Consider the following 72089-nt stretch of genomic DNA (forward strand, 5'->3'; position numbering starts at 1 on the left):
TATATACAAAAGTGGGACTGAATTTATATACAAAAGTGGGACTGCATTTATATACAAAAGTGGAACTGAATTTATATACAAAAGTGGGACTGCATTTATATACAAAAGTGGGACTGCATTAATATACAAAAGTGGGGCTGCGTTCATATATACAGTGGGGCTGCATTCATATGTACAGTGAGGCTGCAATGATGGGCACTGATGAGGCTGCATTGATCTCTTGTACCATGTCTTCAGTCTCTGACCATCTCTGTACCATGTTTTCAGTCTTTGACCATCCCTTGTACCATGACCATCCTTTGTACCACGTCTGCAGTCTCTGACCATCCCTTGTACCATGTCTGCAGTCTCTGACCATCTCTTGTACCATGTCTTCAGTCTCTGACCATCTCTTGTACCATGTCTGCAGTCTCTGACCATCTCTTGTACCATGTCTGCAGTCTCTGACCATCTCTTGTACCATGTCTGCAGTCCCTGACAATCGTCTACAAACTATGAGATAGATTTATGGCATTTATATTTAAATATTTTTTACTAGTAATGGTGGCGATCATTGATTTTTTAGCGTTACTGCAACATTGCAGCGAACACACCGGACACCTAATTGAGTTCTGTAAGCAACACCTTATTTTCTGGCAGTGCCCCTCCCGAGACTAGACTCTGGATCCGCCCTTGGTCTGAATTACCAGGACAAAACAAACTAAACAAAAAAAAGAAAGAATGTTGTCTATGGCTACCATTTTGTTATTGTATTCCTTTATACTGTAAGACAATTAAAGATAAAATGGGAGTACTCTGTCACTGAATGTTTTCAGCAACAGAGGTTGTAGGAAGTTTGAACCCAATGACCAAATGATTGGAGGTCTTCTGAGTAGCTCTTTTATTAATATTTTTATTGCAACATATTTTTGAGTGACGCTACAGCAACTTTAACAATGTCAGGTAAGAAGTATAATAAATAATGTGCTACCAGATTGTTCGAAATAAATGAACATGTCTTCACCAGCAAAAAAATATTCTTGTATGGGCATGGCAACAGTGATGTCTGCATAACTAACAGGCTCTCCTCCACAGCACCCCATTAAGTGACCCCAGAGATCTAATAGCCAATAAGTGTCACCCATTCTGACATACATTAATCTAGTTCACCCACAGGAAATGGCTAGAAGGACCAGAAATAAGATAGGACAAATTTCTACCCTGCGGCACCACTGAAGGATACACAAGATGGTTCCAGCTCCACAGCACACAACCAACTCCCTCACAATTCCAGAAGCAGCACTGAGGGGAAGGCAGACAGGGAGGACACACAGGAAAGAATGGATCAGCAAAAACAACTTTATTATTCTACCGGCTAGAAAATTCCCCTTGACTGTCCGCATTGAACAGCCTTGTTAAACAGAAACAGTGGAGAGAGGAGAGCAGTTTTCCGGCCATAGAGCAGAATCACTGAATAACAGGTCTCTGCTGCAACTCTAAATGACATGCTCATATCCCTAAGGCCCCGTACACACGAGAGGATCGATCCGCTAAAATTGATCCGCGGATCGGTTTCAGCGGATAGATCCGCTGGTGTGTACGATCCAGCGGTTATTTATTAGCATGCTAAAAAATCTATCCGGTGGAATCGGCTCCAGCGGATCGATCCGGTGGTCTGTACAGACTCACCGGATCGATCCGTCCGAACCCATCCCTCGCATGCGTCGTAATGATTCGACGCATGCGTGGATATCCTTATATGACAGCGTCGCGCACGTCGCCGCGTCATCATCACGGCGACGGCGCGACACGTCACCGCGGACGGAATTCCACTGGGATTTTGATCTCCTGGTTGGTACAACCAGGAGATCAAAATCCGCCAGAGGATTTATCCGCGGATACGGTCCGGAGGACCGTTTCCGCAGATAAATCCTCTCGTGTGTACCCGGCATAAGACATTCCATTTAACAAGATCTGTCTCAAATTCCTACTAAAATTGACTCTTATTTCCAAGACCTGGGAAAAGAGTGTCTCAAGTAGAAAATCTGGACTTGTTCCAATTTACAATGCAAGTCAGGAAAAATCTGATACTAATTACAAAAGCACTGAGAGACATAAGGCATTATACAAATAGGGATTCCAAGCCAAACTTATCATCAATTGGAAAGGTAAAACTACTACCATCTCCTCTCTGGATGCAGGCATAATGCTCCTGAAAATGTGGGGCATTATTTCTGAAAGCACCACAGCTCCCAGGGTATTGATTCTCACTAAGCTGTCATCAGAATGGCAAAGATCAAGGAGTCACATCTTCCAACCCTTTAGGCACTGGGCCTACTACTTTGTAATTTGGGGTTTGCTGTAAAAGCTGTATTTCAGTTACAGTATGTGTTGTTTATTCTGTAACACCTTACTGGTCAAGCAGCTCAAGCTGTATATTACACCTGGAATTTTTTTCTTTTCTAATGTTCGACAGACAGTCTTTCTTTACCCAGCTCCCTTCATATAAAGCTATCAAAATAAATTAAACTACAATGATGATGTCTATCAAGTAATCCTAGACCTTTACCGATAATCTCTATACATACAATTATACAATCTATTTCCTAATGAAAAAATAATTGCTTATCTCTAATAATGAACTTTAAACTCATTACCATAAACACAAGAGGCCAAAACAGCCCTTTTGATATATCTACCCTGTTGAAAGATGCCTATGCATTGAAAGGGGACATAATCTTTGTCCAAGATATTAATATTACCATCCAAGAACAGATGAGGCTAAAACACAAGAATGCATTATACAGAAGGTGACACTATGGTGACATGGTGCTGATCTGGTGATAGCATGTAAAAAACAAACAAAGAAAAAGTAAAAAAAAAAAAAATACTGTATTTATTGGCATATAGCACGCACCCTAACTTTAAGAGGGAAGTTTAAGGAAAAAAACGTTAAATAACCAGTTCCTCAATAAAAACATCTCACTGCACCTCACATACAGATATGTTTCCGGAAATTTATTAATCAATGGTTCCTGTGGGTAGCACAGAGGAAGACATAACTCCTCCTACAGATCCTGTGCCTCTTTGTGCAGCCAAAGCACCCCTTGTTTCTGCCTCCCTTTGTCTGAAGATTCAGCAGATTCCAGCAGCTGACTCTAGCCCTCCTCCAGGCCCTGAACTTTCTACTTCCAGGCTCCACCCCCAGCTTCTTCCCTTCTCAACAGCACCATGAGATAAGGGAGGTGCACTGTGATGTAAGGGAGAGTGGGGTGCTCTAAGCATCAAGTCATACAAATGTAACCTGCCCTTTGAGGGTAACCTAAATGATGATGTGGCCTGCAATGAAATTGATTTTGAGGTCCCTGGCTTAGTTCCAGTTCCTGTTCCTGTTTTACTTCTGTGTGCAGCAGCCCTCAGCCCCCCTAATATTTACCTGGGCCCCATCTAAACCAGGGATGTTGCATGAGGGCCATGAAGTCCGGGGACTCTCCATCCTTATTGACTGAGACAGCAATGGGTGCCATTGGCTCTTGCTGCTGTCAATCAAAGTCAGTGATCCAATGAGGAGAGAGTGGGGTAAAGAGCAGAACCGCGGCTCCGTGTCTGAATAGAAACACAGAGCCGCAGCTCGGGTCTTGTGCCCCCATAGCAAGCTGCTGTAATATCACTTTATTATCACCTTAAAGCTGCATGGGTTTAAACCGGGGGGCCAATATAGCACATACATGAAATACTGTATATGTATTCTCTATGCCTCATCTCTCTGTAGCAAAGAAATTTAATTTACAAAAGAAAAGCCGCGCCACAAAAGTCTATTAGGTCACATTCAATTAAGATGTAAAAAGTCCGTGGTTGTTCAAATGGCACATATACGGTCACAGGTATTCTGATACAGTCTTTGTAATGGCAACTCCTACGTTCCACACCACCCAGTGACACATATGCATGAAGTGACCCTCCACCGGAAAATGGAAAGCCGCTTACCGGAAGGCAAGCGGTTTAGAGCGGATGGCTATAACCCAGCCTAGGCCTTTAATCCTTGGATGTTTCTACCGGGAAGTTCTCCGTCCCCTGACCGTGATATACTCAGCACCACCGTTTAAATGTAAGATGAAAAAAGAGAAGCGCACATAGCGTGACTCTGCGACATACACTTTTATTTTAAAAAAGGTAAAATATATACTCACAAACGAGCGTTTAAAATCAGCATAAACAATAAATTTGCCGGCCGGCATTCAGGAGCCCTACTCCTTGTCATGGTGACGTCACTGCGTGATCCTTCCCAGACGCGTTTCGTCGCTAATTGGACGTTGTCAATGGGGGTAGGGCCAAGCAGTACTTCACCATCTATAAATAGACCCACCGCCTATTGTGAACGGCTGTCTATGAGTCCAGGTGCACCATCTTTAGTATGGTAAATCTTGCCCTTACTTGGACCGCACTGAGCGCGTCCATAAAAAAGAAAAAAATGAAAAAAATGAGAAGTAAAACCCTTACGAACAGGAATTTAAACATTAAAAATTACCCATCTCCATGACGGAACTGCCCATCACGGGCTAGGGCACGTTTGAAGTCACTAAGGCGGAGGGACCTATGGGAGCCGGAAGAAGGAAGGTTGAATGTCTGGCACTGGACATTCCTTCCATTTCGTCCGCTCAACCTCACTACCGCCATCTAGCGCATGCTGGGGAGTTTGCTTCCCTCAAGCGAAAAACCAAAAAGATATATAGAAGTGTACTCATACTCACCGCAATCCTACCAGCAGCTACTCAAGCCACATGCAAGATCGGGGCAATCGTGTACAGTCATGAAACTAGATTCTTCTGGAAATTTATCCATAAAAAGGAAAAATATTTAACCAATGAAAGTGTAATATATTATTAAGAACTAATTATAAGACAAGTGTAAACTTTAATGCTAATTAATTCGTGGAAACCTATATAAATTATAATGCCATCTGACACTATCAATGTCAGTTAGCCACCTATTTGTTTATATACGTGCTAAATGGGCACGAACTGGGCAAGCAGCAAAAACTTAGCCCTCTAAAATCATATACGGGGAATTAACCCCTTGTGTTTCACAAAAATGTATTGACAGTGTCCGTGAGATGTTGGCTATTCGCCACACCACAACATTTAACAACCACAGTGTTAGTGTGAGTGTACATTTACATGTGAACAAAAGGGAAAAAGAAAAAAGAAAAATATTTATGTGACTACAAAAATAGCTTTGTGTCTAGGGGACTGTTGTCCCTGAAGTGCATAGATCAAGGCAACCCTGCACATATGATCTATCTATTAACAATTAATCACCAAAAATATATTATTTACTATCTAAATAAATTATATACATGTGCAAATTTTAAATATTAGATACCTGTACAAAATGATTATACACATATAAAAAAATGTTTTAAAAGAAAAAAGATGGATAAATACCCAAATTGATGGTATTACTTCCCAGAAGCATTTATCGTAGAAAAAACTGTTAATCCCACCCTCATAACAGCCGATCACATTAAGCTTACATTAGGCATTGTTGATGAAGGCGTTAACATCTGTTTCTATATTCAGGCCGAAAGGGGTATACGTTTTAAGGCGAAAAATCCACCCCATTTCCATCTGTGAGATTTCACGTACCAAATTCCCTCCTCTCCAATGGGGCCTATATTTATCAATCCCTAGGAACAGTGTATTAGAGGGATCCTTCTTATGTTTAAGCCGGTAGTGATTTGAAACGGAATGGTTTCTGAACCCCGAAAGTATGTTTGTGATATGTTCATTGACACGTATTTGAAACGCCCGTTTGGTACGGCCTACGTACTGGAGACCGCACGGGCATTGTATCAAATAGACCACGCCCAAAGAGGCGCAAGTCACACAGGGTCCAATCTTAAATTCCTTACCCGTTGCCGTAGAGGTGAAAGATCTAACACATCTTTGTCTGTTTGAATTTAAAGCACAGACTCGACATCGGCCACACCTATAGTAGCCCTTTAATTGATCGAAAATAAAACCCGATCCCCTGAGGGGAGGGTCAATAACATTACTAGAGATCTTGTTCCTCAAAGGCTGGACCCCCCTGAAGATCACCCTAGGTTTCGGAGGCAAGATGTCCTTTAGGTGTGAATCACTCATGGCAATATGCCAATGTTTATTGACAAGGTGAGTTATAGCTCTGTGTTGGATCGAGTAGGTGGTAATAAAGGGCACCCCTACGGGGAAATTATCCCCCTCTCTGACCTCCCTGTCACGTAACAGGTCATTCCTGTCTAGTGCCGCAAGTTGATCCCGGACTATTTTCAGGGATTTATGACAATACCCCTTCTCTAGGAACCGTTCAGTCAAAACTTTAGCCTGAGTGTGAAAATCCTCAAGGTCCGAACAGTTACGTCTCACCCTAAGGTACTGGCTTTTGGGAACACCCTTAAGCCACGGTACATGGTGGCAGCTATCTAAGGGTATAACCGCGTTCCTATCAGTGCTCTTGAAATAAGTCGAGGTCACCAGTTTACCCTCCTTGGCCTGAATGGTCAAGTCAAGGTAATGTACACTAGTCTGGCTTGCCTCGAATTTCAGCTGTATCCCTCTATCATTGGTATTAAGGTTCTCAATGAAGTCAACCAGATCACCATGTTCACCGGCCCATAGGAGGAGGATGTCATCAATATACCTCGCCCAAAGGACAATCTGAGGGGTCCCCTCGAGGTGGATGACATCCTCCTCCCACTTGGCCATGAACAGGTTGGCCAAACTCGGAGCGTACTTAGCTCCCATCGCCACCCCCGTATTTTGTTTGTAAAAACAGTTTTCAAACCAAAAGTAGTTTGAATCTGCCGCAAACTTCAACAGGGACATGATAAAATTTACCTGCTCTGGCTGTAGGCCAGAGTCTCTATCGAGATACAATTTAACTGCTTCAAAGCCCAGGGCATGGGGTATGATCGTATATAATGATGTTACATCTATAGTGGCCATCCATAAATTAGGTGTAATTGGTAGATCAGAAATAATATTCATGATATGCTTAGAATCCTTCACATAAGATGGAATTCTCTTGACTAAAGGTTGCAAATAAAGATCAATGTATCTGCCCACCCAGGACGTAATGGAATCTATACCACTTACTATAGGGCGTCCCGGGGGGCAGACAGGATCTTTATGCAGCTTGGGGAGATAATACATAGTGGGGGTACGGGGAGCTCGAGGTATGAGAAAAAGTTTCTCTTTAGCTGATAGTATACCTTCGAATACACCCCTCTCCACTAATTTCTCCAATTCTCTTTTATAGCGATTTTTGGGGTCATTCGGTAGGATGGAGTAAGTATTGGCATCATCCACTATGTTATGCATTTCTCGTAGGTAGTCTGCCCTATCGAGAATCACAATCCCGCCCCCCTTATCCGCTGGCCTGATTACCAGGTTCTTATTCGTACAGAGAGAATCGAATCCTTCTTGTAAATCTTTGTTCAATCTCGCCTTTTTAATCTCAATCAACTCCAGATCTCTAAGGCCTTGTACTCACGACCGGATCTGTGCGCTGGAAACTGTCTGCCCGACAGTTTCCGGCGTACAAGGCTGATTTGTGTTTGGTTCCGCTGGCGTGTACACACCAGCGGACCAAATTACCGTCGTACCGGAACGCGTGCACGTAAACTACGTACGACGTCACTATAAAGGGGAAGACCAAACTTAATGGCGCCGCCCTCTGTTCCTCTTTTGCTAGTTACGGGTTTGCTCGTGTTAGTGAAGGTTTGGTTAGAGCTGATTCGCGCTTCTCGGTCTCCAGGCTTTGACAGCGTGTATTCACGGGTTCAGTGCGTGTGCTTGCGGTAACGTAGTTGTCATTCGGCTATAGGCTAGCAGGTTGTTTCTGCTTTAGCAGTTGCATCCTGTGCGCTCGTATCTGTTTGTCACGCGTTTGTCGCAGGTAGTGCTGGATTTGCGAGTGCTTTCTGTTTCAGTGTGTTCTTGACTGACCAGCCGGCCGGTTTGAAGCCATGATGGAGCAGCAGCGTCAATTTTCGCGAGTTGGTGCTGTTTATGGGATGGCTGCTGGATATGTTCATTTGTCCAGTACTTTGGCCAGAAACAGGGGGCGGAGGCGTTTCTGGACCAAGAATTGGTTGCGCCAGCGTGACCAGTTCTCACATATGCCTCTGCTTAGGGAACTCCAGGAGAATAATCCTAATGACTTTAGGAATTTTCTCCGCATGACGGACCCCGTATTCAACAGTCTGCTGGAACTTCTGTCCCCCTATATCACGAGGCAGGACACTGTGATGCGCCAAGCCATCACGGCCGAGCAGAGGCTTATTGCCACGTTGCGGTACCTGGCGACTGGGAGGAGCCTGCAGGACCTCAAGTTCTCAACAGGCATCTCTCCGCAGGCGCTTGGGGTCATCATACCGGACACGTGTGCTGCCATCATCAAAGTTATGCATGAGGAGTATATTAAGGTAAGTTTCCTGGCTGTAATAATGTGGCCAACTAACTTTATTTTTAATTTCCCAGATATGCTGTGTGTTTAACTAACGTTCCCTTTTCTCCCTATGCATGTTGATATAAGCTTTACATGTTTTATTCTTGACCTACCTGCATATTTGTCCCTTACCCAATATTAACCTGTCCAGCATGCTATCCTAGGGACAAACCCACCTTGCCATTTTTTAAAACAGGACTTTTTGGTTTTTGTGTCCCCCCCCCCCCCTTCAAACTTTTATTGTCCCCATCAGAGGGCTGTGGAGTCTCTTAATGAAGTGGCCCTATATATTTCATTTCCCAAATTCTCCATGCACATTTTTCAAATGCAATTTTAATACTGTGAACTGTCACAAGGATGCTTGTAGGATGTTTTTGTTACAAAGTACTAAATCTCTTTTTTTGTTTGTCCCCACAGCTACCCTCCACACCACAGGAATGGCAGTCTGTGGCTTCCCAATTTGCCCAGCGGTGGGATTTTCCAAACTGCGGTGGAGCAATAGATGGGAAACACGTCCGCATTGTGCCCCCACCCCGCTCGGGGTCCTACTATTATAATTACAAGGGTTATCATAGTATTGTGTTGATGGCGGTGGTGTCGGCACAGTATGAGTTTCTATATGTGGACGTGGGGAAGAACGGCCGGATGTCTGATGGGGGAGTGTTCGCACGGACTGATTTCTATGATCGTCTCCAAGCTGGTGGTCTGGCATTGCCACCAGATGAAGATAATGTGGAAGGACTTCCGTTTGTGTTCCTAGCGGACGAGGCTTTCGGGCTTGGTCCTCACCTCATGCGGCCTTTTCCCCAGAGGACCCTCACCTCAGAGAGGAGTGTGTTTAATTTTCGGTTGGCCAGGGCTCGGAGGGTAGTCGAGAATGCCTTTGGGATACTCACCAACCGGTTCCGCCTGTTCAGGACATCGATACATCTGGCGGAATATAAATTGGACACCGTTGTATTTGCCTGCTGCATTTTGCACAACTTTTTACGCAGGCACTCCCAGACGTACCTACCCGACATCGGTTCTGAGGCAAGACTACCCTCAGATCCCCTTCCCGGGCTGGACACTGGTCGCGCTGGCTTGGCCCCCCAATCAGCTCGTGAGGTACGCGACAAATATGTTGAGTACTTCATGGGTCGGGGGGCCATTGCTATGCCAGATCATATTTCTTTCTAATTCGGCCCCCAAAGAAAGGAATATTCTCTCAAATAATAAATAATTAGACCATTGGACTTTATACAGTTGTTTGTCATTAATGCTTTTTCTCTTTTTATCTGTCTTCCTGGTTCTCTAACTAACTTCTGCCATTTTAATGCATAATTGATTTCTCCACTTTTAGTAACTAACCACATTTTGCACAGTATTCACTCATCTACAAACAGGGTATTGAGTCTAGAAATAAGAAGCAACTCCATTTGTAAATTTTGAGGTCAAGTATTTTAATTTTTGCTTGTTCATGACCCCAAAAATTATTTTATATTTTTTTCATTACTCCCTGCTTTTGTACTTAGGAGTCTACAAAAATTTTTTTTTTTTTTTTTTTTTTCAGGTAATTCAACCAAAAATATTATGCAGATTATACATTTTTTAACAAGTTCACATTTTTGTTTATCAAATATAGTTAGATTTATTGTTTACATATATATATATATATATATAGACTATTTTTGGTGGGGTGTTTACCGCCTTATTTTTATTTTTTTTCGGCATATTTTTTATGCACAAAAACCAATATTTTTTTAACCATTTTTTTTTTTTTTTGGTGTGTTTTTCAATAAGAAATTTTTTTTTTTAGATTTTGGAGTCAAATCTCGACTTCACTAAATTCAGTGATTAGAGAGATTTATAATTCTATATATATATCTTTTTAATTTTTTGGCGTTGTTTATTCTTTATGGTCTAAACTTTATAGTATCCCAAAATGTTCAACATGGTCAAAAAGTAACATAATCCAAATCAAAAAATATAAAAACTCACAACAGCAGTCAGTCATGGTGTGCTTTCACACTGGAACACGCCAAAATTTGAAGATACACACATTCAGTGCAAACTCGCCAAATGTCATTGGTTCAACAGACAAATGGCCACATGTGCTATCTGACATCATGGGTGATCAATGTCTGTGTTCTGTGGGAGCAAACCCTTCCTCTCAACTACTTGAGGATGGAGGAGGGGGTTGGACCCACAAAGCACAGACACTAGATATTCTGTGATGGCAGATAGCACATGTTGGCACACTGTGTGTGTATCTTCAAATTTTGGCGTATTCATTATTAAAACAGTAAAAATGTTTGTGGGGGCGGGGGATGGGCGGGGGGTGTTTCAGTCTTTGACACGGCCCATCATGTCAATAATATTTTTAAAATTAGATTCGATGACCATCATTCTTTGCCGCATATTGTCCATTTCCGTGCAGCATTCCAAAAGGACATTTGTTAAATTCTCTTCCATGACAACCATCCTTTCACGCATATTGTGCATTTCAGTGCTGCACTCCATTACCTGCTGAATAATTATAGCAGCACTTGCACGTGAAAATATAGGCACACCATCCTCCTCCCCTAAAAAAAAAAATTAAATTGTCATTTACAACATTATTTTTCGATGAGGCCTATCTACATATGTTTTTTTTAATCAAGCTAGGGTGACACTGACCTGATGGGCTTCTCCTTTCCACCTCTTCGACATCTTCTATCACTCCTCCTTCTTCCACCACCTCCCCATCATCTTCTATCATTCCTCCTTCTTCCACCACTTCCCCATCATCTTGGACTCCTCCTTCATCCATCAATCCACCTTCTTTCAATTCGCCAAATTGTTCTTCCGCCACTTGCCCTTCATCTGCTATAAATTCTAAGTCCAAAATTACTTCTTCCTCCTCTCTTCCTTCCTCCTTTCTTCCTTCCTCCTCTCCTTCCACATCCTCTTCTCCTTCCACATCCTCTTCTCCTTCCACATCCTCTTCTCCTTCCACATCCTCTTCTCCTTCCACATCCTCCTCCTCCTCCACATGTTGAGATGGAAGATTTTGGCCTTGTCTGGCCCTCTCTGCCTCCTCCAAATGCTGGCGACTTCTTTCCCCTGAAATAAACCAAAAAAAATGTAGACTCATCAGCACACAGATATTGGAGAGCATAAATCGCACACATTGCTTAGAAGATGCTTTCATTTAGTTACTTTTATCTTTCACCAAACCTACATTTTGCAATTACTTCTATATGGCAAGCTCTGATCCTGCCCCTTTTTAGCAAAGTGACACACATGGATGTCCCCCCTAAACAGTATTTCTGGGAGACCCTACCAAAACCCTTTTTTGGTTTGGGGAGACACAGGTGCTCTGCATTGCAGATGTGAAAACATCTGCTTTATTACCACTGTTTTTAGAATGAATCCTGTTTGCCTTTCCCATTCTCATAATTTTATTTTCTAGAACTAGCTTTTACACAATGTTTACAAACAAAGTTTTTGGCCAGTGAGCCATGTCCAGGTGTGTTGTTCCTGGAATAACCGAGCCTTTCTGAGAAACTATGTGATGTTACGTGGTTTACTAAGAACACTATTTGTAAATATGTAGGTATTTATGTCATAAAAAATAAATGACAACATGTCTTTAAAATTACAAGCAGGCCAAGGAGGCAGATGGTGAAATATACATGGCAACACATTATTGCAGACAATCACCCACCCCCCCCCCAACCCCAATATATATTTACTTACTTTTACGCAGAATTTTAAGTATTTTCTTCATCTGATGTGGCTCCCTCAATTTTAAGTCTGACCATCGTTTCCTCAGCTGTTCCTTGGACCTGGTGATCCCAAACATCCTCTGCATTCTCCTCGCCACCTTGTCCATAATATGTGCCTTTCGGCGGTTAGGGGTCTTGTATGGCCCTAATTCACCATCATAGTCCTTCTTTCGCATGATGTAAACTAACTCCACCATTTCCTGGAACCGCATATTAGTGGCTTTGTATCTTCTTGGCCTTGATCGGGACGTCCCTGCCTCTGTCCCTTCACTTGTGGCATGAGAGCATCGTGCCCGCTCGTGTGACATCGCCATCTTTCCTTTCCCACAGAGATTATGGGCGTGGAAAAGATGAATTCTTACGCCATGGGCGGAGAAGAGGGCGGCGTTTAATACATACGCGGAGTGTAGAGAATGCAAACAACGTGTTTACGTCGGTTACGCGGAGAATCTTCGAGCGCATCCAGAACATACACAGTTAACGCCATATTTCCTAAACTCATTGATTAGGGGCCTCGCAAAGGTGACGAGGGCGGGGTTTAATAAATACGCGGAGTGTTTAAAAGGTGCACGCCGTGATTACGCATCTTACGCGGTAATTAGGCGAGCGTGAGAAACGAGGAGCGAGAGACAGGAAGGTAAGGAAATTAAAAATGTGGTCAGCAGAGGCCTTGAAAATGTAGACACATGGGATGGGGGTTTGGGCTGTTGGTTGCACCCTTTTTAAGCTATTCTGTCTATGGGGTACCACAATGTTATTTTGGTATCCAAATGCTTTTGGACACCTCACAAAATAGAGATGTGAACAATGCTGTACCTCATTGACAAGTTTTTGAATGGTGTATTCAGATCAGGCAAAGTATTGTTCAAGTGTTGGTTGTACAGAGGTCATTAGGAAGTGTCTTTTATGTCATCCATTGTCAGGGGCATGAAATTTACACATGAAAGAGTGCCTAGATGAATACTGTCATTTGTAAGCATTGTTTATTTTTCTATATTAAAAATATTTACTGCAATGTTAACAATGGCTCTGCATCTAGCAAATCAATGTTTGGTACAAGCAATGCGGCCGAGCTGCCAATCATTGTTTAAACAAGAGAGACTGTGTTTGTAATTAGATATAGGTAATAAATTTGAAGACACATATTAGATCAAGGTCAACGCTGATCCTTTTGAATATTTATTTTTCTGTGGTTTATGTTTTTGGAATCTAGACTCAAAAAGAAATATAATTTTTCAAACAATTCAATGGACCAACTACAAACCAAGGAAGCTATAGAGGCCTTACTCCAAAAATATCAGGAGACGCCCATCCTGTGGAATTCAAAACACGCATTATATTGCAATAAAGATGTACGAGCGGCAGCACTAGAAGAGCTAGCAAACTATATGCAAACTTGGGTGCCAGGATGCACTGCCAACATGGTGAAGGATAAACTTGCCAACCTCAGAAGCACATACAGGAGAGCATACAAAGCTAATAAAAGCAAAAAATCGGGAGCAGCAGCAAGACAAGCAAAGGAACCCAAACTGTGGTATTATAAACAGATGGCTTTTTTGCGGGACGAAATGGAAGGCAGGAAAACGATGTTGAGTCTTTCTTCCAACCTTTCCTCCATGCTACCTTCCAGCGGACCTTCCCCAGATGACCACAGCCCTGCAGAGTCGGAGGAAGAGGGCCTGGCTGACAGAGATGCAGATCTGCCACCCTTCGATGAGGAGGTATAGTAGTTTCCTCTATATTTCTGGCGTAAATAATTCTTGGTGGATTAATGATTTGATATTGTAAAAAAAAAGCCAAGCTGGGAAAAAGCAAAAAAAAAGGTGTTCAGACAAATAGGTGTCAGAGATGACAACTGCAGGGGTCAGAAGTAGAGTGTATTCAAGTAATAATGAACAGAAAATACTAAACGAAAAACATGAAAATGAGTGTGGTTTTATTTAGCGAAATTGTAAAAAATGTCCTTTTTTTTCCACACAGGAAGAAGAGATCAGCCAGGAGGTGGCAGATCCTCAGGTGTCTGTCAGCCAGGAGGAGGCCGGGGTCAGTGGCAGCCAGGAGGAGGCCGGGGTCAGTGGCAGCCAGGAGGAGGCCGGGGTCAGTGGCAGCCAGGAGGAGGCTGGGCCCAGTGGCCTGCAGCAGGTCCCCCCGGCCAGGAGAACCACCACCAGCCAGTCTTCTCCCCCCCAGGTGAGGCCATCAGGCCGAAGGAGGCAGTTGAGGCCTGTGGAGGAGGCAAGCCTCCGCATGATACAGGAGGCAAGCGCCATCATGAGGGCCCCCCTCAACCCCACAGAGGCCTTCAGTGCCTCATTGGCCCACGATTTAAATGAAGGGGAGGAGGACCAGAGAAGACTGGCAAAGGCCCTGATGAACCAGGTCCTTTGGTGGATGCAGAGGGGCCTGCTGACCCCAGAGACTGGGCTATGTGACCCGGCCCGGCTTGCGGAACACCATCCTCCTGCTGCCACATCGACCCCACCTGCAAGACCCCGTGTTAGATCCGCTGGAAGGCTGCCTGGAGGGAAGGCTGGAAAGAGGAGGAAACGTTGATTTTCTGCCTTCCATTTCCTTCCACATAAAGGAGATATTGTTTGTACTACCACAGTTTGGGTTCCTTTGTTTGTGTGCTGCTGCTTCATATTTTTGTGTTTGGCTCCTGAGGCTTGGAAGTTTATCCTTCACCATGTTGGAAATGCAAGTTTGCATATAGTTTGCTATCTATTCTAGTGCTGCCGTTCTGTTTTTTTTTTGTGATGACATTTGCCTGAATAAAAGGCTTTTTGCTTTCATTTGAAAACATGTCTATTGTTTGTTATACTGTGGGGATTATTAGGCAGCAAACCTTTAATAAATATACAATGGGTAATTTACAAAGGACACACTCCTTGGGGGGGGGGGACATTTGGTGTGCCAACATGGTTTAATATTCTCTAATGAAACACAAAAAAAAAAAAAAAAAAAAAAAATAAGAAAAAAACATGTAAAAAAAAAATATTTTAAATGGTGACATAACTAGAAACAAAAAAAAAATAAAAAAAAATGCACATTCCTTTACAAAAATGACTACTATAAATTATGGAGGACCACCAACCAAAACACACGTCTGGCATAGAAAACATTATTAAAGGATTACATCACAAGCAAGAAATGTGACATTTCAGTATGGGACAACTCTATTGAAATTGCATCAGCAAGAGAACGGGGTTATTCTAGCAAGAGAAGAATTAATAAAACGAGGCAAGAAAATGTGTTTAGTGCGCCTTTTTAAGACATTGTTCTCTTGCTAGAATAAAAGGTTTCTAATGACGAATGTGCCATATCCCAAACAAACGCGAGTTTTACCTGAACGAGCGCTCCCGTCTTCTCATTTGGACTGAGCATGCGCGGGGTTTTTGTACGCTGCTTTTGTGTACAGACGACCGAACATGTCTGACGGACACGATTCCAGCAGACTGTTTTAAAGCAAGACCAGGAAACAGTTGTTCGTTGGAAAACGGTCTGGCCGACGATTGTTTGCTGGAATCCTGTACGTTACTGCCTACACACGAACGAACATGTCCGCTGAAACTGGTCCGCGGACCAGTTTCAGCAGACATGTTTGGTCGTGAGTACGGGGCCTAATAAGAACATCCCGAAAAGTTTTCAGGGATGGTGCCAGTCCTCCCGGAGGATTGAACAAAGAGGCGTTCGCTAGGCCAGAGAAATTTTATTACCTGTGTATCCCTAGCTGGGTAAGGTTTTAGAAGAAGTAAATAAAATAGTAAGCACACCTAAAGCTAAAACAATCTAAGCTGCAATATATCATGTTTTCAGTGGATTGGTTATCCATATAATATGTAGACATGGAAAGTATATATATACACAAAGGAAAGAAAATGTAATCTTCAACAGTAACAGCACATATAAAGATAATTACAGGAATTATATATAGATACTAGTATCAGTACAGAAGTGAAATTCTGATTGGATTAGGTCACAGCACTGTTATCAGTACAAAATATCCCATGTGTTTATCAAATGTTGACTTGACACATCATTGATGTGATCAGGAATTGCTTGAAAGACCCTTATGACATGTGTCAGTAACTAGAAAGGTTACCAATTCCTCTGGAATCACAGAAAATAAATCAGATGAAACCCTTCTGAAATGTCTACCAAACAATTGTTTGGAACACTTTTCCATTGACTTCTATTACATGCATTAGGTAATGTCCACAGGCTTCACCTACCAATCATTACTTGCAGTGTCCAAATCAAAACACATCAGCATGAAGCAACACATTCTGGCCCGGAGCCCCCAACTAAGGAGCCCACATACATTGTCCCGGAATGAAAAGAACACTGGGAACATTCAGGAAATCATGGGACAGAGGCGGACTGAGCCACCATAGCTTTGGCTCTGGCTCCGCCTCCTCCTCCACCTGACTATACACCAAATCACTGGTTGCTATAGTCGCCTAGCATCTGGCAACCAGTGACGTCACTGCCCAGCTTGAAAGTGGAGGAGGATTTCACTTCCTCCTCCTCTGCACTAGTGCTTAGGGTTTTGGGTTTGCCCGAGACCCGATCAAATCTGTGGCAGCCCTGTAGCACCAATCCTCCTCTCTTTTACTATCAGATTTCACAGCTTTGACCAATCAGAGAAGGGGGTACTTCAACTCCATGCACATATTTCTCCCCGCCCCCACCCTCCCCCTTGTGCAGAGCCCGGGATCGTCTGTCCACACTTGGTGAAGGGAGAGAAGTTTCAGCAGCATGGAGAACACAGAAGCAGCAGTGACAGCCCAGATCTGCACACATTGAAGCTGTGCAGGAATTCTTCCTCCTTATCTTGCTGTGATTCCCTTCTTCTCCCCCTTTTGGGCTGCTGTGTGTATAATGACTTTCTGCATCTGTTCATAGTCACTAGTAACCACACACTATTCACCTTCTGGGGGGGGGGGTCTGCATTCTTCTTGGTCAGTGCTCTTTTTTTCTATTAGAGGGGGTGAGCAGGGTCCTCCTATCACCCCCCTGCAGTTCTCCAAGCTGGGGGTCTTTTTTAACTGGTGGGGGAGGGAGGGGAGTTCCTATTTTCCTGGATGGGGGTCCCCTAATATCACCCCCTGCAATCCTCATAACTGGAGAGGGAAGAGAGGGGGATTCCTTTATTAGGGTCCCTTCTTATCACACACCCCCCCCCCCCCCACACACACAGTCCTCCTAGCTGGGGGTCATGTTTATCTAGAGGCAGTGTGTCCATAAGGGCGCCACCCCCTCTCTCCAGCCACCCCCTCTATCAGACAGCGGGCAGGGGGGGGGGCAAATCCACTTTGCACTACAAGCGCACTGCAAGTGCACTGAAGTACAGTCACTAAGGGAAAGATCTGAAACAATGGGGAAGTTCTGCTGATTTTATCATCCAATCATGTGCAAGCTAAAATGCAAGCTAAAATGCTGTTTTTTATTTTCCTTGCATGTCCCCCTCAGATCTACAGCAACTGCACTTCCAAGTGCATTTTCAGCAGTGCATTTTCAGTGCACTCTCATGTGCACTTGTAGTGCAAAGTGGATTTGCCTTCAGTAAATAACTCCCTGTGGGTTTTATTAACTAATGCTGAAGAGTGTAAAATAAGGCTCACTTCTGCATAGCAACCAATCAGCTTCCAGATTTAACTTCCAAAGCTTAATTAAACAAGCTGAGGTTTAAAGCTGATTGCCTACCATGCACAGTGCACCAGTTTTACAAAATCTACCCCTGTGAGTGGTGTGGCAGTGATTAGGGACATTGTGACTAGGGATGAGCTTTGAGTTCGAGTCAAATTGATGTTCAACTCGAACATTGCCTGTTCGCCTGTTCGGCGAACAACAAACAATTCGGGGTGTTCGCGGCAAATTCGAAAAGCCGCGGAACACCCTGTTAAAGTCTATGGGAGAAATCTAAAGTGCTAATTTTAAAGGCTAATCAGTGCAAAAAAAAAGTTTTAAAAACTGCAGTTTTTTCGGGAGCAGTGATTTTAACCACTTGCCGACCTGCTCATGTACATATACGTCAGCAGAATGGCACGGACAGGCACATGTACGTACCTGTACGTCCTCTGCTTGACGGCGGTGGGGGGTCCGATCGGGACCCCCCCCGGTACATGGCGCGGGTCGGTAAGCTGTAGAAGCGATCCGTGATGAGGGGGCGGCTGTCCGTTTTCAGCTCCCCCTCTGCGATCGCTCTCAGCCTATCCCAGCGCTTCCCCCTTCTCTTCCTGTGTTTAGTGTAAACACAGGAAGCAGGAACAGTGTGATCTCTCCTCGTGGTGGTCATATCGACCACCGCTGAGGAGAGAAGACATCACACAAGAAAGTGGCACCAAGCAGCACACTGACACCAGCACATTAGGCACATTTAACCCCTTCAGTCACCGCCAATCGCCCCCCCCCCCCAGTCTCCTGTAACAGTGTCACTGAATGCAGGGATCATTTATTTTTTGATTTCTGCATTTAGTGTCAGTGTTACAGAAAAAAGTGTTAGGGCAGTTAGTTTTAGCCCCCTTTAGGTCCAGGGTAGCCCCCTACCCCCCCTAATAAAGGTTTAACCCCTTGATCACCGCCCTAGTTAACCCTTTCACCCCCTATTGCCAGTGTCACTAAGCGATCGATTTTCTGATCGCTGTATTAGTGTCACTGTTGCCGCTAGGCAGTTAGTTTTTTTTGAGGTTCGCCGCCAGGTTCTATAGCGTTAGGTACCCCCATAAATAAAGTTTTTAACCCCTGATTGCCCCCTAGTTAACCCTTTCACCCCCTATTGCCAGTGTCACTAAGCGATCGATTTTCTGATCGCTGTATTAGTGTCACTGTTGCCGCTAGGCAGTTAGTTTTTTTTGAGGTTCGCCGCCAGGTTCTATAGCGTTAGGTACCCCCATAAATAAAGTTTTTAACCCCTGATTGCCCCCTAGTTAACCCTTTCACCAGTGATCACCGTATAAGTGTTACGGTTGACGCTGGTTAGTTAGTTTGCTGTTTATAGCATCAGGGCACCCGCCGTATATAACCCAACCCCCTGATCGCCCGGCGGGTGATATAAATTAAATTTTAGCGTCAGTCAGGGTCTGCGTCGCCCCAGGCAGTGTTAGGTTAGTGCCAGTACCGCTTACACCCACTCGCAAAGCATACACCCCCCTTAGTGGTATAGTATCTGAATGGATCGATACCTGATCTGATCAGATCTATACTAGCGCACCCAGCAGTTTAGGGTACCCAAATACACATTGTTAGCAGAATCAGCCCAGATACCCGCTAGCACCTGCGTTTTCCCCCTCTGCCCAGCCCAACCCACCCAAGTGCAGTATCGATCGATCACTGTCACTTCAAAAACACAACACACAACTGCAGCGTTCGCAGAGACAGGTTGATCCCTGCGATCGCTAACAGTTTTTTTGGAAGCGTTTTCTACATTTTCCTTTCTATAGTCAGGTGCTTTTTTTTACCTGTGAATCATCACCAGTGTACCACTAAATTTAAAACCCAAAATGGCAAAGCGAATGTACACTGGTGAAGAGGCCTTCAGGATTCTGTGCATGTCAGATAGTGAAGAAGAGGAGGTCACGCATCTGACAGAATCTGGCTCAGAATACGATCCTGTTTACAACAGCGGCTCCATGTCAGATATCTCGGACGACGGAGTAGTGGTCCCTGCTAAGGCCAGGCGTACCCGACCCCATTCTGATGTTGTTGAGCAGCAAGAACCGCAGGTCCCTCGTATGGAGCAGAGAGCCAGTACTATCGCCGCTATTCCTTCTGGTGGATTGGCAAGCACCAGCGGCCTAGTACACCCTGGTCGTTCATCCAGCACTGCAGTAAGATGTGGCGACGTGGCGAGTCCCATAAGTGCAGTTCAAGCTGGCGAGGTGGCAAGCACAAGTAGTGTCCCGCTGCCACCAAGAAGAAGACAAAGACAGGCCCGTCGTGCCCATAGTGCCCTTCCTCCAGAATTCGCCTATCCTGATTGGGTCCCCACCACTTCTGCAGAACCCGTACTTCCCCCATTCACTGGCCAACCCGGTATTCAGGTGGATACAGTGAACTTTACGTCACTTGATTTTTATTCGCTGTATTTCACGGAAGATCTCTATAGATCTATTGTGGACCAGACTAATTTATATGCTGGTACCTACATCGCCGCTAACCCCCAGTCTCTCCTTGCCAAAGAATGGAAACCTCTTGAGGTTTCCGAATTTAAGATCTTTCTGGGCCTTACCCTCAACATGGGCATACACACATTTCCGGAGTTGCGGATGTATTGGTCCACACATCCCATCGACCATATGCCCGTGTTCTCTGCTCACATGGCCAGGAAACGATACGAGGCGATCCTGCGGTTTCTGCATTTCAGTGACAATGCACTTTGTCGTCCACGTGGAGACCCTGAATTTGACCGGCTCTACAAAATTCGGCCCCTCGTAAACCATTTCAACGAACGTTTTGCAGCCTTGTTTAATCCCCAGCAGGTTGTTTGCGTTGATGAGTCCCTGGTTAAATTTGCTGGCCGCTTGTCTTTCAAACAGTACATTCCCAGCAAGCGTTCCAGATATGGGGTCAAGCTCTATAAGCTCTGTGACAGAGCCACAGGCTACACATGGAGCTTTAGGGTTTACGAGGGCAAAGATAGTCAGGTAGAGCCGGAAGGATGCCCAGATTACATGGGGAGCGCTGGCAAGATCGTGTGGGACTTGGTGTCACCCTTATTCGGAAAGGGGTACCACTTATACGTGGACAATTTTTACAGCAGCGTGCCACTTTTTAGCCACTTGTTTGATCGTCAGATTGGAGCATGTGGCACCGTGCGACCTAATCGCCGGGACTTTCCCCAGAGGCTTGTAGATGCCCGTCTTAGCCTGGGGGCGAGAGCCTGCTGCAAGTGTAAAAATGTGCTCGCTGTGAAGTGGCGGGACAATAGGAATGTTTTTGTTCTTACCACCCTTCACGCAGACACGACAGTACAAATTCGTACGGCGACTGGTGTTGTGGAGAAACCCCTCTGTGTCCACGAATATAACCAAAACATGGAAGGGGTGGACCTCAACGACCAGCTGATGGCGCCATATCATATTGCCCGCAAGACGAGACGCTGGTACAAAAAAGTGTCTCTACATTTATTTCAATTGGCTCTACTGAATGCTCATGTCTTATACAGAGCTTCAGGACAGAATGGATCCTTCCTTCAATTCCAGAGGGAGATCATCACAGAACTCCTGTATCCAGGCGTTACTGTACCTCACCATCCCCTACCAAATGCAGTAAGCCGACTGCATGAGAGGCATTTTTCTTATGTCCTCGAGAGTACCCCTACCCAACGAGCCCCCCAAAGAAGATGTCGTGTCTGTACCAAGCGCAGATTTAGGCGTGACACCCGTTATTTTTGTCCCCGCTGTCTTGACAATCCTGGTCTTTGTATTGGGGAATGTTTTGAACGCTTCCACACACGAGTTAATTTTTAGTGTAGGGTGAAACATTTCACAGGATAGGCTCACTTACACAGGGTCTCCCAAGATGCCATCGCATTTTGAGAGACCCAAACCTGGAACCGAAAAGTTGAACAGTTACAAAAAAAAGTGTTAAAAAAAAAAAAAAAAAGGAAAAAAAAAAAAAAAATAGTTGTTGTTTTATTGTTCTCTCCCTCTCTATTCTCTCTCTATTGTGCTTCTCTTTTTTACTGTATTCTATTCTGCAAAGTTTTATTGTTGTTATGTTTTTTCATGCTTGCTTTTCAGGTATGTAATTTACTTTACTGTTTTCAGGTACGCCATTCAGCTGTTGCGCGGACTTATTTATCTTGACAGCAACAGCGTTTGCTCCCACGATATATAAAGCCGAGACTCCAGTGCTGTAGGAGGTGATTTCACCACCACAGTTAAAAAAAAGAGAATATATATGCAGAAGCATGGGGGCAGCAGGGGCGGAGGAGCGATTTTGCTCCTAATGCCACGTACATACGGTTGACATTCCTACGGTGGCTTTCCCGTGGAAAAGTCTGACCATGTGTACACGGCATAGAAAAGTCCGACCGTGTGTACGCGGCATAGAAAAGTCCGACTGTACGCGGCATAACTTTTTTGCGGGAGGATGCCCCCATGCTTCGGCATATATAAATGGTGCATGTATGCCCATCATTAGAAGTGGGTGGATGAAGGGAGGTATTCTAATGGTGGGCATACCCACCGATCAATCTTTTTTTCGTTCAGCCAACAGGCTGCATGAAAAAAAAAAGATTACAATACATGTCCAACAAGAACCATCAACGTACTGGTATGTTGCTGGACTTTGAATGGTTATACCAGAATGATGCCTGCGGGTTTAGGCATCATCTTGGTATCATTCTTTTCAGCCAGCGGTCGGCTTTCATGTAAAAGCAGTCCTAGCGGCTAATTAGCCTCTAGACTGCTTTTACATTCAGTGAGAGGGAATGTTCCCCCCCCTGGATATAAACGGCGCCATTGAGAATATGGGAAAGCATTTTATCACACTGATCTTGGTGTGGTCAGATGCTTTGAGGGCAGAGGAAAGATCTTGGTGTGGTCAGAAGGCAGTGCTTGGTTTTCGGGGCCCCGTACGCGGCTAGGCTCCCAAAAAGTCCCACACATGTGGTATCCCCGTACTCAGGAGAAGCAGCAGAATGTATTTTGGGGTGCAATTCCACATATAACCGTGGCATGTGTGAGAAATATATCATTTATTGACAACGTTTTGTAATTTTTTTTTTTTGGTCATTATTCAGTGACTTGGGGCAAAAAAATTAAATATTCCATGGACTCAACATCCCTCTCAGCAAATAGCTTGGGGTGTCTACTTTCCAAAATGGGGTCATTTGGGGGGGTTTTGTGCTGTTTTGGCATTTTATGGCCTTCGAAACTGTGATAGGTAGTGAGGAGTGAAATCAAAAATGTATGCCCTTAGAAATCTTGACGGCGGTGCTTGGTTTTCAGGGTCCCGTACGCGGCTAGGCTCCCAAAAAGTCCCACACATGTGGTATCCCCGTACTCAGGAGAAGCAGCAGAATGTATTTTGGGGTGCAATTCCACATATAACCATGGCATGTGTGAGCAATATATCATTTAGTGACAACTTTTTGTAAACATTTTTTTTTTTTTCGTCATTATTCAATCACTTGGGACAAAAAAAAAATATTCAATGGACTCAACATGCCTCTCAGCAGTTTTCTTGGGGTGTCTACTTTCCAAAATGGGGTCATTTGGGGGGGGGGTTTAGTACTGCCCTGCCATTTTAGCACCTCAAGAAATGAGATAGGCAGTCATAAAATAAAAGCTGTGTAAATTCCAGAAAATGTACCCTAGTTTGTAGACGCTATAACTTTTGCGAAAACCAATAAATATACGCTTGTTGTGATTTTTTTTACTAAAGACATGTGGCTGAATACATTTTGGCCTAAATGTTTGACTAAAATTTAGTTTATTCGATATTTTTTACTTTTTGTTATAAGAAAATCATTTTTTTTCAAAATTTACGGTCTTTTTGCGTTTATATCGCAAAAAATATAAATCGCAGAGGCAATCAAATACCATCAAAAGAAAGCTCTATTTGTGGGAAGAAAAGGACGCAAGTTTCGTTTCGGTACAACATTGCATGACCGCGCAATTACCAGTTAAAGCAGCGCATTGCCAAATTGTAAAAACACCTTGGGTCTTTAGACAGCGTATTGGTCCGGGGCTTAAGTGGTTAATAATGCTAAAAGTGAAACAATAAAAGTTAAATATTCCTTTAAATTTCGTACCTAGGGGGGGTGTAAAGTTAGCATGTGAAATAGCGCATGTTTCCCGTACTTAGAACTGTCTCTGCACAAAGTGTAATTTCTGAAAGAAAAAAAGACATTTAAAAATGACTTGCGGGTATAATGTATTGTCGGCTCCGGCAATTCAGAGCGAATTCATTAAAAAAATAAATAGCGTGGGGGTCCCCCCAAATTCAATTACCAGGCCCTTCAGGTCTGGAATGGATATTAAGGGGAACCCCGCCGTCAATTAAAAAAAAAATTACGTGGGGTTCCCCCCAAATATCCATTCCAGACCCTTCAGGTCTGGTGTGGATTTTAAGGGGAACTCCACCCCAAATTAAAAAAAATGGCGTGGAGTTCCCCTAAAAATCCGCACCAGACCCCTTATCCGAGCACGTTAACCTGGCCGGCCGCAGAAAAGAGGGGGGCAGAGTGCGCCCCCCCTCTCCTGAACCGTACCAGGCCACATGCCCTCAACATGGGAAGGATGTCCCCACGTTTAAGGGGACAAGGGCCTCATCCCCACAACCCTTGCCCATGGGGGTCTGCGGGTGGGGGGCTTATCAGAATCTGGAAGATCCTGGCCCCCCCCTATGTGAATTGGTAATGGGGTACATTGTACCCCTACCATTTCACAAAGGAAGTGTAAATAGTTGGAAAAAACACACACACACCGTCGAAAAAAGTCCTTTATTAATAAAAAAAAAAGAAAAAAAAAAATCCAGCGATGGCAATTCACTCAGTCCATAACAATGTCAATGTCATAATAATGATCCAAGAGGTTTAAAATTTTGGGCCATAGACAAGTATATACCCCACTGGAGGGGGAGTCACAAAGTCAGGGAGCTGAGTAAATGTGAATCTCGGTGGATTCACGAGATGGCTACCCTGGCACCTAATGGCCTTAACATCGAGTTTGACCTCAATTGCTTCATCGCAGATTTCTAATTAGGGGCATTTTATATACATTTTTATATTTTTTATCCATATATATATATTTTTTATCAATATATACATATATTTTTATCAATATATTTTTATCATTATATATTGTTATTAATATTTTTTAATAATCTTATGGACTGGGTTTATTATTATAACCTATTGATCAGCTGATCATGTGGTTTTTTTGGTGAAGATTCACCAGTATGCAGGATTTTTATTCCCTTCCATTGTATGTCATGTCTATAGTAATTCTTGTAATATTACTATCACCCACTAGGGGGGGTGATTATCTATGCCTTCTTTTATTTATTTTTGAAAGTGGTTGAGTAATATTAGGTGTATTTATTCTTCTCACCACTGGAGGCAGTGACGTGTATAGGCTATTAGTTGTTCATAATGAAGGTTGCATAAATGAATTTTATAATGTATTTTAACATTTAATTTGTTCCAAATGGTCTCGTATATATGTATTTTATTTGCTTGTAAAGATCACATTAAAATGTTGTGGCTAAAGCGCACCAGTCAGCCGGCAATGATGTGAAGGATCCACCCCTCTGCTCTTGCCTCCATTGTCAGCTTGTATAAATAGACTGCTGACATGGTCACATGGCAACCCATGAATAAGTCAAGTGGCTATTGACGATACGCGTGGGGGAGAAGCCGAGTGACGCGATCGACGGTCGAATCCGTCCTTCTGAGGAGATCGTAGCACTGAGCGGCGTTCAATGACTGATTGCAGTTGAGCCTTTTTACCATCGAGGTTCCGTGAGTGCAATCATTGTATTGCAGGGTTCATTTCCCATTTTATTACGTTATTTGCACCATATATCTTTCTTTTCTCCTTATGAGCGGCTGATATCCTGTGTTAATCGGGGAGTCCAGAAGGAAAAGGTTTTATATTTTTTTTATTTTATTTTTTGCTATAATGACAGCTGCACACCAAAGGACTGTGGATCTCACACCTGTCTCCTATTAGCCTATGTACTGAACTGTGTTTTTTCCATGAACTATTTTTGCTGGTTCTATTTGAATTTTTTCACATTATAGTTTTTGAGTGGTTTTTGTTTATCTTTTGCACATATACCTCCCTGATTTGAGGTGTAGGGGGTTCTTATTTATGTATATGGTGTGTATATATATATATGTATGCAATTTTTTACTTGATTATCAGCGCAACACAATATTTTCTTATTTTCTTATTAATTCACTCAGTCCGGCTTCCTGCTCCAACGTTGTCTGTATCCAGCGACGGGTGATCTCCTCTCTGGTCCAGCGATGAGAAGATCTTCCGGCATCCAGATCTCCAAAGCACAGCATCGAAGGCCGCCTTTCTCCGCTGGACACAGCCCAGCGGAATGACGCAGCTGGAGCTTTGACATTTCTTATATAGGGGAGGCGGGGCCACCCGTCACGTGACCCCGCCCTCTTTGACGCAAGTGGGAAGACTGGGCTTCCCCAGAGACGTAGCAGAGGGTGCGTCAGAGGGTGCGGGGTCACGTGACAGGTGGCCCCGCCTCCCCTATATAAGAAATGTCACAGCTTCAGCCGCGTCATTCGCTGGGCTGTGTCCGGCAGAGAGAGGAGGCCGGCGATACTGCGCTGTGGATCCCGGAAGATCTTCTCATCGCTGGAGAGGAGATCACCCGTCGCTGGATACAGACAACATTGGAGCAGGAAGCCGGACTGAGTGGATTACCACCGCTGAATTTTTTTTATTTTTTTTTTATTAATAAAGGACTTTTTTCTACGGTGTGTGTGTGTTTTTTTCCAACTATTTACACTTCCTTCGTGAAATGGTAGGGGTACAATGTACCCCATTACCAATTCACATAGGGGGGGCAGGATCTGGGGGTCCCCTTTGTTAAAGGGGTCTTCCAGATTCTGATGAGCCCCCCGCCCGCAGACCCCCACAACCACCGGGCAAGGGTTGTGGGGATGAGGCCCTTGTCCCCATTTTTTTTATGAATGAATTCGCTCTGAATTGCCATAGCCGACAATTCATTATAGCCGCAAGTTAGTTTTAAATGTCTTTTTTTTCTTTCAGAAATGACACTTTGTGCAGGGACAATTCTAAGTACGGGAAACATGCGCTATTTCACATGCTAACTTTACACCCCCCCCCCCCCCCTAGGTACGAAATTTAAAGGAATATTTCACTTTTATTGTTTCACTTTTAGCATTATTAAATTCACTGCTCCCAAAAAAATGACAGTTTTTAAAACTTTTTTTGCATTAATACATGTCCCCTGGAGCAGGACCCAGGTCCCCAAACACTCCCCTGGGGCAGGACCCGGGTGCCCAAACACTTTTTAGGACAATAACTTGCATATTAGCATTTAAAATTAGCACTTTAGATTTCAAACGTTCGAGTCCCATAGACTTTAATAGGGTTCTAAAGTTCACACGAACATTTGGTGTGTTCGCAAGTTCTGGTGCGAACCGAACAGGGGGGTGTTTGGCTCATCCCTAATTGTGACAGGTGCAAGGGTGATTAGGGATATTGTGAATGGTATGGAGGTGATTGGGGACACTGACTGGTGGAGCAGTGAATAGGGACACTGGGACTAGTGTGGTAGTGATTGGGACACTCACAACAAGCCTTCATTGACCTTTGTAGTTGCAGGCACTGTGGAGAAACATTCCAATGTAAACACACTGATTCTCTATTGTAAAATTTGAGAATTGGTTATTCTACAATGCCTGCCACGCCAGAGATTAGTTACTGCTTGTTAAGAATATGTAAAATACTTCAATGTCCATCTACTGTAAAAAATACATTTTTGGTGTTCAAAATATGGCTGTGTTAAGCGTATTATATAAGATTACTAGGCCATGGGTTCTCTAGGGGCCAAAATATGAACTGTGAACAGGTTGTGACAATAATGTCAAAGCTTGAAGTCCTAAAAGCAAACTGTTAAGATAATTAACCCCGTAAGTGAGCTTGACAAAATTGGAACAGTGGGGCCTGTAGCATTCAGAGTTGCTTAAAATTTAAATCACAGAGTGAGATGTGTAATAAAGGCATTGTGACACACACACTCTGTACAGGTGTAGAAGAAAGGCATAGCAGTTGGGTATGTGCCTTAACCATAACTTAATTACTTACTAATGTATCATTTGAAATGATTACAGCATATAACTGTTAACTGACTGCCTATCTGGAGTGAAAACAATAAAACTTGTACCTTTCTGCTTGATGAGAACTGTCAGAAAGTGTACATAATTCAGCTGAAACTATTTCATTTTGTTTATTAGTGATGAATTTGAACTAAATTATGTGTTGCTGAGAGATTTGTTATAGGCATACCGCTACTGTACTCTAAAGAAAGCCGAGAAACCTTTTAATAAAAGTTCTGTGGGAACTGTTTTCTATAACTGTTGTACTGTGTGCAATTTCCCTGTTGCTAGTAATCAAGTTGGCCTCCTGTTGGTAACACGTCAATGTGGTGTTGACCTGGTGGTTCTGAATGTTTTGTTCACAGCCAGAGAACACATGTAAGAGCAATAGGCTTTGAATAAGATGACCAGTAAGGTAGAAAATGTGGTCCTTGGAGGCAGAGCTGGCCTAAGATATTGTGCTGCCTGGGTCCAAGTATTAAATGCTCCCCCCCTCAAAAACAAAATCACGCCCACCAAAAGGCCCCCACATGCATAATTTAAAATCATGACAATTAAAACTAAAATTAAATGTATCAGGAAGTCAGATTTACATGCAACAGTGATGGAGGTGGGCAGGTTCCTTCCAATGCAGCTGTGGTGGTGGGGGGGGGGGGTTCGGTCAGAGGAGGCAGTGATGGTGGAGGGTTCAGTCTGAAGCAGTGGTGGTGGTGAGGGGTTTCAGACAGAGGCGGTGGTGGTGGGGGGTTCAGTCAGAGGCATCTGTGGTGGTGGGGGGGTTTAGTCAGGGGCAGCAGTGGTGGGGGAGTTTAGGCAGCGGCGGTGGAGGGGTTCAGTCAGAAGCAGCGGTGGTGGTGGGCGGTTCAGTCACGGGCAGCGGTGGTGGCGGGGTTCAGACAGAGGCAGTGGTGGTGGTGTGGGGGTATATTTAGAGGCAGCAGTGGTGGGGGGTTCAAACAGAGGCAGCGGTGGTGGTGGGGTTCAGACAGAGGCAGCAGTGGTGGTGGGGGTTCAAACAGAGGCAGCAGTGGTGGTGAGGGGGTTTAGTCAGAGGTGGTGGGGGTTTGTTCAGAGGCAGCGGTGGTGGGGGTTCAGACAGAGGCAGCAGTGGTATGGGGGTTCAGTCATAATCAGCGGTAGTGGTAGGGGGGTTCAGACAGACGCTGCAATAGTGGTGGGGGGCTCAGTCAAACGCAGTAGTGGTGGGTGGTTCAGTCAGAGGCAGTGGTGGTAGGGGGGCTCAATCAGAGGCAGCAGTGATGGTGGTGGTGGTGGGGGGTTCAGTCAGAGGCAGCGGTGGTGGGGGTTCAGACAGAGGCAGCAGTGCTGGTGCGGGATTTATTCAGAGGCAGCGGTGGTGGGGGGGTTCCAACAGAGGCAGCGGTGGTATGGGGTTTCAGACAGAGGCATAAATGGTGGTGGAGGGTTTAGTCAAATGCAGCGGTGGTGGGGGTGTTCAGTTAGAGGTAGTGGTGGTGGGGGGGCTCAGTTAGAGGCAGCAGGGATGGTGGTGGTGGGGGGTTCAGTCAAAGGCAGTGGTGCTGGGGGTTCAGACAGGGGCAGCGGTGGTGGTGGAGGTTCAGTCAGACCCAGCGGTGGTGGCGGGGGGTTCAGTCAGAGGCAGCGTGGTGGTGGGGGTTTTAGACAGAGTCAGCGGTGGTGGGGGGTTCAATCAGAGGCAGCAGTGGTGGGGGGTTAAGTCAGAGGCAGCGGTGGTGGGGATTCAGACAGCACCAGCGATGGTGGTGGGGGGGTTTAGTCAGAGGTAGTGGTGGTGGGGGGTTAAGTCAGAGGCAGCGGTGGTGGGGGGTTCAGTCAGAGGCAGCGGTGGTGGGGGGTTAAGTCAGAGGCAGCGGTGGTGGGGGGGTCAGACAGAGCCAGCGGTGGTGGAAGGGTTCAGACAGAGGCTGCAGTGATGGTGCAGGGTTCAGTCAGAAGCAGTGGTGGTGGGGGATTCCGAAAGAGGCAGTGGTGGTGGGGGGTTCAGATAGAGGCAGCAGTGGAGGGGGGGTTCAGTCAGAGGCAGTGGTGATGGGGGGTTCAGACAGAGGCAGTGGTGGTGGGGGGTTCAGACACAGGCACCTGTGGTGGTGGTGGCAGTGGTGGCGGTGGTGGTGGAGGGGTTCAGTCAGAGGCAGCGGTGGTGGGGGTGTTCAGTCAGAGACAGAAGTGGTGGTGGGGGGGTGTTTAGTCAGAGGCAGGTGTGATGGTGGAAAGGGGAAGGTTTAGTCACAGGCAGTGGTGGTGGAGATGGGATCAATGGCCCTGGTACTTACTTGCTTTCAGTGTCAGTCGTGCCTCCAGCTATGCCTTTTCCAACACAGGGTCTCACTCTCTGCTCACAGCAGAAAGTGCCTCCCTCTTTACGTCCCTGTCCTTCAGCTGGTCAGCTGACTTTCTTCTGCAATTTCTGCCTCTTGTTCCAACATGATATTTATCTGCAAGGGGGACCATGGAGAGGATGGGCGGGCAGTCCGCTGAATGGGTATGGCAGCGAGTGCTCTGCCCATCTGCTCCTGTCAACTCTAACAACAGCGGCACCCGGCTCCCTCACAGTGGGATAAGCGGGGGTCCCCGTGAAATAAGCAGCGGAGCGTGAGGAAAGGGCGGGCTGGTGGGCAGTATTTCTGCCCATGTCTTGGGCATCAGTTTGTTGCCCCTTTGAAAGTGCCGCCTGGGTCCCATGGACCCACCAGGACCCATGGTTAGGGCCAGCCCTGCTTGGTGGTTAGTACTCCTAAAAGAAATGGACAGTGTCATTATCCTAGACTATATGAAACAGACTTATGTAGTCCATGTTGAGGTTGCCATGTGACCTTATTAAAACAGTGGATTCAAAAATACTGTAAATTTACACGAGCTTACACAAGCATATTTAATGTCAGGGTTTCTGACATATTTTGTTGAATTTGTGGCCTCATTCCTTGTTCATTGTTTCATCATGTTATAGGTAAGTTAGAGTGAGAAGACAAATCATTTTGTCAATTTACTTTTTCTACCAAGATGTGTGTAGTTTAATCATATTATGATTTCATGGACAATTGTGAGACACATCATAATATGATGGTTAGGGATGAGCTTTATGTTCGGGTCGAACATAAAGCCGCGGAACACCCTTTAAAAGTCTATGAGAGAAATCAAAAGTGCTAATTTTAATGGTTAATTTAATGCAATTTATTGTCATAAAAAGTGTTTGGGGACCCGGGTCCCGCCCCAGGGGACATGTATCAATGCAAAAAAAAAAGATTTAAAAACTGCTGTTTTTTCGGGAGCAGTGATTTTAATAATGCTTAAAGTGAAACAATAAAAGTGAAATATTCCTTTAAATTTCATACATGGGTGGTGTCTATAGTATGCCTGTGTTTATAATTTAAAATTACTTGAGGCTAAAAAAGAATTGCCGGGTCATTGAAAAATAAAAAATAAAAATGCATGGGAGTCCCCCAAATTCCATTACCAGGCCCTTCAGGTCTGGTATGGATTTTAAGAGGAACTCCGCGCCAAAATAAAAAAAATGGCGTGGGGTTCCCCTAAAAATCCATACCAGACCCTTACACGAGCACGCAAAAAGGGCAGGCTACAGGAAAAGAGTTGGGATGAGAGAGCGCCCCTTTTCTGAACCGTACCAGGCCACATGCCCTCAACATGGGGAGGATGTTCCATGTTGATGGGGACAAGGGCCTCATCCCCACAACTAGGGTTGTCCCGATACCGATACTAGTATCGGTATCGGGACCGATTCCGAGTATTTGCGGGAGTACTTGTACTCCCGCAAATGCCCCTGATGCCAGATCAGATACTCGCCCCCCCGCCTCCGCCGCCGCTACGCCGCATCCCGCCGCTACGCCGCAACCCTGCTTGGTTAATACGGGCGGGGAACATTACAGCTTTCATTTGAATAGCTGTAGTGATTCTCGCAGCACCGCGTATAGACACTCCCCCTTGCTCGGGTGAACTGTCCAATCCCGAGCAAGGGGGAGTGTCTATACGTGGCGCGAATCACTACGGCTATTCAAATGAAAGCTGTAATGTTCCCCGCCCGTATTAACCAAGAGGCGGCGCAGCAGCATGCAGGTAAGGGGGACATGGCTGCATATATGGGAGGGACATGGCTGGATATGGGGGGGGACATGGATTGGCTGCATATGGGGGGGACATGGATTGGCTGCATATGGGGGGGACATGGATTGGCTGCATATGGGGGGTACATGGATTGGCTGCATATGGGGGGGACATGGATTGGCTGGATATGGGGGGGGACATGGCTGCATATGGGGGGACATGGCTGCATATGGGGGCACATGGATTGGCTGCATATGGGGGGGACATGGATTGGCTGCATATGGGGGGGACATGGATTGGCTGCATATGGGTGTACATGGATTGGCTGCATATGGGGGGGACATGGCTGCATATGGGGGGTACATGGATTGGCTGCATATGGGGGGGACATGGCTGCATATGGGGGGGACATGGCTGCATATGGGGGGACATGGCTGCATATGTGGGGACATGGCTGCATATGGGGGGGACATGGATTGGCTGCAAATGGGGGGTACATGGATTGGCTGCATATGGGGGGTACATGTATTGGCTGCATATGGGGGGACATGGCTGCATATGGGGGGGACATGGCTGCATCTATGGGGACATGGCTGCATGTGGGGGACATGGATTGGCTGCATATGGGGGGTACATGGATTGGCTGCATATGGGGGGGACATGGCTGTATATGGGGGGACATGGCTGCATATGGGGGGACATAGCTGCATATGAGGGGGACATGGCTGGATATGGGGGGGACATGGCTGGATATGGGGGGACATGGCTGGATATGGGGGGGGGACATGGCTGGATATGGGGGGGACATGGCTGGATATGGGAGGGACATGGCTGGATATGGGGGGGACATGGCTGCATCTGTGGGGGGACATGGCTGCATCTGTGGGGGGACATGGCTGCATTTGTGGGGGGACATGGCTGCATTTGGGGACACATTTAAAAAAAAGTATCGGTATTCGGTATCGGCGAGTACTTGAAAAAAAGTATCGGTACTTGTACTCGGTCCTAAAAAAGTGGTATCAGGACAACCCTTGCCCGGTGGTTGTGAGGGTCTGCAGGCGGGGGGCTTATCGTAATCTGGAAGCCCCCTTTAACAAAGGCGAACTCCAGATCCCGCCCCCCCATGTGAATTGGTAATGGGGTACCCCTACCATTTCACAAAAAAAGTGTGAAAATGTTAAAAACTACGGCTTGGGACAAGTCCTTTATTAAAAATAAAAAAATAAAAAAACTATTCCAGCGATGTAATCCATTCTCGATCTTCAGCGATGGTCCATTCTCCAGCGATGATCTCAAGCGAGCAACAGCATGCGCAAGCTATTTGACAGCTCTTTTATAACTGAGGGCGGGGCCACCCGTGACGTGTGACCCCTCCCCCTCTATCGCGTCACGCGTCACAGGAAACCCTCAGTTATAAAAGAGCTGTCAAACAGCTTGCGCATCATTCGGCCAGGTGCCTCCGGTGGAGGCAGGATTGTGTGTGCCGTTCCTCGCTGGAGATTATCGCTGGAGAATGGATCATCGCTGGAGATCGAGAATGGATTACAACGCTGGACATCTAGACTGGATTACATCACTGGAATCATTTTTTTTTAATAAAGGACTTGTCCCAAGCTGTCTCCTGTCGTTTTTAACATTTTCACACTTTTATTCTGAAATGGTAGGGGTACAATGTACCCCTTACCAATTCACATGGGGTGGCCGGGATCTGGACCTCCCCTTTGTTAAAGGGGTTTCCAGATTCCGATAAGCCCCCGCCCGCAGACCCCCACAAACACCAGGCAAGGGTTGTGGGGATGATGCCCTTGACCCCATCAACATGGGGACATCCTCCCCATGTTGAAGGAATGTGGCCTGGTATGGTTCAGGAGGGGGGTGCTCTCTCGTCCCCCCTCTTTTCATGTGGCCTGCCAGGTTGTGTGCTCGGATAAGGATCTGGTATGGATGTTTGGGGGGAACCCCACGCCATTTTTTTTTATTTGCCGCAGAGTTCCTCTTAATATCCATACCAGACCCGAAGGGCCTGGTAATGGATTTTAGGGGGACCCCACACATTTTTATTTTTCAGTGACTTTCAATGACTGTATTGCTGGGACCCGACAATTCATTATAGCCGTGAGTAGTTTTAAATTAATTTTGTGCAGAGACTGTTATAAACACGGGGAACATGCGCTACTTTACTGGCATACTATAGACACCCCTCAGGTACGAAGTTAAAAGGAATATTTCACTTTTGTTGTTTCACTTTAAGCATTATTAAAATCACTGCTCCTGAAAAAACAGATGTTTTGAAAACTTTTTTTTGCATTGATACATGTCCCCTGGGGCAAGACCCAGGTCCCCAAACACTTTTTAGGACAATAACTTGCATATTAGCCTTTAAAATTAGCACTTTAGATTTCAAACATTCGAGGCCCATAGACTTTAATAGGGTTCTAAAGTTCACACGAACATTTGGTGTGTTCGCAAGTTCTGGTGCGAACTGAACAGGGGGGTGTTTGGCTCATCCCTAGTATCTACATTGTAATCAACTGTCATGTTGTAATCATCACATAAAATCACAGCACCTTTCTTAACATCTGAAAGTTTCTTCAACAACCTGTTAATAAATCCGAGCTGATGGGAATTGGGAGCATATAAATTGACAACCATATAGGTGCGGTTATTAAATTCACCAACAAGGATTAAGTATCTGCCAGCGGGGTCAGAAATCACTTCTCTGAGCGTGAAGGCAACCAAATCCCTGATGGCTATAATGACACCTCTGTTTCTTATCGGGGGCAGAAGCAAAAAATACATGAGGGTGGTTCTTATGTTTAAAACCAGGAGGGTTGGAGGAGAGAAAGTGGGACTCCGGTATACACAGAATGTCTGCATGTAGCTTTTGAGCTTCGCTCCAAAGCCTGAACCTTTTAGCTTGGTGGTTCAGACCATGAACATTGACAAAACTATGTTAATCACCATTAGGAGGGCGGGCAAGGGCCATAATGACAGTACCTCAGGGGAAACATGATGCTGTAGACCATATGAAATCCTGAACGTCGTTTCTGGAGACAAATCTCTCGCAGCATCCCAATCATTGAAGTGAAGACCATCTCAAAGGGAACAAAAGGCAAAAGGAAAAAACAAAACAAAAAAAAACAATGACAGTCAAAGAAGCAAGTCAATTCGTTAAAAGTGAACCAAATAGGTAAAAAGGGAGATTCAATCTTGAATCTGGTGCGCTTCTTGCCCTTCTTATGTGACACAAATTGCCACGAGTCCTGGGTATCCAGTTTGGCCGTAGATGGAAGATCTTCCTTCGATTGTTCCGGAACAATGTCCCAGGTCCGCAGCAGTGCAAGGCCTTCATCCAAGTTGTTGATCACAGAAGTGAGGTCATCACGCGTGACAGTAAGCTTAGCTGGGTATCCCCACCGGTAAACTATATCATGGTTGCGTAAGGCCTTGATAACTGGTAGAAGGGACCTGCTCTTCTGCATGGTAAATTGCGAGAGATCCGCAAAAATCTGAATGGAGGAATACTGCTCAGGCGGGTGTGTATTCTTCCTAAAGGCCATTATAAAGCGCTCTTTGACCTGAAAAAAATGAACCCGCATCAAAACATCTCTAGGGATGTTATCCGGCATGTGAGATTGCTTGGAAAGGCGATGAATCCTGTCTATAGCTAGGTCCGAGTCGGACAAGTCAGGAATGAAGGACTTCATAAGGTCTTGTGCAAACTGTTGAGGCTGTGCAAGAGAATAGATTCATGAACACAGCGGATCTTAATGTTATTCCTCCTGAACCTGTCCTCCAGGTCTGCGACCTTTGCTTTTAGCCATGCCACTTCATCAAATTGGTCGTTATGAGCATCAACAAGTGAATTGTAAGAAGAGGCAAACTCCCCCATTTTCTGCTCCACATGATCCACTCTGTCCCCCAGCTCCTGTTCATCAGCTTTGAACCCTCTCATGCACTCCATCATGTCTGCATGAAGGGAGCTATGCAGGGAAACCAGAATGTCTTTCAACATGGTGTCCGAGACAGGCTTGTCATCGTGGGGAAGGAGTTAATGGCCTCTGCAAGTTCCCTGGTGTCATTCAGTGAACCAGCGCTTTTCATAGTTCATGTTCGTGTCCCATAGACTTTAACGGTGTTCGCGTGTTCAAACAATTTTTTTCCCTGTTCGGATGTTCTGCTGCGACCCGACCCGGGGGTGTTCGGCTCATCCCTAATGATGGTACAACTAATGCTTTACTTATATGTTAATAGAGTAGGTGTTGGCTTAATATTTGCTCAGTACCTGCCCTATCTGGGCCGTAAAGGCCATAAGTGCATTTGAGGTAATTGAGGATCAATTGACCAAGAAATGGCTGTGGAAAATGCTATGGTTTAGGACATATAGGCCGTAAAAAATATGTAGATATGTAAGCCAGCACACAAAAAGTTGAAAGCTCTTAGGCCTTGTACACACGACCGAACATGTGCGCTGAAACTGGTCCGCGGACCAGTTTCCGCGGACATGTCCGACTGTGTGTAGGGCCTAGCAGGCAGGTTTCCAGCGGACAAAAGTTTCTTAGCATGCTAAGAAACTTGTCCGATGGAACCATGTCCGTCGGACATGTCCGATAGTTAGTACGACTCATCGGACATGTCCGCTGGTTATGACGTATAACTAGTGGCCCGAAATCCCGCGCATGCGTCGAATTGATTCGATGCATGCGTGGAAGCATTGAACTTGCGTGTTGAGAACGTCGGTGTCTTATACGTCATACGTCTTATACATCACCACGGGGATGGTGTGTACACACATCAGACCAAAAGCTCCCAGCAGACATGTCCGATGAAAACGGTCCGCGGACCATTTTCATCGGACATGTCTGCTCGTGTGTACAAGGCCTTAGTATCCCAGCAGTCCCAGTGTCTCCAGAACTGCGTTTAGGGCTTGAGTGTTTTTTCATTTCAATGGCCAGAATAAATTAATATTCTAGCCCATGAAATGAAAAAACGCACAAGCGCTAAAAGCACTTTTGAAGAAGACAGTTCAAACAAAGGAAACATATACCTTTGGTTTCAGCTGCAAACTAACATTTAATTGTCAAATTTTCCATTTGGGCAGATCGTGTTTCGCCTGGAGCTCCGAGAATGTCAGCAGCCTGCGGGACCTGGGGTCTACTAAGTGTCCAAAATGGAATAAGTCTCGAGAGGCCCAGGGCCAAGACATCTGGTGAGTCAGGCTGTCCGGTATTTTGGGGTTGCAGACAAAAGAATTCAGCAGGGAGCACTCGGACTTAAGCGCCATCTCTCGGGACATCTTGCGCCAGAGCCCCCGAAGTAAAGACATCGAACCTAGCAAACGGTCAGGCTCCACCTTCACATCAGCGTTCCAATAGAAGGCTATTTGGGTGGACCTGGGCTAGCCATATCTTTTCTATCTCCGTCCACTTATTAAAGGACCTCCGGGGGAACCAGAAGACTATTTCACGCAGCTGAGTAGCTTGGTAATATCTAACGAGGTTGGGGAAAGCCAGACCCCCATCTCCCCGCGAGGCTATCATGACCGACCCAGGGATCCTATGTTTCTTGTGGTTCCAGACAAATTTCAGCATGTCGCTCTGGAGTCTGCGGAGGTGGGCGTACGGGGTCGGGATGGGTAGCGTCTGAAACAGGTAGAGGAGTTTGGGAAGGATGACCATTTTTGTGGCTGCCACGCGGCCTAGGAGCGAGATATGATGTGCCTTCCACTTTTGAAGAAGGCCTCTAACCGTCCGGTAGAGGGGGGGAAGTTGGCCTGGTAAAGGGAGCTGAAGGATGGTGTGATATGGACCCCCAGATATTTAAGGGATGAACTCTCCCAAGTGTAAGGGAAGTTTGACTGCAGGTGATGGACCTCAGCCTCCGGGATGTTAACCAGGAGGGCCGCTGACTTTGAAGCGTTCGTTTTGTATCCCGACATTGTCCCGTATCTATTTGGTTCAACATGAAGGTTAGGTAGGGAGATTCTGGGTTGGGTCAGGGTGAGAATAATGTCGTCCGCGAATAGAGACATCTTAAATTCCTTTCCCCGCACCGAGATACCCCTAATGTCTGGATTTCCCCGTATGGATGCTGCCAGGGGTTCAACACATAGGGCGAAGAGCAGGGGTGAGAATGGGCATCCCTGGCGCGTGCCGTTAGCTATCTGGAAGGGGGAAGATGTGGCAAAGGGGGTTTTAACTTGGGAGGTAGGGTTTGAATAGAGGTGCTGTACCGCCCGTAGGAAGGGTCCCTTGTAGACATGTGCAGTTTTTTAAGTTACGAATACGTTTTCCGTTATTTTTCGTTATTTTCGTTGATTCGGTAACCAACGAATGAACGAACGGCTTAGCTAAAATTATAACGAATAACGATATTTCCCTAGTTAACGAATATGGAAAACAACGAATATACGAAACTGTTAAATGTAAAAAAGCAGAAACAACGAAAGAAAAAATGAACGAAAACACAGAATTAACGAAAACACCGAACACCCCCCATAAAATCATAATTACGAAAAAATAAACGAAAATGCAAACTTACTATTACTAATAGTCGAATAACGAAATGAAAACAACTAAAATGCCGAACAAAGAATAAAATACGAAAATCGAATCTAACGAAAAATAACTTACGAATCTTCGTAAAACGTAAATGAAAACAACGAATTTTAATAAATAGGGTAATTTCAGTTTCGTTTCTCCTAAAATACTTCTGGACATTGACCAATAGCCACTCAGCCCTGTCCCTTCCCCTGAAGAGGTTTGTTCCTTCCCCCAATGAGCTTCTTTCTCATTATCTAGTGGCTCCTTGACCTTGTGTCTTTTTCTAGGCTAGACTGCATTTCATTCCATCCAGAGTCCAGATAGGGTGTCTTTGGGTAGGTTGCACCGGTTTTGTGGATCTTAGAGCTAATTTGTAGTTGTTATAGAGAACTTCTTAAGCATACTCTTGATTCTCATTCCTAGATTTGTAATTGTAATATCTCTGACATATTTTAGTTTTCTCCTACGTCAGACTGCATTCTAGACAGGGTGTGTGTGGTGTTGGATTTGTGACTCAGTGACTCACTCATTGGTGACACTTAGAAATTATACATTTATACTTATTATGCAGTGCTTACTGATTACTATTAATTTTTTCTCATATTTTCTGCAGTTATTTTTTCCCCTTTTGTGAGACAGTGTAGGACTGTGTTTTATTATCTTGCCTATATATTTTTTTTTACTTTAGCATAGCCACCAGTGCCATTATAGTCTAGTACTAGGCCAGCCCAGGCAGCAGCCAGTACTCTACTAAGATATAAATGGTGGTGGTAGAAGTTGATTAGTAGAGCTTTGTTGCATTTTAATCCTGACCAATTGTGTAAGGCCTGATAAATCAACAATCATACTCCGTCCTCAATACCTTTATTTTTCAGAATACATTATCATTTGTATTTTTTTCTGAAAAAAAACACAATAATAATATTTCTAATATAAAAAATTTTTGTACTTTTCCCACTTATTCTCACATTCTCACCATGAGGAAAGCAACAGAGGAAAAAGTTGAGTGTGACACAGCAACAACAACTTCTGAATATAGGCCAACTGTAACCCCAGATGTTTTTTACAAGACATGCCGGTCACGGGCAGTTCCTGCAAAGGTTGTTGCTAGTGTCCATAATTTTAGGCAGCCAAAACTTGAAATTTTACAGCTTGAGGAGGAGCAAATTGCTCAGCCTCCAGATGTAAAAACAGCACACAATATATTGGAAACAGATAATAGCAGCATCTTTTTTCATTCTCATAGTTCAGTATCTAATCCTAATCCAAGTAGGCACCTGGCAGAACAGGATGCTGCTAAAGTAGAATTACCTGAGAGTCTGACCCTTGAAGGCCTTGACCTTGAAGGAATTGATTTAGATTTTAATATAGAGGATAATGCACAACTTGTAAACCAAATTCATGAGGATATTATATCTATGAGTCCTTACTCCTCTGCCCCTGAGTCCCCTCTGTTATTTCCCGACTCCTCACCTTCAAAAAAAAAATTGCCTGCACCATTACAAACCTCTTCAGGCTTAGTTGTTTTGCCTAAATGTCTTTCATATCCAAGTAGTGCAACTGCCACCATTGTTAGCCCACCAAATTCCTCCAAAGACACGGAAGCTGCACATACCCATCAGCCAGAGGCAATTGTAAAACAATCCTCACCGGCCACTGGGAACCGCAGATCAAAAATATGGGAACATTTTGTTACTGTTGGTGACGGGCGCATGGTGAAATGCAAATTATGTGGCAGGGAAGTGAGCCGTGGGAGAGACATAGCCCATTTAACCAATGCCGGGATGAATTACCATTTCCGTGCACACCATACACCGGTGCTGCTGAGAGAAGAAAGTGGAGTTGCAGCTCCACCTAGTAAAAAGAGAGGAAGCAGCAACACTACTGCTGCCATTAATCCCAAAAGGCTCAACAAGGGGCAGGAAGATGAAGGGACTTCTTGTGTAGTTGACACATGTCGCCCCATTCCTTTACAGCAGCCCACGCTGCAACAATTTCCCAGTTTCCAATCAAGGGGTATGTCTCGTCAACAGTCCCTTAAAATCACCCGTCTGATAGGGGAACTTATAGCAGTTGGGGGAGCACCCTTTAATATAGTTGAAGGACATACATTTAAAAACCTCATGAAGGTGGTTGCACCTCACTATGTTCTCCCCTGCCGTACTACCTTTAGTAGGAAAATTGTACCCTCTTTATATAATTCCTGTGTTGGATTACTGAAAGAGGAGCTGGGCAGAGCAGCTGGCCAGTCTGTCCATTTTACTACAGACTTGTGGAGCGCTCCCAGTGGGCAACATGCCTTTTTGTCATTGACGGCTCACTGGTGGCAGCCCAAGGAGTCACAACCAAACAAACCAAAAGCAGGAATGAGAAGCACAGGTGCTAAGGCAGCAGAACATCCTGAGCATGGGCAACGCACATTCTTGTTGCATGCTGAAGTCATGGACGACCAGCACACTGCTGTAAATATTTTACGTGCACTTCAGAAAATGGTGGCGCAGTGGCTTGGGGAGGAGTCAGGCACACGGGCAAAGATGGGCTTTATAGTCACTGATGCTGCAGCAAACATGCTCAAGGCAGTGCGAGATGGCAGATTTGTTGGCATTCGTTGCTCTGCACACGCCCTGCATCTCGTTGTGAAGTCTGCTTTGGACGATGAAAGTGAAACATCAAAATTGTCTGCTATCTTAGACAGTTGTAGAAAAATAGCAGCCCATTTTCATCGTAGTGTGAAAGACAGTCACATACTCAGACTTGAGCAGAGTAAGGCTTGCGTTCCACAGCACCGCTTGAAGGTAGATGTAGCCACCCGTTGGAACTCCACTTTGGAGATGCTCGAACGTATCATGGAACAGCAAAAGCCAATACACGCCATGTCAAATGAACATGTTATTGGTGTAGCAAGGCCAATAAGCAGGGAGGAGTGGAAAATAATTAGTCAGGTGGTGGCTGTGCTTAGCCACTTCCGAGATGTAACAGAAAAATTGAGCCTAGAGAATGCAAGTCTGGCTCAAGTAATCCCTCTCTACATCTATCTTATCACTAAGATGGATGGCTTTCTAAACAAAAGCGAGCCCTTGCCTGGCGGCATAGTTCAAGATGTAGCTGCAATTATAAAGAGACTGAGGGGACAATTGAATAGAAGGATGAACGAGCTCATAGAGGCATGCCCTGAGCTAATGCTTGCCTCTATGTGCGATCCACGCATTAAAGGAAAAATGGCAATAATTCAGAGTTCCCTTACCACCTATAGGGATCTATTAATTCAGAGGGTGTTTGACAGTCACCGAAAATTGTTTAGGCCGGCAGAGGGTGAAGAGGAAGAAGATCAGGAGGAGCCTGATAGTGACATTGTGCCACCATCACCTACTGTTATTAGTACAACCACTGCTGAGCATTCCACTAGAAGACCTGACGTTTGGAGTTTGGCATTACATACTTTAGTTGGACCCACAAAAATGCCCACCATGAAAAGAAGCATTGTGTCAGATCATGTTAAATTATACTTGTCTGAACCCCATTTGGCCTCCACTACAGATCCATTAGAGTATTGGGATGAGAAAAGGGGTATTTGGCCTGCTCTTTCTGTGGTGGCACAAGAGCTACTTTCTTGCCCCCCGACCTCTGTGCAAAGTGAGCGTGTATTTTCTATCACAGGAAATATTCTGTGCCCACAGAGGTCCCAGCTGGCCCCACAGCTGATGGAGCAGATGGCATTTCTGAAAGTCAATCTTCCAAAGCTGGGCTACCCAGAACTAAGCTTTACAACAGAATAATTCTAATTATACTACTTCTTAAGTTCTTATGTTTATCAAATCGATAAAGATATTGTTAATAATTTACCTGTTCCAAGTATAGATGGCGATGCCAAAAAATAAATACAACAAAACCAAATATAGTGCATGTCATGATATACTGTATGTACCAAAAGTAATGTTACATGAATACAATATACGATAAAGTATCAATCACAATGTAGATACAGCAAGCATGAGAAGCTGTGATCAGCCACAGTCACAGTTTTTTTTTTGTTGGGTGGGCAACATTGATTACCTCAACATTTTATTTACTATTTTTTTTTATAATTTCCTGACCCCAGGCCCCCCCCCCCAAATAATTCAGAGGTTGTAAACATGAAAAAAGAGTTTATACTGTAAGGGTGATCCTAGCTTGTTAGGCTCTCAATCTCTAACTTTGAGATTTTAGCTTTTGAAATACAAATATTTAATAATGTGGTTGCAAGCCCACTTTAAATAAAATACAAAAATAAAATACATGCAAGACAAAGGCAAATACCTGCATACTATATCATAATGAGCTAGTATGCATAGCATACTAGCTCATTATGTAATACCACTGATCGGCGAAAACCTCGCTGCGGTGGCCGACACAACGGCTGGCGACATGTAATCCCGCTGTTAAACGTGCAGGTTTAGCGTCTCTGGGCAATCACAGCGCAAAACCCGGAAGTAACTCCGGGCCTACATGCTGCTGCCCGATGATGTGTCGGCCACTGCAGCGGGGGCTTTGATCGCAGGTGAGTATTACATAATCAGCTTCTATGCTATGCACGCAGGTCTGCCAGTCCTGGCATGACCACCTTAAGAAAATGCACGATCGTTCTAAATTATCCCCTAAACCATGAATGGAGGTATTTCAAGCACCTACATACAGGTAAGCATTAATATAGTCTTCCAGGTAGCTAAAAGTACTATATATTTATTCATTTCTGTTGATATATCTATTTTGAATCCTGACATGCACTATGTTTGTTTTTGTTGATTTTATTATTTCCCATCACATCTTACAACTTGCAAACGTTTGAATTGAAGTAGATCTATGCATAAGGGTAATAATAATAATAATAATAATAATAATAATAATAATAATAATAATAATAATTAATAAATAATAATAGTTTTTGTTTACATTCACAAATCCAATATCTACTACCACCGTTTGCAAGAATGTTATCAACCCAAGCTGGGGTTAGTTTGTTTATTTTTCATTCGTTTTTGGAGTAATGTTTTGACTCCTTGGCTCTGAAATTAAGCCACAAAAAAAAAAAAGCTACCATTCCATAAAGAAACCTACTCCACAATTCCACGGCTCGCAATACTCCCACAAACACTGGGGCTCTCCTCCTACTGTGCTCTTGCTGCAGTGCAGACTGCTGCCACCTGCCCTCAAAGAAGAAATATTACAGTTCACGTTTGGAAGACATCTCACCACACTATGGATTTAATCCTGGTTAAGTATGTTGCCTGTGGCACCCTTAAACACGTGAGTGGCTTATCAATTTTCCCCTACTCACCTTCCATCATTCCATTAATTATTTCTTCTAATTTATATCCCTCTCTCTTTTTTTGCAGTTGCAATTTACTGACGTCATGTCTCACATGCATGCCTAACATTGGACCTGGATGTGGATGAGGAGGAAGCAAATAGAAAAACACATGAGGTTTTTTCAGCACTTCATAGTAAGTATTAAGACTAAGAGTAAACCCCACTTAGGATGTTATAATGATATACTTGTATGACTTTTTTTTTTAAATAAATCACATTTATTTGTCATTGTGTGTGAGTGAGTATGGGGTTAGTCTGTGTGTTTAAGGGTCAATGTGAGTATGTCTGTGTTTTTCTGTGATTAAGTGTCTGGGTCAGTCTGGCTTTGTTTACAAGGCACTTCATTTATTGGCCAGTGTGTCTGTCAGTTAAAGTGTGTGTCGTCTTTATGGGTCAGTGTGTGTCACTGTGTATATGTATATTTTAAGTGGGTGTGAGTAAGTATATTGGTGTGTGTCATGGAATGCATAATGTGCAAAAATGTTATTTTGATGTATATATGGAATACAGTTGTGTTACTTATTTTAGGTTTTTTGACATCGAAATAATTTCTTCTATGCCATTGTCAGTGTATCACCTCCACACTTCCCAGAGCTACAAATCTAAACTCATGCTCTATCTTGGCCCTGGTATTTTGATTCCATTCTGACCACCAGGGATCTGAATGCTGCTCAGCTCCATGCAAGGTAAGAACAGGGAGACTGGGAACTGTATTATCTTTTGGAATAGTGATTAAAATTCCATTGCAGCGAAAGCAGATATTTTCTCATTAGTTTACCGATCGGCAGGGATGGACTGGCCATTGGGACTACAGGGAGTTTCCCGGTGGACCGATGGCTCAGTGGGCCGGCTTCAGTGACAGCAGACCGCCGCCCCCCTCAGCTCCTCTGTCTCTCCCTACCCACAGCGCTCACCTGGGGGGGAACAAAGAAGCAGAGGGAGGACCAGAGGAGCAAGGGGGGACGACAGAGGAGCATGGGGGAGGGGACGGACAGCTGATTTAACAACTATGGCCTGGGAGTTTCTCACTTCTGCCTAATCTTGTCCCATAAGGGGGGGGGCACCAAACTGATTCTTTGCCCCGGGTGAAATAATGTCTAGCTTCCCCAGTGGTACTGCCTATAAGAGTACCAGTACCAGCCGTTCTACTCTAATAAAGTAGAACGGCTAGGGGCTAGTGAAGGGGGAGAGGGGGCTTGGGTGGCCGGGGGGGGGGGTGCGGGAGTTGTCCTGTCAAAGTGGGCCAGTCTGGATGAAGTCCAGGGCCAAATTTTTGTCCCAGTCCATCCCTGCCGATCGGGTACATTCTCTGCCTAACTCAGCTCTGCTGCATACCATTTGAAGATACAAAATTGCAAAATGCCTCCACGTGTCTTTACAAGATGTGATAGTGGGATACATGTTTTTCCCTAATGTCTACTTATATTGTCCTCCGCTACCTCCCTAGCCCCTCGGTCTATAATTTTTCACCCTGGCTATCTTATTCCAGTATCCACACTCCCACTGCTGTTAGTATCCCCCCCCCCCTGCTTCCTGTGTTGTTTTACTGTCCAGTGTCCACTAACAGTGGGGAAACATTAAAATATAAATGAATAGTTTAAGGTAGACTGTGTGGGCCAGATTCACATAGAAGAGCGGCGGCGTAACGTATCATAGATACGTTACACCGCCGCAATTTTTCATCGCAAGTACTTGCACTTGCGATGCAAACCTACGCCGGCGGCCTCCGGCGCAAGGCGGGACAATTTAAATGGGCGTGTGCCATTTAAATTAGGCGTGCTCCCGCGCCGGACCTACCACGCATGCTCCGTTTCCGAACTCCCGTCGTGCATTGCGCGCCGTGACGTCATTTTTTCGAACGGCGACGCGCGTAGCGTAATTCCGTATTACTGGACGGCTTACGCAAACAACGTTATTTTTAAAATTTCAACTCGGGAACGACGGCCATACTTTTAGACAGCAATACGCTTGCTGACTAAAGTTAGGGCACCAAAAAAAAAAGACTAACTTTGCGACGTGAAACTAGACTAGCGGCGACGTAGCGAACGCTGGATCAACTGTGGGAATGGAGTTGGGTGTATAGGATTTTACTGTGTTTTTTATTTTTGTTTTTTTATTTTTTGTGGTTGAACTGGATGGACTTGTGTCTTTTTTCAACCTGACTAACTATGTAACTATGTAACTATGTAACGCGAAAAACCGCCGTCGATCGCCGTAACTCCTAATTTGCATACCCGGCGCTGGTTTACGACGCAAACTCCCCCCCAGCGGCGGCCGCGGTATTGCATCTTAAGATCCGACAGTGTAAAACAATTACAGCTGTCGGATCTTATGGCTATCTATAGCATAGATAGAACAACAGATACAACGGCGAATCAGCAGATACGCCGTCGTATCTACTCTGTGAATCTGGCCCTTAGAGTTTGAAGTTCGGAATAAAATACTATTGTGTGTGGGAAATGAATACATAATAATTTAGCAGATAATGTGATGATGTATATAAATAAATAATAATAATAATAATAATATTAGACCAAAAATAGTTTTATATTCACAAAAAAAAAAATATTTTCATAGAAATTACAAACACACATGCTGGGTAGGTGTAACTTGGCAGCATAAGAAAACGTTTCTACCAAAATCAAGGAACAGTAAAAAGATCGATTCTGCATAATAATTTGCGATGAGATGGGCAGAGGAAGGTCTAGCCTTCATTTTTCAAAACGTCTTTGTTGGTTATATGTTCATCGTAGCTCCCAGGCATTGGAGCAATGTGTCTGGAAATATCTTCAAGTAAACAAAATATACTCTGTCCAATGCCTAATTGTGTTGTTGGCTTGCCCGGGCCAAAATTATTTCAAAACTCTCAGTTTGCTGCCTGCTCAACTGATGGGTAAGCCGGGTAAGCCTTTTGACCTTTCGTTGTAGTTTTCGGTTGTCACACCTTAATTCTATAAGCTCCCTCAGAATGATCTCCTGCACAGTTGGGAAAGGCGGTACAGCAGTAGGTGGCATCAGGGCATGGGGTGGCTGAATGAATGAACCTTGTCCTCTGTGCTCCTCCTCTGGGCCGGGGGAGAAATCAGGAGTCTGGGGAATGATAGGGGTAATCTCTGGCTGAATCTCCAGCCTCTCCAAAAGAAGAACAGGAGAGTGCGGGCTGCACTGTACTCTCCTCTCAGGGTGGTATTGCTGATCTGAAATAGATAAGATAGGCAAAGTTTGATGAATGATGAAAGCGTTCATAGTAATGAATTTATTCAGATTAGACTTTTATGTAGTAGTAATATTGAATAATGGAGCAAATGAAAGATTGAGTTGGGGAGGGGGGATAAGTTGTATTAATGATTGAGAGAAAACAAAAAATCAATTTAAACTTATTTAGGTAAATCTACACATTGCATTTATATCCTAAAGTTAAAAAAATTTAAAAGGTTATTTAATAAAATAACCTTTATAGAAGTAAATAAATACAATATAAAAATTGCAGAAACAGAAAATGCCTTAAACAGAAAATCTTTTTTCTTTATTAGATAACATATTTATCAGCATATGACACGCACATTTAACTCCTGAAAAGCTTTCTGTTAAAGACGGAAGAAAGAGTGAAGATAATGTTGAAGATAAAGTTCTTAAAGGGTGCCAGTAGGTTGCAGGTAAAAAGGGCATATGTCTTCTAAATTTATTATCGTAGTATTTTTGATATCCTACTGCAAAAACCTTTGTAGAGCTTTTATACCCACTAAAAGATAAAAAAATACCTGTAAAGCAAAGGCATAATGAGCTAGTATGCACAGCATACTAGCTCATTATGAGCTAATAACCTTGTAAGTAATTTAGTGTGCCGTGCTAGGTTTGCAGGGCGAATATCTTCTAAACCATACAGGTTATAGAGATATTATGTATAGATATTATAGGCTTAACGGTAGTTTAAAAAAAAAGCGCAAAAGAGCTGTTGAACACCTTTCAATAAGGGCTACTAAATTCAAAATCATTAAAAGAACCAAAGGCAGAAAAAAAATTTCAACACGGTGGAGTTCAGCAAAAAATCTTTGTGATAGAAATGAATCTCTGACATCACAGCCACTCTCATTTATTTCCACAGTTTGCGCAGTCCTCCTTGATATATCAATCCCCCTTCAAATCACAGTGTCCCTTTCACAGTCACGTTCTAAAGGTATGAGGTGTCATTTTTGTACGAATTTTTTAATTGAACTTTTAGGTGTATTACATGAAAATGCCTATGTGTAAATAGGGTACATGATGATAATGGAGTTAGTGCTGTGTCCTGTTTCTTCCCAGACCATGCACTTACCCTGAGGAGGAGCAATGGTCCTGCCAGAAGCCGATGCTGGAGGGTCTTGAATGCAGCTTTCTGTTAAAGACGGAAGAAAGAGTGAAGATAATGTTGAAGATAAAGTTCTTAAAGGGTGCCAGTAGGTTGCAGGTAAAAAGGGCATATGTCTTCTAAATTTATTATCGTAGTATTTTTGATATCCTACTGCAAAAACCTTTGTAGCGCTTTTATACCCACTAAAAGATAAAAAAATACCTGTAAAGCAAAGGCATAATGAGCTAGTATGCACAGCATACTAGCTCATTATGAGCTAATAACCTTGTAAGTAATTTAGTGTGCCGTGCTAGGTTTGCAGGGCGAATATCTTCTAAACCATACAGGTTATAGAGATATTATGTATAGATATTATAGGCTTAACGGTAGTTTAAAAAAAAAGCGCAAAAGAGCTGTTGAACACCTTTCAATAAGGGCTACTAAATTCAAAATCATTAAAAGAACCAAAGGCAGAAAAAAAATTTCAACACGGTGGAGTTCAGCAAAAAATCTTTGTGATAGGAATGAATCTCTGACATCACAGCCACTCTCATTTATTTCCACAGTTTGCGCAGTCCTCCTTGATATATCAATCCCCCTTCAAATCACAGTGTCCCTTTCACAGTCACGTTCTAAAGGTATGAGGTGTCATTTTTGTACGAATTTTTAAATTGAACTTTTAGGTGTATTACATGAAAATGCCTATGTGTAAATAGGGTACATGATGATAATGGAGTTAGTGCTGTGTCCTGTTTCTTCCCAGATCATGCACTTACCCTGAGGAGGAGCAATGGTCCTGCCAGAAGCCGATGCTGGAGGGTCTTGAATGCAGCTTTCTGTTAAAGACGGAAGAAAGAGTGAAGAGTCAAGGTAATGTTCATGAAAAAGTCAACAGCTGTATTTACAATTTTTGCCTGAGATATGTCGTATAACTACAATATTTTCTACTATGAAATCAAATATTCAACCAAAAATGGACTGAGGAAATGTAAAATATAATCAGAAGTTGCTGATGTGTTAAAACAGATGTTACATTTCTGGCAATTTTTAAGATTAACAAAATATATGTAAAATATGCTATCAAGTATCTACATATCATTTACTACAACCCCCATATACATAGTACCAGGGCTAAATTAGCTACTAGCCAGGCCTCAAGGGTTACTAGCCAACAGTTAGTTGCCACACCCAACCCTTAGCTTGCCCCACCCCTAATTCAACCCCTAAACACGCCCTCATAAATTATCTCATTAAATGACACAAAATTGTTTTATGCAGAATAAAATATAAAAAAAAAATATTAACACCAACTTTATCCAAAACCACCAATGAAGCCTGCCTGTGCCCACCTATGTAGCCTGTGCCCACCAATGCACCCTGTGCCCACCATGCAGCCTACATGTGCTGCAGGTAAAGAGCGATAAACGCTTTCATTTCAATTGATGTTTTCCCGCTACTAAACAGCCCTGCCCCATGGCCAGGAAACTTTAATTTACAGATCGCCCGTCCTGGGATTGGACAGGATAAAAGTCCCGGAGGAGGGGATGTATGTGGCAGCAAGCGGCGGGGAACACGGCAATGTCAAATCAAAGCTGTTATCGATGTGTTCTCCTCTCTCTTCCCCCCTGTGATCGATGAGAGAAGGACTCCCTTTCAAACTATGCTGTTGGCGGAGCTCTCACCCCTTTCTCGGCATCCCTCAAAATCTAGTCACAAAATGAAAGCAGGCAAGTTTGAATTTGGAAGGGTGCATACATACTACTACTATACCCACCTTTTGATTTAAAAATCACATTTCTTACATCAGCTTCCTCAGAAGCTGATGTAACCTTCAGAACCTTCAGAACCTTCAGAACCTGATCAGAACCTTCACATGACAGTTTCCCCTTCACAATTATGTTCTGATCTGAACCCCCTTCACAGTGGTAAATTTCACCCACCTTCACAGCACATGTGAACAGCTGTGTTCTCTGTCCCACCCTGCAACTTGACCCACCTTCACCTAACAGCCCCCCGCAGCTCTGCCCCCGTCACAATTCAGCATCCACAGCTCTGACCTTGCTACCTTGCTTGGGCACACAGAACCGTAGACACAATAAATACTATAGTGGGTGGAGCAGAAGTTGCTGAAGTTATCCAGCATAATGTTGTTTGTTAGGGCCGCATAGCAACCAACCAATCACCTGCTGGTTAATTTTAAAAAGTTCTCTTCAGCTGCTCTATTGCTGCCCACTATTTTGCATTGCTATTTTTTCGGCTCACTGTGCATAACGAGCCTTCTGCTCTCGACTGTGATAGTGAAAGCTGAGTAGCCAGGGAGACAGAAACGGCACCTAATTGTCTCAACTGTGACGGTCTGCATGGCACAGTGACTTGGTCCAAGTAGTAAATAGCAGTTCATTAGATATCCTTTGTGTTGGGTACTCACCACCAGAATGTTGTTGATAGGATGTACTTGGAGTTGGAGCTGATCCTTCCAAGGATGATGTTTCTTGATCTGGAAAACATGAATGTAAAAAAATAAAAATAAAAGTCATACATGTGTAGTCATCATAAACAATAAGATAGCTTTACAAATATATTATAACTGCAATATATATAAATTATAATGATATATTTAATTTTCCTCACCACCAGCTCTATGATTTTGACCCCTGCTGCTGAATCCAGGGACATCCTCTGCCAGAAGGACATCTCTTAGCTCCGCCTCCCACTCTCGCAACTTGATAGGCTTTCCTCGGTTTTGTCCTAGTCGAAGCCTCTGCATCTTCTTTGTAACCATTGCCCGACAATCATAGAACCTGCAAATGTACATAAACATTACAATTACATTAATAAAAAAACAAATACTTAGATTAATGTTTTTTGAAAACCACATTTCTTTTCACATTGTGATGGTTATATGTATACTGTTCAGCATGTGGCTGTGACAAATACATTTTTTGGTTACGTTGAACTGTTACTTTTTTGTTATTGACTACAAAACTGTGTATTTTTTACACAAGAGTGAAAGAATATTTTAATATTAATTACCTGTGTCTGACGCCATTGGTGGGCCTGTGAAACTTGGAGACCGCATTCACGGAGTCCCGGACTCGTTCCCAGGCTGCTGACTTCTCAGATGCTGGCACGGATTGGCAGAAGAGTGTCACTTTTTCTTTTGATACTGCAGCAACCAATGCAGCATTCTCCTCTTTGGTATATATGGGTCCCCTTGATTTCTGTCTCTTGGTTCGCTTGTTCTGCTGCACATCTGAGTCCGCACTATCTGACATAGGAGGGGCCACATGTCTCCTTTCTTTGCCATGCTCCCGCTCCACTACACCTCCACATTCCCTTCCATGCCTCGGCTTCACTCCACACCAATCCTCCCCTCCCCGCCTCCTCTCCCCTCCATGCCTTTCCTCCACTACCCTCCTCTCCTCCCTTTCACGCCTCTTCTCTCCTCCACGCCTTTCCTCCACTACCCTCCTCTCCTCCCTTTCACGCCTCCTCTCTCCTCCACGCCTTTCCTCCACTACGCTCCTCTCCTCCACTCCACTACTCTCCTCCACGCCACTCCTCTCTTCCCCTCCATGCCTCCTCTTCTCTCCATGCCTCCTCTTCTCTCCATGCCTCCTCTTCCCTCCATGCCTACTCTCCCCTCCATGCCTCTCCTCGACTCTACTCCTCTCCTCTCCTCCACACCTGTCCTCCACTCCACTCCTCTCTTCCCCTCCACGCCTCCTCTTCCCTCCATGCCTCTTCTCCCCTCCATGCCTCTCCTCCACCACACTCATCTCATCTGCTCCACACCTCTCCTCCACTTCACTCTCAGTCACACCAACAAGTCTCACATCAACACACTGACTAACACCAACATTCTCACTCTCAGTCTCAACACTCACATGTCCATTCTCACTCCTATACATTATTTTAATTGCCCAAAAGATAGCAAACCAGTGAAACCACCACACAAAAACAAGTCGAAATTCGACAAGCCCACCTCTGCCCTGCTCTCTGTTCCTCCCTCGCCAAACCACGCACTCATACACCGTCTCAAAATGGAGTCCAGGGGCGGAGGCTATAAGCCGCGCATCGAAAACGAAAGTAAAGTATGAGATTTTCGAATGGTTAAGATTTGCTGCGATGTACTTACGAAAGTACGAATGATTTACAACACACATTAGCAGCGTTAGCGGAGCAATTCTGACACATTGCGTAAAATAACGAATTAAGGCCCGATTACAAATTTACTAAAACAATCTTACGAAAGTAATAATCAGTCAGTATCAGTAAGACCGTCAAGTAGTCTATCGCAGCCAAGTTAGATTTACAAAATTACAATGAGTAGTGTGTTGAATCAACGTAAAATGTATTTTAACTGAATTACGAATGCACTAAGATCTACTAAAGCACGTTTTTACAATCGAATGAAACAAGACACGAAAATACGAATGATGATAAAACAACGAAGATCTATTTCCTACGAAAATACGAATGCGGCACGATGGTAAATATAATGTAAATACGAATCTAAAAAAACGAAAAATATACCAAGTAAAAACGAATAAACAAATAAATTCATTCAAAAAATACGAACGAAGCAGAATACAAAACATAACGAAAATACGAATCTCGATTCAACGAAAAATAAACTAACAAAAAAAAACGGAAACGGAAAAAAGAGTGTTACGAAAATACTAAAGAGTACGAATACGATAACTAACGTCTTACGAAATTACGACTCGTTACGAATCACGATAAACGAACAGAAACGAAACAGAAATAAACGAAAATTTTTGCTGTGCACATGTCTAGTCCCTTGAACCTCATGTGGCGCAAGGTAGCAAACATAAAGGGCCAACTCAGGCGATCAAAAGCCTTTTCAGCATCTAGACTCAGTATTAGGGCTTCCGCCCCGTCTCTGTTGGCTACATCGATCAGGTCAATGACCTTCCTGGTATTGTCCCCTGCCTGACGTAGCGGTAAAAAAAACCCACTTGGTCCTTATGGATCAGGGAGGGGAGGATAGCATTCAGCCTAACCAAGAGAAGTTTTGTGAATATTTTGAGGTCTGAGTTCAATAGAGCTATGGGTCTGTAACTGGCGCAGGAGGCTGGGTCTTTATCCGGTTTCTGTATGAGGGTCAAAAAGATCCTTGCATGTCGCTCGGGATTGGGGTCTGGTGGAGAAAGGCATTAAATAGTGCGGTCATGTGGGGGCTGAGTAGCGGGAGAAAGGTCTTATAGTACTCGTAGGGTAACCCGTCAGGGCCAGGGGATTTATGGGCTGGGAGGCCCTTCACTGTTTCTGCTATCTCTTCCGCCGATATGGGAGCGTTCAGGCCCTGTAGATCTGCCACCTGAAGTCGGGGTAGACCTGCTTGCTCTAGATATTGGGTCATACGGGCCGTCAGGTCGGGGGAGGGAGGGTCATGTGGAACTTCCAGTTTGTTGTATAGTACTGTATAGTAGTCCGCGAAGGCTCCTGCCAAGCTTTTTTTTAATGCAACATTTCAAAAATGAACATAATTATTAGTAAAAGTTTATAAAATAGTTCTAGTTAGTAGTTACCATTTATATCTGTCAAAGTGTGGTCAGCAGGAGAAAGTGTAACTGTATTTGTGGCTAGTCCTTGAATTTGTATGTAAGATGCCTGCTTAATATGGAGAGCTTTTATAAAATTGTTATTCTAGCAATAGTTGCTCTAAATGTAATGTTCAGTTGGCACAGTAATGACTAATTGTCTGTGCTTAGTAGATATAGAATAAACTACAGCTAGTTGCGTGCATGGGAATGGCATTCCATGATGTTTCTTTCTATTTAATTATCTAATCACAGTGTTACAGTTTGCACAGTGAATATTTGGTGCATGCTAATGCATTTTTCATCTCTGCTTTACTCGTTGACTGTTGAATAAAACACATCTAAGCTAATTTTATGAGTTGTCACACCAACTTTGCTACTGTGACTGCCTTTATACTTGGATCGTTCACAGAAAATATTTTTTTGTTTTCCGTAGATGATGCTGTCACAGATCACAGAATCGGCAAATAGAACCAAACACTCTTACTTCTGCGAGGGGTGGACAGTAATTTTATGCTTGGATGTATCTGTCTTATTTATTTCCATATGTATAGGTGCTAGAAGGTAAATCTCAGTAATGCAATTCCAAAATAAAAATTCAAAATAAAACCAGGAAAGTAGTATTTTTTCTAATCTTGGCTGGGTCCTTCTGACAGCTTCCTCGGCATAATTATTTTATGTCGCTGTGCTGGATTTCTCTCATGGACAACAGGTTTCTGATACAATGAGAAATTTGTCAGCAAATTAATTTACATATTAATGAAATAACACTTGGCCTTTTTACAAATATAGCCTTGCTTACAGCACAAACTAAATGGTTGAAACACAATGATGTAATGTTGCAAGAAATAAAAACTGAATGAATAAGCTGAAAGGTGTCCTCTCCAAAAGTTACCAATTCAAATTTAAGGGATGAGGACAAGGGACAGAAATACTCGACATACAGTATGACTGCTAGCTTTACTGTATACACATGTTTCCTTATCCAACGTTGAATGCATGGGCCTTGAAATATGAACAGGGGTTCCTAAGTTCGAAGTAACGGGGGGACCCTGGGCAATGTGTATTAAAGTACCTCTATATCCCAAGTTATCTAAACCGGATGTTTTATTTTTTTTTATTTTTCTTCCTTCCTTCGATATTATATCGTTCCAATTTCACGCTGGTCTTCTCCTATCCTCTTTCGCTTATACGTTGTCTCCTCAGAAGTTACTCTGAAGGAATTAGTTGACTTAATATAAGTTTACCGCTTTATGGCTTTGAGTTCATTACATATAGCCAGATTCAGAGAGAGTTACGCCGGCGTATCAGTAGAATTTTAAAATGTTTACGTCGTTTGCGTAAGTCGTCCGTGAATGGGGCTGGGCGTAATTTCCGTTGACGTCGAAACCAATAAGTCTTTGCGGCATAATTTGGAGCATGCGCACTGGGATATGTCCGCGGACTGCGCACGCGCCGTTTGTAAAAAAACGTCAATCACGTCGGGTCACGATTCATTAGCATAAAACACGCCCACCTCTTCACAATTTGAATTAGGCACGCTTAGGCCAGCACATTTACGATACGCTGCCGTAACTTAGGACGCAAGTGCTTTGTGAATACAGCACTTGCCTCTCTAACTTACAGCGGCGTAGCGTATATGTGATATGCTACGCCTGCCTAACGTTAGGCCCATCTACGTGAATCCAGCTATAAGTCACTATTTTGGGCCTATCACAACTTCCATCTCCAACAACAACATCTCCATCTCCATCTCCAACAACACCCTGGGCAAGACTACCATAAGGGTATCCCTAACTCATGATTAAGGAGACAGAGAGGGGGAGAGGGAGGAGGTGCCGGGGGGCTGTTGGGAGTCGGTACAGGCCACAGTGTGATCCCATTGGGGTGGCAGGTATGAGACACCTAGGGCCCACCAGACCAGGTACAAGGAGACTTCCTCTCCAGTCCTCTCCAGAACTTCGGATATCTTGGTACTCAGGGCGGTGGCCATATTTGACCCTTTCCCAGGGCAATCCTCGGAAGTTGCCCCTTTAGAGGTTCACCTCTCACTAATGGATTGTATTAATTTACTGCATCTCATATGCTATTTGTTTATCGGCTCTTCCTGATGAGTTATGTTTGCCCTCAGGTATAATTGTTACACTGTTACTCTGTATATCTTTTCACCTTAAAACTCAATAAAAATATTGAAAAGGAAATATGAACATTTGGTAGAGTGCAAACCATAACTGTTGTGTGAAGAATAGGCAGCTGAAAATAGACTGACTAGCATGCATTTTAAAAAATGTATTACTTTCTCATTTATTATACACTATTTCCTCATGTTTATACAGAACCTATTTATAAAGGTTGTCTTTGCTGTGTATTTTTTCAACAATTAGGCCTAGTAAAAACAAATGCTCTGGGCAATCTCATCACTCAAGCTCATCCTATCATATATAAGAATAAAATGTTTTTTTTTTTTTTTTATATATAATTTTGTCTTTACAATGGTTTTACCTTTATGGTGATAAGACGTTTGAACATTTTTAAACTAAAAAAATATTGCAGTAAATTGAAAAACAATCATTTTAGCTTTTTAGAAAACAGAAAGTCTTTAGAAATCAGTTCCCATTCAGAGCTGACAGACATGTTTTAGATGCAACCAAATCCAATTTTAACCACTTACGGACCAGCCGCTGTTCGTATATGTCGCTACTTTGACGTAGAATACTGGGGTTATGGCAGCTATCTGCTGCCATAACCCCGATATTTTCTTCAACGGTGGGCAGTCCTCTTTTAGATAAAAGTGGTCTCCGCAGCGGATTTGCGGTCCCCGACATCTCCGGCGTTTACCAGAGCCGTTGGTAGACTGGTGCAGACGATCCGATCCCTTCAGTAGCATGGAGCCGAGTGAGGGAAAGATGGCCCCCACTCAGCTCCATAATATTGGATGATGGAAGCAACGTCAAACGTCACTTCCGCCCAATGGTCTTAAAGGGGGATTTTTTTTTTACAACGTTTTTTTATTGCATTTAAGTATAAATGTGAGCTCTAAAGGTTTTTGACCCTAGATCTCACACTAAAGAGGTCCTGTCATGCTTTTTTTCTATTTCAAGGGATGTCTATATTACTTGTAATATGAATAAAAGGGACCCCAATTTTTTTTTAAGCACTCGTCCTGCCGAGCTTGCACGCCAAAGCATACGTAAGTCGCGCCCGCATATGAAGATTTTTTCAAACCACACATGTGAGGTATGGCTGTGATCAATTATTCTAGCAAAAGACCTCCTCTGTAACTCAAAAATTGTAACCCGTAGAAATGTTTAAACATTGCCTATGGAGATTTTTAAAGGTCAAAGTTTGCCGCCAATCCACAAGCGGACGCAATTTTGAAGCATGACATGTTGGGCATCAATTTACTCGGCATGACATTATCTTTCACAATATGAAAAAAAAAATGGGCTAACTTTACTGTTGTCCTATGTTTTGAATTCAGGAAAAGTGCATTTTTTTCCCTCAGAGCCTAGCTCTGAGGAAGGCGGTGCACCCTCGAAACGCATAAGCTGTACCCCGTGTTCTGTGCATGTCCATGCACTGTATTTAAGGGCTTTTGTCAGTTGCATTTTGTGAGTACCCACTTTTATACAACAATTTCTTCTTATTAAATTATCTCTGGTATTGCACTAGGTGTGCGCACCTTCCATTACTGTTTTTCTTGTAGTTCTTTTCGGATTACTGAGGAAGGCAGCATCCACATAGTTTTGGGATACCATATATACCTTTTACACCACCATTTTATCTGACATCTGTTACGCCACACCTTGGAAGACCTATTAGCGCTGGAAGTGACTGTTTTTTTGCATTTCTAGATAGTTAGGCTTAAAGTTGTTGTAAACCCTTTACAACCATGTTATGCTATAGGTAAGCCTATAATAAGGCTTACCTGTAGCTACTCTGGATATCTCCTAAACCTGTACAGGAGTGACGTCATTGCGGCTCCGGCCACGGTGCCAGAGCCACGATACCCAGAAGTAACCCCCGGGGACAGATGTCACCGGCCAGAGAGGGGTACGAGGACCGCTGCGGGGGTTTCGATGTGAGGTAAGGCATTCATAATGAGCTACTATGCTATGCAAACTAGCTCATTATGCCTTTGTCTTGCAGGGTTATTTAACGTGGAGTTTTCATCCCAATTTTTTTTTTTCATTATTGTGCTCATTAGACCTAAAAAAGAAAAAAAAATGTTTTACTCATCTGGAAATGCCTGTTGCTATGCAGTCCCCCAAATCTGCCTTTGAAATCACCTAGGATCCTGACATCATCTCCCTCTAAGGGCCCTTTCACACTAGCGGACCGTATGTCCGCATTTTCATCCGTCCGTTTGCAGATGAAAACGGGTCATACATGGGTCCCTATGTGATTACGGGTGTCAGCGGATGAACATCCCGTAATTTGTCAGCCTCCGCAAAGATCAGCCTTTGCAGACGGAATAAATCCTATTTTTCTTCCGTCTGCCGGATCGGATGAACACGGACATACGGTCCGTGTTCGTCCGATCCCCCATAGGGGAGAGCAGAGGAAACACAGGTCAGTCCCTGCACACTGTGCGGGGACCGCCCTGTCAGCTGCCAGCTCAGCGGGGATTTTACGGAGGATCCCCGCTGAGCAAAGCGGACACACGGAGCGGATCATTACTGATCCGCTCCGTGTGAAAGGGCCCTAATGCTCCTGGGAAATGTGTCTCATCATTTCCCAGGATGCAGTGCGCTACCCAATTATCACTCCCCATCCAAGACTTCCAGGAAGTGCTTGTGGGCTTCACAATGCCCACAAGCAAAATGACAACTGTGTGGACATAGTTTTATAAACTATCTTTTTTTAATAACTATGCGGAGCGGCGGCGGATTGTAAAATAGTAAGTGACCAGATTTATATTATAAAAACGCATGATAAAGGACATACATTTAAAAAATGCTAATTGTGGTTGGAACCCCGCTTTAATTTTTCAGGGTTTACAGCCACTTTAAAAAGTAAAACCATTATGGGATTTGTAAAATAAAAAATATTCTGGTATGATTTTTTTTAAATGTTTTTATTACAACATGGTAGGTGTTGGGTTGTTTGAAAAAAGTAATATTACATTTGCTAACTTGTTTTGTAAAGGAGCAAGGAGCAGTTAAAACTCTTATAAATTCTCAAATTTGTAAGTTTTCTGAGCTGTTATCTGCAAGCTGCAGCTAAATACTGAAGAAAACAGGCAATAAGGTTTTTATTTTTTATTTTATCAGCTGACAAGTGAAAACAAAACCTAGGAGCACAATTGCAGTTGAGGAACCTTATGACTGTCATCAGAAATAATTTTTCATTATTTGTACATTTCTAATAATGATGGACAGTGAGGCTTTTATATTGCCTGCATTGAAGAAAAGCATGCATGGGGGGGCGTGTCTGCCGAGCTTCTGCATGGACGTCTAGGCAGAGAGCTCCGTGCCAACTGTAGGGAAATCGACTCACCGAGGCACTAACAATGGCCCCAACCTACCTGGATCGCTCCACCGGACCGGCTAACCTCCCGGGATGGCCCGCAAACGCAAAACGTCGCCGCAGGTACAGGAGCTCTCCCACTTCTCTCCCCATGCTGTAGATTTCCTACATTTATTAGACACCATGCTGAAGGACATGCTGGTGTCCTTCCGCAGCTCCCTCCACGCTGATATGATGGAGTGCATGAGAGGTTTCAAAGCTGATGTCCAGGAGCTGGGGGGCAGGGTGGATCATGTGGAGCAGAAGATGGGGGAGTTTGCCTCCTCTTACAACTCACTGGTGGATGCCCACAACAACCAAGCAGATGAACTGACATGGCTTAAGGCAAAGGTCTCGGACCTGGAGGACAGGTCCAGGAGGAACAACGTCAAGATCCGTGGTGTCCCTGAATCTGTCCTCCCTCACAATTGCAGCAATATGCACAAGACCTCATGAGGTCGCTTGTCCTTTAACTGTCGGATGCAGATCTGGCCATCGACAGAATACACCGCCTGCCTAAGCCGTCGCATCTCCCTGACAGCATCCCCAGAGATGTTCTGATGCTGGTGCATTTCTTTCAAATAAAGGAGCGCTTTATGATGTCCTTCAGGAAGAACAAGAACCCACTTGCTCAGTACGCTTCTATCCAACTATTCGCAGACCTCTCCCAATTTACAATGCAGAGGTGCAGGTCCCTTCTGCCAGTCACTAAGGCCTTACGCAACCATGACATTGTGTACAGATGGGGCTATCCAGCCAAACTTACTGTCACGAGAGACAACAACTCCTCCGTGGTCAACAACCTCGCAGAGGGTCTTGCTCTTCTTCGTTCCTGGAACATTGTACCGGAGCAGGTGGAGGGTGACCCGCCCTCGGCCTCCAAAGTCGCCACTCAGGACTCATGGCACCTGGTGTTCCACAAGAAAAAGGGCAAAAAACGGTCCTCCTAAGTGCCTTGGTAACGATTACAGCATTGTGCTACCTAAAACCCTACTGACGTTGATGTTTCCCCCTCCGTGTTAAATGAGCAGCATTCCTGCTCCCAGATTCAACATTGAATCTCCCTTTTTATTACCCATGTTGGTTCTGTTCGAACTGTTTCGTTGCTTGAATGCCACTGATCCATGTGGCTTTGTTTTTTTTTCTTTTCTCTTTGTTTTTCCTTACCCCCTGTCAAGAGATGGACTTCACCCCATGAACCAGGATATGGCAAGACCTCCGACCCCGGAAACGACACCTTGGATTTCATCTATGCTACGTCAGCTTCTTCATCCTGAGGTACTGTTTCTTAATTACCCCCCCTCGCCATGGTCCTTAACGTAGTTTCCTTTAATGTTCATGGGTTAAATCACCCTGCTAAGAGATCGGCATTGTGGAAGGAGGCCCAGAAGCTACAGGCGGACATCTTGTGTGTACAGGAATCCCATTTTCTCTCCTCCAAACCCCCTTGCTTCAAGCATAATAACTACCCCCATATGTTTTTTGCTTCTGCCCCTAATAGGAAGCATAGAGGGGTTATCACGATCATCAGAGACTCTGTGACGTTCAAGCTTGGTGAAGTAATTTCTGACCCACCGGTAGATTTGTGATCCTTGTGGGTGAATTTAATAATCGCACTTATACGATTTTGAATCTTTATGCCCCGAATGTCAACCAGGTCAGGTTTGTTAACAAGGTCTTTAAGAAACTAATAGCTGTTAAAAAAGGTAATGTCATTATATGTGGTGACTATAACATGACGGTTGATTACAGTGTTGACACAACCTCTAAATCCAAACGCCCTCTCCCCTCACTACAGCCTGCTCTCATCAGAGAGGATTACTATGATTTTTGGAGGTGTCAGCACTCTAATGAACGGGATTACTCTTTTCACTCTACTAGGCACAATTCTTACTCCCGTATTGACATGGTACTTGTTGATAAAACTCTGCTTTGGGCGGTCACCTCCTCCACCATTCACGACATCTCGTGGTCAGACCACGCACCTGTCTCTATCTCGCTGGTGGAGGAGATGGCCCCCAGCCCTGCTTACATATGGAGGGCCAATGCTAGAGTGTTTCAGACACAGGCTCAGGTGAATAACATTACCAAACATTTAAAATAATTCTTTGAGTTGAATGAAGGATCGGTATCGGATCCGTCGGTCTTGTGGTGCGCCCACAAGGCCTTCATTAGGGGCATTCTACTACAAATTAGCTCAAAATTAAAACGTCAGAGAACTTTGAAGATAGACCTTCTCCTGAAAGAGATCAGATCTCTGGAAATGCAGAATAAGGCCTCACCTGCTCTGGATCTGTCAAACAAATTGGTTAATCTCAGGTGTGACCTTAGGCGCCTATTCTTAGAATCCCATAGTAAATTTGTTAATGCCTTGAAGCTGACGTACTACTCCTCTGGAAATAAGGCTGGAAAATTTTTGGCACGTCGCCTGAAGGGCCAGAGAACACATACGAAAATACCCTTCATTCGCAGTCCAACTAACAATAGCAAGTTGTACGACCCGAGAGACATTGCCAACTCTTTCGCTGACTACTACTCGTCCCTATACAACATAAAGGAAGATAGCAACACCCCGCAGCCCTCAGATCATGACATACAGAAATTTCTGGCTGATCTGTCTCTCCCTACCCTGTCACCTACGCAACTACAAGCTTTAAACGCCCCCATCACAGATGCGGAAATCCAGAAAATTATATCTAAGATGCCCTTAGGTTAGTCCCCTGGTCCCGATGGCTTGCCAAACGACTATTACAGAACGTTTGGTGGGATCCTTGCCCCCACATTGTGCTCAGTGTTTTCTCAGGCCATGTCCTCTGCAAGCTTCCCTCCTGAGATGCTAACCGCCTATATTGTCACTATCCCCAAGCCTGGCAAACCGCCTGATGTTCCCTCTAACTTTTGCCCCATCTCACTTTTAAATACTCATGTTAAGCTATATGCCAAAATTCTAGCCCAGAGGCTTCTGACTGTTATACCATCTTTATTTAATCCAGACCAATCCGGCTTCACTGCGGGCAGACAGGCGTCAGAGCCACTCGCAGGATTATTGGGGTGGTGCAGCATGCTTCGGCCTCTCGGACGCCTTCTCTGCTCCTCTCTTTGGACGCGGAGAAGGCGTTCGACAGGGTCCACTGGACCTATATGTCTCATACCCTAACTAAATTTGGGTATGAGTACTAATAGAGTACTAATATGAGTACTAATAGAGAAACTCACTAAGGAGACACTTCGCCTATGCAAAGTAGAACTCTCCTGGTCTGGCCGTCTTGCCTCCTTTAAGATGTTGTTACTACCCCAGATCCTGTACATCTTTCGCACGCTCCCTGTCCCTATAAAACCCCCCCATCTTCGATCTTTAAATTCCATCCTTAGGACTATTGTTTGGAGCGCACGTAAACCCAGGTGCTCCAAGACACTGTTAACTAGACATAGGTCTGTGGGCGGTATGGGTTTCGCGGACATACGAGATTACTACCGCGCATCCCTTCTAAATCAACTTAAGTCATGGTTCACGGACCCCCCGGTGGTCCCCTGCTGTAGTATTGAAAGGTCATTGAGCCCCACTAAGGACTTGATCTCCCGCTGTACCTGGACAGGATGAGACCTCTTCCTTTGCACCAGCTTCCCTTATCCTGATAGTAACAATGGGTGATCTATAGAATGCGCCCTAAAAAGTCGCCCACCGTTGCGCCTATGGAGGAGTGGATGATGCCTAGCTGCTGTTTAGAAGATAATAAGTGAACAAAAAGAATGTAAGATGATGAAACTCTCTAAGGAGTGTCAACAAATTAAAACAGCGCTATCAAATAACTGTGCATATTTGACTATATAAAATACATTACTACAACCCATATGTAATGATATACAGTGATAATAAACAAAATATATCCAGTTTAAGAAATAAACACTAAACTGTGACTGTAATAATAAACACCCGTGATTGACTTAAACGTGAAGTGAACGCACTGAAAGTGCAAGAGACAGTCTTTAAAAATAATTTAGAACGTGGCCAAACAAAGCAAAGTTCATGTGTATAAGGATCCTGCGATCTTCAAATTTTTTCAAAAACTTCCACCACACCCGACAGTGCTCAGTGACTCCTCCCCCATCAAATGGACACTCACCGGATAGGTATGCCTCACACTCTCGTGTTTTGGCACAAAAAACCTTATCAGATGTAGTTGTTCCCGTCAATAAAGATGTAATCCAAATATGACATCCAATCAGTTCCACATATATGTCAGAGAGAGACAAAAGAAGTGCAAATAGTGTGATACCATCAAAGGTTTAATAGCACACCAAAATAAAACTTCAAACAGTGCACTCACAAACAAAATCTTGTAAAACAGCAGAATATCACATCAAGAAACTCCTTCAAACGTCAAAATGGTGAGAAGCGGTCACGGCGGACCCCCGATCAGCGAGAAAAAGTGAAACCAATTCTCCTACTCACGGTGCCATGGACTTCTGTCAGAAGCGGCTGCACATCCACTTAAATAAAAAACTTCAAACGCACTCTGCATCCAAAAACGCAGCACTCACTAGTAAAATTAGACTGTATGGCAATACCCCGACATGTTTCGTTATAAAAACGTATTCATGGGACTGCTTCCCTTATCCATTCGGGCCTCCTTGGAGGCCTGGAGGGATCTTGGCGGCATTTCCGATCCCCGGGATGTATTGGTGGAGGTGCCAGTTCCCATTGAAACCCTGGCGAGTGCCATTCCCAATATTAGCCTTAGGAGCTGGAGGAACAAGGGTATTACTCATATCTCTCACCTATTTAGTGAAAGCCATATATCCTCTTTCCAGTCCCTTCAATCTACATACAACCTCTCCTCGGCAGATGTGTATAAATTCCGCCAAGTATGACACTTCCTAAAGTCTGTCAGTTATTGTAAGGTATTCCTCCCGGACCCAATTCTGGAATTTCCTCATGTCCTCTAACCCCTCCACCAAAGGGATTCCCCTTTTCTACAATCTACTCCAGCACAGACGTACCTTTGTCAAGTCCCCTCGTTCCTGAAATGGGAGGAGGACTTGGGTAATACCTTTACAGAAATGCAGTGGCAGGCTGCTCTTAATTCCGTATATAAGGCCTCTAAATGTACCAACCACTGGGAACTTGCCCAGAAGATTACCTAAGATGGTACCTTACGCCATACAGGATGTCCAAATTCTCTCAAGATAATTCTCCTCTGTGCTAGAGAGGTTGCGGAGAGGTGGGTAACATTATGCATGTTTTCTGGAAGTGCAAACACTTAACAAGCTTCTGGAACAGTGTGTTCAGGTGTGTCTCCTCGATTATAGGTGTTCTTACTCGGCCAGGGCCTGCGTTGGCCCTGTTGGGTTTGAACATTGACTCTTTCCCCCCCTCAGTTCCGAACTGTAGTGACACACCTGTTGCTAGCGGAGAGATCACTAATCACTCGGAATTTGGAAGTCCAATGTAGTCCCTAATCTCTCCGATGTAATCACTTTTACTCGCAATAATTACGTGTATGAATCCCTAATAGCCTCCAGAGCTGGTCAGAGGAGAAGCTTTGATAAAAGATGGCAGATTTGGAGTGAGTGGGACAAGGAGTGAACTTACCTTTGGTCGACTGTTTTCTTAATGATAACTTAGAGCTAGCAGAGGTTCCCACCATGCCCTGGTATAACTACTATTCCATATCTTATTTAATACTTGAGGTCCATCTCGTCCCCGTTCTTGTTCCCATCCCTTTTTATTTTGATCCCTTCTATCTATTATTTGATACCTATTGTTCCCAGTTGTAAGTCGACTTCTCTTTACTATGTTCCCAACCACGTTTGTTGGTGACGGAGACTGCAGGGCTGACTGTTAGAAGTGGTTACAATGCGCCAGTCAGTACATTATGTCTTACTATGCAATCTGTTTTTATCTATGTTGTGGTGTAAATGTGGACCTATACTTTTGTCATACACTCATGCAATGTTCCTGTTTTCTCTGTGGACTTATGACTCCTATTTGTATGTTAATGAAATTTTTTTCAATAAAAATGTAATTGAAAAAAAAAAGAAAAGCATGCATGAATGAAAAAGTAGGTGTTTAATATATGAGCAAGAGTGGATTTAATTTGGAATAGCAATGTTTTCAGGAAAGGTAAATATAAGAGCCTCCTGAATCAGAGGCGTATCTAGTGAAAATGTCGCCTATGGCAAGCATGGAAACTGCGCCCCTGTCAAAACATTTGAAATCCATCTTTCAGATAACCAGGGACAAGGAGGGGCGCAGTGCGATGAGGACAGAGAGGGACACTGGCAGCTGGTGCTGGGGGGCACAAACACACTGAAAAAAAAACACATCAATTGCAGCCACTGTGCCCATCAAGCACAGCCACTGTGCCAATCAAACGTAGCCACTGTGCCAATCAAAGGCAGCCACTGTGCACAATGCCCATCAAACGCAGCCACTGTGCCCATCAAACGCAGCCAATGTACCCATCAATAGCCCCTGCTCATTAAACAGTCCACATTCAGTGAACGTTCATGTACTGCAAAGTTTGCAGTATGTGAACTTTCACTGAATGTGGACTGTTTAACAAGTTTTTTGCACAAATCACGTTATTAATGATATCATCATCATGTGCAATTGTGTGTGTGTGCCAGGCATCAAATACAGTGCTCAATATGGATTCAATAAATTATAAATATGCATAGGCATACATATCATTAATAAAGTGTAATAAAGTGATTTGTGCAACAGCTGTTCACAAATCACTTTATTACAGTTTATTCAGTTTATTTATGATATGACTATGCATATTTATTTAATTCACTGAGCATTATATTTTGCTGCTTGCTTCTGGTTCGCAGTTGGCACACATGAATATGATGACGAGGATCAAGAAGTAGTACCTGGCTGCTATCCTTGGTGCTGCTGCTGGGAGTTCCCCATCGGACCACCATACATTCCTTCTCTCCCATCCTCTCTTCTCCTCCTCACCTCACGTCACGTGCCCCGCTGCAGAGGAGGGTAGGTGGAGCATTAGGCTCCGCCACTGTTACACTACCCAATGTGGATCCGGTCTGGCCAGTCATCGGCCGATATGGGGGCGCCTGTCACTTCTCTACCCAGGCCAAGTAGCAATATTAGCAATTGCTGTGCCGGCACCGCACTCCAGCAGCCCACTGTGTGGGGAGCTACATTAGTGCAGGAGGACGGGTGGGTTTTTTTTTGTGCTGGGGGTGGCTTTTTGCCATCCCCCTCCCCATGGTGCCCATGGCACTTGCCATGGCTGCCATACCCTAGATACGCCACTGCTCCTGATCATTACTATACATGTTCCAATGGATCTAAAGTAGTTAGGTTCATGTTTGACCATCTTCAGAATTTAATATTGACATTTTAAGAAAATACAGAGCTGAAAAGATATCAAAAATGCATTTACAAGTCGTTCCTGATATCACTAACTATATATAAACAGCTGGCTTATTATCTACAAAAAATTGGATAGCCACGCAAGTCTCCTAAGCCAGATTGTGTGTATGTATATGTGTGTTTTATAAACTAATAATTAAAGGGGTGGTTCACCCTAAAAACTACTTTTTTTTATTACACTGCCCCCCCACATTACAATACGATTAAGGCTATTATTTTTTTTTTGATGCTGTACATACCTTTGTACAGCATATTCATCCGTGGCATCTGGCTTGCGAGTCCCGCGGGAGTGGGCGTTCCTAACATGTCTGTGATTGACGTTTTGACCAAAAACGAGCTCCCCCGTCGCGTAAGCCGTGTCACGATTGGCGAAAGGAGCCGAACGGCGATGCACATGCGCAGTATAGCGCCGACTCGCCGTTCGGCTCCTTTCGCCAACCGTGACGTGGCTTACGCGATGGGGGGAGCTCGTTTTTGGTCAAAACGTCAATCACAGACATGTTAGGAACGCCCACTCCCGCGGGACTCGCAAGCCGGATGCCACGGGTGAATATGCTGTACAAAGGTATGTACAGCATCAAAAAAATAATAATAGCCTTAATCGTATTGTAATGTGGGGGGGCAGTGTAATAAAAAAAAGTCGTTTTTAGGGTGAACCACCCCTTTAAAGAAATATCAGTGTCTCTTTTGGAATGCAAGGACAAATAAACATTTTCCAGTTTCCTGAGGTGTTAGCAAAACTGTAATCATGCTACAAAATAATTATGTAGACAGTATCTCACAAAAGTGAGTACATTCCTCACATTTTTGTAAATATTTTATTATATCTTTTCAAGTCTCAACACTGAAGAACTGTAACTTTGCCACAATGTAAAGCAGTGAGTGTACAGCTTGTATTACAATGTAAATTTGCTTTCCCCTCAAAATAACTCACACAAGTCATTAATGTCTAAACCACTGACAACATAATTGAGTACACCCCTAAATGAAAATGTCCAAATTGGGCCAAATTACCAATTTTCATGTGACTCGTTAGTGTTACAAGGTCTCTGGTGTGAATGGGGAGAAGGTGTGTTTAATTTTTTGCTATCGCTCTCACTCTTTCATACCGGTCATTGAAAGTTCAACATGGCACCTTACAGAAAAGAACTCTGAGGATCTGAAAAAAAAAGAATTGTAGCCCTACATAAAGATGGCCTAGGCTATAAGAAGATTGCCAAGACCCTGAAACTGAGCTGTAGCACGGTGGCCAAGACCATGCAAAGGTTTAACAGGTTCCACTCAGAACAGGCCTCGCCATGGCTGACTAATGAAGCTAAGGGGCACATACTCAGCTTCATATGCAGAGGTTGTCTTTGGGAAATAGACATATGAGTGCTGCCAGCATTGCTGCAGAGATTGAAGGGGTCATCATGTAAGTGCTCAGACCATACGCAGCACCCTGCATTAAATTGGTCTGCATGGTTGTCGTCCCAGAAGGAAGCCTTTTCTAAAGATGACGCACCAGAAAGCATGCAAACAGTTTGCTGAAGACAAGCAGACTAAGTACATGGATTACTGGAACCACGTCCTGTGGTCTGATGAGACCAAGATAAACGTATTTGATTTAGATGGTGTCAAACGTGTGTGGCGGCAACCAGGTGAGGAGTACAAAGACAAGTGTGTTTTGCCTACAGTCAAGCATGGGGGTGGGAGTGTCATAGTCTAGGGCTGCATGAGTGTTGCCGGCACTGGGATCTATACTTCATTGAGGGAACCATGAATGGCAACATGTACTGTGACATACTGATACAGGGCATGATCCCCTCCCTTTAGAGACTGGGCCGCAAGGCAGGATTCCAACATGATAACAGCCCCAGACACACCTCCAAGATGACCACTACCTTGCTAAAGAAGCTGAGGGTAAAAGTGATGGACTGGCCAAGCATGTCTCGACACCTAAACCTTATTGAGCATCTGTGGGGCATCCTCAAATGGAAGATGGAGGTCTCTAACATCAACCAGCTCCGTGATGTCATCAATGAGGGGTGGAAGAGGACTCCAGTGGCAACCTGTGACACTCTGGTGAACTCAATGCCCAAGAGGGTTAAGACAGTGCTGGAAAATAACCACACAAAATATTGACACTTTGGGCCCAATTTGGACATTTTCACTTAGGGGTGTACTCACTTTTGTTGCCAGCGGTTTAGACCTGAATGGCTGTGTGTTGAGTTATTTTGAGGGGACAGCAAATTTACACTGTTATACAAGCTGTACAACTCACTACTTTACATTGTAGCAAAGTGTCATTTCTTCAGTGTTGTCACATGAAAGGATATAATAAAATATTTACAAAAATGTGAGGGGTGTACTCACTTTTGTGAGATACTGTATATACAGTATACCCCATATGATTTATGTAATATATATACACTATATATATAAATACACTATATCGCTAAAAGTATTGGGATACCTGCCTTTACACGCACATGAACTTTAATGGCATCCAAGCCTTAGTCCGTAGGGTTCAATAATGAGTTGGCCCAACATTTCGAGCTACAACATTTTCAACTCTTCTGGGAAGGCTGTCCACAAGGTTTATGAGTGTGTCTATGTGAATGCTTGACCATTCCAAAGATGTTCTATCGGGTTAAGGTCAGGACTTTATGCAGGCCAGTCAAGTTCCTCCACCCCAAATTTGCTCATCCATATATTTATGGACCTTGCTTTGTGCATTGGTCCAAATCATGGCTCAAGTCCTGCGGGAAAGCGTGGGAATCCCTGCACTTTTTTCACAGCAGTTCCCTTTGCAGGACTAGAGCAGCCGAGCCGCCCGAGCCAATCCTTCACTAAGCGGCGATGCCCAGCTCGAGTCACTATCAGGGGCAGGCGAACCTTAGTAATCCTTTATGATACTGGCCGCTTCCTGTATATGGATTCATCAGGTATTGTGTGGTAGGGATGAGCTTCGTGTTCGACTCAAACCCATGTTCGACTCGAACATTGCCTGTTCGTCGAAATTCTAACAAAACGCGTTGTTTGCGCAAAATTCGAGTGACGCGTCACGGCCCATAATTCACTGCGACAATGTGCGCTGATGATTGGCCAAGCATGCACTATGACCCGCATGCTTGGCCAATCAGAACGCGCAAAAAACGGAGAGCCATAATTGGCCAAAGACCCTGGCTTTGGCCAATTATGGCTCAGGGCTTTAGCACACGCCCCACACTATAAAAGGCGGTCTCGTGTAGTGTGTTGCAGCGTTGTTAATGAGAATATCAGTCCTATAGAGAGAGAGAGAGAGAGAGAGAGAGAGAGAGAGTGTCTTTTTTACTAGATAGATAGATAGATAGATAGATAGAGCAGGCAGGCTAGTCCGTTTAGTTAAATTTACAGTGTGTAGAGGATATATATACATCCCAGGTGTTGTACATATATTTATACACTGTATAGTTTAGCTAGATCAGCTATTCCTATTTGTCAGGCAGTCTTCTAACGTGTTGTATTGCCCGTGTGCTGTATAGGTTGCACCTAAACGTACTTGGGCCCAGATTCTCAAAGGCGTTACGACGGCGCAACACCATTTGCGCCATCGTAACTCCTCATCTGGCCCCAGGTATCTATGCGACCGATTCTTATGCCCAGTACACATGATAGGATTTATCCTCCGGACCGTTTCCGCGGATAAATCCTCTGAGGATTTTGATCCGATGGAGTGTACACACCATCGGATCGAAATCCGCCCTGAATTCCCATTGCTATGACGTGTTGCGCCGTCACCGCGATTAGATGACGCGGCGACGTGCGTGACGCTGTCATATAAGGAATTCCACGCATGCGTCGAATCATTACGACGCATGCAAGGGATGGGTTCGGACGGATCGATCCGGTGAGTCTGTACAGACCACCGGATCGATCCGCTGGAGCCGATTCCAGCAGATAGATTTCTTAGCATGTTAAGAAATTTTTATCCGCTGGAAATCAGTCGGCCCGAAATATATCCACGGATAAATATCCACTGGATCGTACACACCAACGGATCTATCCGCTGAAACCGATCCGCAGATCAATTTCAGCGGATGGATCCTCTCGTGTGTACGGGGCCTAAGAATCAGTTACGCATAGATACCCATTAGATCTGACAGGCGTAAGGCTCTTACGCTGTCAGATCTTAAAAGCACATTTTTTTCCCGCCGCTAGGTGTCGCATCGTCGTTTTCCCCGTCGTCTATGCAAATGAGGTAAGTACGCGAGATTCCCAAACATACGCGCGGTCGACGCTGAGAATTTACGTTGTTTCCGTAGCGTACGCGACGCGTAAGGTTGCCCCTGCTATTACGAGGGGCAACCAATGTTAAGTATGGCCGTCGTTCCCGCGTCAAATTTAAAAAAAATTACGTTGTTTGCGTAAGACGTCCGTGAATGGCGCTGGACGCCATTTACGTAAACGTCTAAGCAAATGACGTCGGGGCGACATCATTTAGCGCAATGCACGTCGGGTAATTTACCCAACGGAGCATGCGCAGTACGCTCGGCGGGGGAGCGCGCCTAATTTAAATGGTGCCCGCCGCATTTGAATTGGGCGGGCTTGCGCCAAGCGATTTAACGATACACCGCCGCAAGTTTACAGGTAAGTGTTCTGAGAATCAGGATGTAAACCTGTAAACCTGCGGCGGTGTAACGTACATCACATACGTTACGCTGCCCAGGAGCAACGTAAATGTATGAGAATCTGGCCCTTGGTGTTTACTGCACTTGTGTTGTTTAGTTTGCACCTAAACGTACTTGGTGTTTACTGCACTTGTGCTGTATAGTTTGCACCTAAACGTACTTGGTGTTTACTGCACTTGTGCTGTATAGTTTGCACCTAAATGTACTTGGTGTTTACTGCACTTGTGCTGTATAGTTTGCACCTAAACGTACTTGGTGTTTACTGCACTTGTGCTGTATAGTTTGCACCTAAATGTACTTGGTGTTTACTGCACTTGTGCTGTATAGTTTGCACCTAAACCTACTTGGAGTTTACTGCACTTGTGCTGTATAGTTTGCACCTAAACCTACTTGGAGTTTACTGCACTCGTTTTGAGCATACGGCGCAAAGATACGCGCGACGCATTTTTCGATTACGCCGTGCATCTCGAGTTAAGTCGGCGTAAGTGCTTTGTGAATCTGGCCCATTGTATGTATATATATATATATATATATATATATATATATATATATATATATATATATATATATATATAATGCACAGTATACTTTCATTTTAGATCAGTATTACCACTGTAATCTAGCATTTTCCATAAGTTATTA

General features: G+C 44.2%; 1 protein-coding gene and 1 long non-coding RNA gene across 4 annotated transcripts; one reads left to right on the forward strand and one right to left on the reverse strand.

Annotated features, from left to right (window-relative positions):
- The first annotated feature begins 43539 nt into the window (after nucleotides 1-43539).
- On the forward strand, nucleotides 43540-51043 carry LOC120926651. 2 transcript variants are annotated; one of them, XR_005746976.1, is made up of 5 exons: nucleotides 43541-43925; nucleotides 44015-44122; nucleotides 44517-44674; nucleotides 49082-49188; nucleotides 50956-51043. It is a non-coding gene; the product is annotated as an uncharacterized LOC120926651 (long non-coding RNA). The 2 variants fall into 2 exon arrangements; XR_005746975.1 differs by having other exon boundaries at nucleotides 43540-44122.
- Nucleotides 46517-51738, reverse strand: LOC120926650. 2 transcript variants are annotated; one of them, XM_040336773.1, is made up of 6 exons: nucleotides 51352-51738; nucleotides 50950-51119; nucleotides 50747-50815; nucleotides 49095-49154; nucleotides 48304-48363; nucleotides 46517-47185 (listed from the first exon to the last, which is right to left on the reverse strand). In XM_040336773.1, the coding sequence occupies exons 1-6, from the start codon at nucleotides 51591-51593 to the stop codon at nucleotides 46809-46811; spliced, it is 978 nt and encodes a 325-aa protein (XP_040192707.1). In that variant the 5' UTR covers nucleotides 51594-51738; the 3' UTR covers nucleotides 46517-46808. The 2 variants fall into 2 exon arrangements, with proteins under 2 accessions (XP_040192707.1, XP_040192708.1); XM_040336774.1 differs by lacking the exon at nucleotides 48304-48363.
- Nucleotides 51739-72089: the final 20351 nt, after the last annotated feature.

Source organism: Rana temporaria, chromosome 2 (genome assembly GCF_905171775.1).
Source record: "Rana temporaria chromosome 2, aRanTem1.1, whole genome shotgun sequence".
Lineage (NCBI taxonomy): Eukaryota > Metazoa > Chordata > Amphibia > Anura > Ranidae > Rana > Rana temporaria.

Bases quoted from the DNA above. Each gene is read 5' to 3' on its own strand.
- LOC120926650 (XM_040336773.1), bottom strand. From the start codon at position 51,593: ATGTCAGATAGTGCGGACTCAGATGTGCAGCAGAACAAGCGAACCAAG. The intron at 49,155-50,746 runs GTGAGTACCCAA...CGTCTTTAACAG, and splicing joins CTATCAACAACATTCTGGTG to AAAGCTGCATTCAAGACCCT. The intron at 48,364-49,094 runs GTAAGTGCATGA...CGTCTTTAACAG, and splicing joins GACCATTGCTCCTCCTCAGG to AAAGCTGCATTCAAGACCCT.